Raw genomic sequence first — 72089 nt, forward strand, 5'->3', positions numbered from 1 at the left:
AAAGACGGGTCGTTGCGTATGTGTATTGATTATCGACAGCTGAATAAGGTAACCATAAAGAATAAATACCCCCTCCCCAGAATTGACGATTTGTTTGATCAGTTGCAGGGCGCCAAGTATTTTTCGAAGATAGATCTTCGGTCTGGCTATCATCAGGTACAGGTACGGGAGGCCGATATTCCTAAGACAGCATTCCGGACCAGATATGGGCATTATGAATTCAGAGTTATGTCTTTTGGGCTGACTAATGCTCCTGCGGTATTCATGAATTTAATGAACCGGGTATTCAGGCCGTTCTTAGACATGTTCGTAATTGTATTTATCGATGATATCCTGGTTTATTCTCGGTCCGAGGCAGAGCACGCAGATTATCTGAGAGCGGTATCAGGGGTACTTCGGCATCAGAAATTATATGCAAAATTTTCTAAATGTGAATTCTGGCTGGCCTCAGTGGCATTCTTGGGACATGTTATTGCAGCTGATGGTGTCCGGGTGGACACACAGAAGATTGATGCCGTGAAAAATTGGCCCAGACCCACGACGCCCACAGAGGTACGTAGTTTCCTGGGGTTAGCAGGCTATTACAGAAGATTTGTGGAAAAGTTTGCTTCGATTTCAGCGCCTTTGACAAGGCTAACTCAAAAGGGAGCCAAGTTCCAGTGGACTGATGCTTGTGAACGAAGCTTCCAGTTGCTGAAAGTGAAGCTGACTACAGCCCCAGTTCTGACTCTTCCACAGGGACCCGATGGATATGTTATTTATTGTGACGCTTCTGGCGTGGGATTCGGCTGTGTATTGATGCAGCACGGCAGAGTTATAGCTTATGCTTCTCGGCAATTGAAAAAGCATGAAAAGAATTATCCTACTCACGATCTGGAGCTTGCAGCAGTGATCCATGCCCTGAAGATATGGAGACATTATTTATATGGCGTTCATGTTGATATCTATACAAATCATAAGAGTCTCCAGTATATTTTCAGGCAGAAAGAGCTTAATTTGCGGCAGCGGAGGTGGCTGGAGCTCCTGAAAGACTATGATGTGGATATTCTGTATCATCCGGGCAAGGCTAATGTTGTTGCAGATGCGCTTAGACGGAAAACTATGGGCAGCTTGGTAGATTTACAGCCAGACAGGAGAGAGATAGTACGTGACATTCATCAGTTGGCTAATCTTGGGGTTCGTCTGGCCGATTCTGGAGGTACACGGATTTCTGTCCGAGGGGTTTCCGAATCATCTATTAAGGAAGATATCAAGCGGCATCAATATGAAGATCCTGTTTTGGCACGATACAGAGACACAGCCTATGATAAGGAGAAGACTCCGTTCGAGTTCACTCCGGACGGGACTTTATTATTTAAGGGCAGGTTGTGTGTACCTGATATTGCAGGCCTTCGACAGCAGGTTATGAGCGAGGCACATTATGCTCGCTATTCGGTCCATCCTGGGTCTACGAAGATGTACCATGATCTTAGATGCCTATACTGGTGGGATGGCATGAAACGGGATATCGCAGAGTTCGTCGCCCAGTGTCCCAATTGTCAACAGGTCAAAATTGAACATCAGAAACCGGGTGGACTGTTGCAAGAAATGGAAATTCCGACGTGGAAGTGGGAGGTCATTAATATGGACTTCATTACAGGGTTGCCTCGCACTCCACGGAAGTATGATTCCATCTGGGTTATTGTTGATAGGCTGACAAAATCAGCCCATTTTCTCCCCGTCAGAACTACTTATTCCGCCGAGGATTATGCCAGGCTTTATATTAAAGAAATAGTGAAGCTTCATGGAGTTCCTATATCTATTATCACTGACAGAGGTGCTCAGTTCACGGAAAACTTCTGGAGATCTTTTCAGGAAGGATTAGGGACTCAGCTGAGCCTGAGCACAGCTTTCCATCCTCAGAGTGACGGACAGGCCGAGCGCACTATCCAGACACTTGAAGATATGTTGCGGGCCTGTGTTATCGATTTCAGAGGTAGCTGGGAGGATCACTTGCCATTGATTGAATTTGCTTATAATAACAGCTACCATTCCAGCATCTAGATGGCTCCGTACGAGGCTCTGTATGGCAGGAAATGCAGGTCACCTATTGGCTGGTTTGATATTGGCGAGACAGAGTTAATCGGCCCAGATATGATCCAGCAGGCCGTTGATAAGGTGAAACTTATCAGGGAACGACTATTGGCAGCCCAGAGTCGACAGAAATCATACGCTGATAAACGGCGTCGTCCTTTGGAATTCCAGGTTGGTGATTGGGTATTTCTAAAGGTATCACCTATGAAAGGCGTAATGCGGTTCGGCAGAAAGGGCAAGCTCAGTCCGCGTTATATTGGGCCTTATCAGATTGTTAGAAAAATTGGAAATGTGGCCTATGAGTTAAATCTATCATCTGATTTGGAGGCGGTACATCCGGTATTCCATGTATCTATGCTCCGCAAATGCATTGGTGATCCCTCCAGAATATTTCCTGCGGATGATATTCAGGTGACGGAGCAGTTATCTTATGAGGAGCAGCCCGTAGCTATTTTGGACCGCCAGGTAAGAAAGCTCCGGAACAAAGATGTAGCCTCTGTTAAGGTGCTGTGGCGGAACAACAATAGGGAAGAAATGACCTGGGAGGCCGAAGAGGAGATAAAGAAGAAATATCCTCATTTATTCCCCATGCCCACAGGTAATATCGAATCTTTGCTTAATTCCATTTCGATAATGAATGTGTACTAATTGTGCTGTCTATAAACAGAAACTCCCCCGAAACCATTTCAAACCCTATAAGATTAATTTAACATTCGAGGAAGAATGTTCTAAAGGGGGGGAGGATGTTATATCCCGTGTTTTCACACCTTTGGAAAAATTTGGAAATATTCTTGACTTGTAAGAAATAAGATCATAACTAAATTTTATTTGACATAGGAGGTGTGTATGAAAGAATATTAATGTGGAAGTGTTGACTAAGGCTAAGGGCAAATTTGGAATTTTGGAAATTAGTTTCGCGAATTACAAAAGGTGAGCCATACGTCATTGGGCCCAAAATGAATGAAGGAAATTTGGGCCCAACACAAAAGGGGTGGCCGGCCAACATACTTGGCCCAAACCCAAGTCACATGGTAAGCATGTGACAATTTAATTAAGGGACTATTATATACATTAGAAAGTTCAAGAAAAATTAGAAGAGAAAGAACAAAGCAAAGAGAGAGCAAGAGAAAAGGGGTTTCGGGTTTGGCCCTTGGAAATTCACCCTCAAAAATCTCCTTCCAAAAATTAATTTCTTGTTGAATTCCTACTAATTCAAGGTCCCTTTTCAACTTGGTGTAGTTGGTTTGGAAGAAAGAGGCCTTTGTTCATCAATTTGATCATTTGTCCAAGTGAAGAAGACTAGAGGAAAAGGTAAGAATTTATCCCTTATTCTTGTGTTATGAAGTTTCGTTTGTGTTGTAGTATGTGGGAATGAGTTGATTGTGCGGAAAAATGGAAGCTTACCAAGTGGGTATGTATATAGGCATGTGGCCGTGTATATATGTATGTGTATAATTATAATGTGTTGAATTTATATCATATTCTAGTTGTGGTTGGGGTGAAATGCATATTGGAAATGAAAGTTGAATGAATTTGATAGAAGTTGAAAAATAGTGATGTAGCCGTGGGGTGTGTTTGGTAGCATGAGAATGAATCAATTTTGTTTAGCAAGTTAGTAGTGTTGTTGTGATGTTTGCAAGGTACATGAAAGTAAAACGATATAAGTTTGTTATGAAATGGAATGTAGAAGTTTATGTCGTTTTAGAATGATTTTACGACATTATGAAAATGAAGTTATTAAGTTGCAAATTATGATGAGTATTGATGAAGTTGGAAGCTAGAAACATATTATGAATATGTTTGTTAAAGATTAGAAGTTTTGAGTGAATTATGACTTTGGCGGAAAAGTTGTATATTATGTATATCGTGTGTATAACTTGAGGAAAGGATATGAAATGTTTCTAAATCTATACTGTGATAACCTTGATTGATAATGAGTGTGAAATCATTGATATTAGTTTGAAAGTTTGGGTTGGAGAGAAGGTTATGGCCATTGTCGGCAAGTAGAACTAGTTGTGCCATATTGTGTTTCTAGTGTTTGTTGTTGATGTTGATGTTGTTGTTTGGGTTGTTGTTGATATGTTGTCAAGCGTGATCCTCTGCATTGTTCGCCGTGCCTCGATGTGAGGGGGAAGGTATACGCGTACATGGGTTTGTGGAGTATGATGTGCCATGTACGCTTGTTCCGATATGATTTACTATGGCCATCTGATATGATATATTATGTTACGGGGTTATGCCCCTATTCTGATTCTTCTGTGTTGTGGCACCATCGTCGGGAGGGTGGCCACGTTCTGTCTGCCGAGTCCCTTGGCAGGGGCCGGATTTGATATGACATACGTTCTGTACACACTCTGCATGTTTTGGAAATATGTATCTGATACTTTGGATTTTCCGTTTACTTTCTGTATGTTCTGCACCAGTTATGATTTTGTTTCTGTAACTCAGGCTTTACATATTCAGTTCATATTTCGTACTGACCCCCTTTCTTCGGGGGCTGCGTTTTCATGCCGCGCAGGTACCGACGACAGGTTTGCTGATCCGTCCGCTTAGGATCTCATTCTGCTATTTTTGGAGCGCTCTTTTATTCAGAGCCATCTTTTGGTATAGTCTGTCACTTCTATATATGTATATATTCTCGTTCATGGGTACGGCGGGGCCCTGTCCCGTCATATGATTCTGTCGGTATGTTTAGAGGTCTGTGGACATGTTTGTGGGTTGGGATCTTTCTGTACAGCTGTGTGTATATGTTGTGTTTGGGCGATCCCATTCGCCGCGGCGGCCGGTCCGCATATATTTAAATGTTACTCTGTTGGCCCTGTGTGGCCTTTGTTGGTATTTTCTGCGTGCAGGGTATATGGGATAGTCCGTAAAACAAAGGAAACTCTGCCGAAATTTTTCTGGAAATTAGCTAAATTTGAAATAAAGCCTCGTCGGCTTCTGCTGTATATTACAATGGGTTTGAGTGCCCAGATCGGGCTCTAGTCACGGCCTACGGGGTTGGGTCATGACACGTTATCACAAGTTATCTCGGCGGGGATGCCGAAGCGATAGATGATGTGATCCCATATGAAGTCAATGACCTCCTTTTCTCTGATTTTTTCAAAGGCCTGTGCTTCAACCCATGTGGAGAAATAATTAGTCATAAACAAAATAAAACGGGCTTTACCTGGTGCCCATGGAAATGGACTAACGATGTCCATTCCCCACTTCATGAAAGGCCAGGGTGACACCTCCGAATGCATCAACTCCCCGGGCTGATGAATCATCGGAGCATGCCTCTGACACCCGTCGCATTTACGGACAATTCTTCGAGTCTTCCTCCATCCGGTTCCAATAATAACCGGCCCATATAATCTTTCAGACCAAAGCATCAGCACCGGAGTGATTGCCGCAGGTTCCTTCGTGCACCTCTCTCATTACATACTCCGTCTCTCCGGGACCCAAACACTTGTCTAGGGGTCCGAAGAAAGACTGCCGATACAATTGGCCGTCTACCAGGCAGAAGCGCGCTGCTTTGGTCCTTAATGGCCGTGATTCTTTTGGGTCATTCGGGAGCTTCCCATCACGCAAGTAGTCAGTGTACTTGTTGCGCCAATCCCAAGTTAAACCCATTGTGTTTACTTCGGCGTGTCCGCCTTCTATTGCCGTGTTAAAAAAGTGAATCGTTAACTCGGGGTCGATTTCCTCCCCTTCGACCGAGGATCCCAAATTTGCTAATGCATCGGCCTCGCTGTTCTGCTCCCTCGGTATGTGCTGCATGGTCCATTGTTTAAATCGATGTAGTATCACTTGGGTTTTTTCAAGGTATCTCTGCATTCGTTCGTCCTTGACCTCGAAGACGCCGTTCACCTGGTTTACGACCAAAAGCGAATTGCACTTTGCCTCGATTATTTCGGCTCCCATACTTCGGGCCAATTCCAAACCTGCAATCATAGCCTCATACTCGGCTTCATTGTTAGTCAATTTAGTAGTTCAAATGGACTGTCGAATGGCGTCCCCGGCCGTGGTTCTAAGGACGATCCCTAGCCCGGAACCTTTGAGGTTCGAGGCCCCATCCATATGTAGAGACCAAATGCCCGAGGCCTTTCTCGAGGTCAGCAGAAGCTCTTTCTCGACCTCGGGGACCATAGCCGGGGTAAAATCTGCCATAAAGTCGGCTAAGATCCGGGATTTGATGGCCGTTCGAGGTTTGTACTTGATATCATACCTGCTAATTTCTACAGCCCATTTAGATAATCTACCCGATAATTCCGGTTTATGCATGATGTTTTACATAGGGTAAGTAGCTACTACATATACTGGATGGCATTGAAAGTAGGGCTTGAGCTTTCTGGAAGCGCTTACCAATGCCAATGCCAATGCCAATTTTTCCAAATGGGGATAACGGGTCTCCGCATCCCCCAAAGTTCTACTCACGTAATAGATATTTCAGGTGATGCTTCGCCCGAAGTGGCACCCTTGGTGAAGAGGCTTAGAAGGTCTAGCCCGTCTTCGGATACCAAGACTGATCAAAGGCCTGAATCAGCTCCAGCTCCGGATAACGAGGCTACAACGGTTGCCGGCCCACAGCCCGGTGGTGACCAAGTTATTACATCCGAGGCACCCGCTTTTATTGAGGCTGCTGGAGCAGTTCCGACTTCTTCTACTCTAACATCGAGGTCTGATAACCTGGACGACATGTTCTCGGACATCTCTCCTGCAATCGGGGAAGCAGCTGGGTTCAGACACCTTCCTATTCCTCGATCCACGAGGGCAGCTAGCCGGTCCACCAAAATGGGTGCGAGGTATTCCCTTGTAGGTATTTTCCCGGCCCCCAGTGTAGAACCGAGAAGGACGAGGTCAGCCGTGATCATCGTCCCCGAGGATTGTAGCTTTTTATCTCGACTCGTCGGAGTAGCAAGTTATCTAATGCCTTTTATTTCGGATTCGGATAAGATAAAAATGACTGGGGTTCCTTGGCAGTGCCTTATTAACGAAGGCATGCATGCAGGTAACCGGGTAAGCTTTACGCTCGTCTTTCCATAATATTGATGTGCGATTTTCAACTTTCGTTTATTCAATTTCTTATCTCGATTTGCTTCTTTTTTTCTACAGAGTGTTGTACTCGTTAATGAGGGCTCTGTCCGTGCCCAACACAAGGTTGATGACTTAAAGGGCCAGCTGGATGCCCAGGGCTGAGAAACGGAGAAGCTCAAACTCCTCCTGCAGAAAAGAGAAGATAAGCTGACCCGGGCCGCGGCTCTACCCAACATTCAATCCGAGCTCGAAGCGGCAAAGGCTGAAAACCTTCACTTGAAGGCCGAGTTGGCTGATATGGTTGAAAAGAACCAGCTCCTTGAAGTGGATAATGCCGGTCTTAACCAAGACAATGCCCATTTTATTTCGAGGCTTGGTGAACTCGAGGGCACTATTTTCCAACTTCGGAGTGAACTTGACTCGGTCAAGGCCGATGCCGTAAGGATGGCAGAAAGGCATCAGCAGCTTGAATCTGAGAGTGCTAAGACAAGGAGAAGTTGAGGGTGACCGAACAGAAAGCCGAGACTCGAGCCCGGATTAGTGACGAGCTCAAGAGCAAGCTCGAGGAGGCTGCAGAGGCCAATGATGTGCTTCAGGCCGAGCTTAAGTCGGCTAACCAAATTCAAATATTTCTTCTTGAAGAGAGATCCGAACTAGAGGAAAATTTGAAAAAAGCTGAGGCCAACCTAGAAGAGTCCCTTAAAGACACAGAGACTGCCGAGGCTTGTTCTACGATTCTGGTCGAGTATGAGCGGTGAAAATCCCGGAGGGTTACCCTCGAACAGGTTGAAAAGGGGTTAGGGGACCTCCAGGCCCAGATACTCGAAGCCAAAGAAATCGAGGAGAGGGCCAAGAAAGCTCTCGATGCTGAGTCTGAAGATTCCGAGCAGACGGTTTTCGAGAACTCCGGTTCCAACCATACCGGGTAGATCAAGGCCTGTGCGAGCCTTTATTTTGTTTTTGTTTTTGACTTGTGTGAAAAGTCCAAATGTAAAGACTTAGTTTTATATAGGAAATGTGTATTTCCCTTTTGTCTATTGTTTTCTTCATTCTTTAATCCGAATGTACGTTATGACATTTGCCTTAATCGTTTATCCAGTAAGGGATAATCAAAGGTTCGGTGTCACCTTTTTGTCCGAATTGCGCCTATCTTAACTCATTAAGTATTGGCTTTTTCTTCATTCGGTACGTTTTTTACCGAGGATTTTATCGAATGGTTTGCCCGCGAGTCTTATTTATGCTTCGTGAATTCAGACGTCTTCGAATCACGTTAGGCATTTTGGGTCGAGGTTTTTAAATTGTTTGAACCTTTTCCGACCGTTTACTTATAATAGATTAGGTTCGGATACCTGAATCCCTGCCTTTTGTCAAATTTTGAGACGGCAGTCCCCATTCTAGGGTGTTAAAAGATTTTGGCTTGGTTTAACGTGACCTTGTTGCCTTTGTTGAATTTCAACGATAGTCCCCGGTGTAGGGTATTTAATAAAAAGACATGTCTGAGAAGTATTTTTTCATAACGCTCATTTATATTGCAAGTGTTTGCACGTACATAATATAAGGATTTCATCCGTCTCCTTCTGTTTTTGCCATAGCAAATACTAAGTGGACACGATTCATTTTTGATCGTTTGGTCCTTACATCGAAACCTAACACAGAAGGTCCGGGTTTACACGAAAATAAGAAACATAAAATTTCGAGGACCTTTCCAGGATAGCACTTAACAGTGTTTCTTCATCTGCTTTGATGAGTTGAACTCATTCTACCTTTCCGGGATAGGCCTCGATGTGGGTATGATAGTCCCCTAGTGTTTATCCGAGCTGCATGATCGGGTAAGCACTATTAAGTCCCCACTCGAGGGGTAGACTCTTCGTTTCCGACTACTTTGCCTTGTTTTCATAAAGTAATACGTTTTACTTGTTGCCTCGTTAAAAACCTTGTTGGAAAACCCACTTCGGGACAAAACCATACTAAGGAAAATAGTGCAACACGTGTTTTCAGACCTAACTTCATTCGGTACTACTTCTGCAAAAAAGGATAGGTTAAATAAAGATGATCACAAGGGTAGGCTTCCATACCTTAGCAATAATATTTCTTCAAATGAGCCACATTCCAGTTATTGCGCAATCGTTGTCCGTCCATGGATTCCAGTTGGTACGATCCTTTGCCTGTTACTCCGGTTATCTTGTACGGCCCTTCCCAGTTCGGACCTAACTTCCCGTCATTGGGATTCTTGGTGTTCAAAGTAATTTTCCGAAGTACCAAGTCCCCAACTCGGAAATGCTGAAGATTGGCCCTCTGGTTGTAGTACCTCTCCATTCTTTGTTTTTTAGCTGCTAAACGGACCAGCGCATTTTCGCCTAGTTCGTCCGCTAGGTCGAGTTTTACGGCCATAGGCTCCTCGTTTGACCCGCTGGTGACATATTTGAACCGGAGGCTCGGTTCGCCAACTTCTACGAGAATCAGAGCTTCAGCCCCGTAGACCAACGAGAAAGGTGTTTCTCATATGCTTGATTTCGACGTAGCTCTGTAAGCCCATAATACCTCTGGCAGCACTTCCCTCCATTTATGTTTCGATGTTTCAAGTCTTTTCCTTAGATTTTGAATTCCTGTTTTGTTCGTGGATTCCGCTTGTCCGTTTGCACTCGGGTGATACGGAGTCGATACTATCTTCTTGATCTTCAACCCTTCAAGGAAACTATTGACCTTGCTGCCAATGAATTGAGGGTCGTTATCACAAGTTATTTTGGCCGGGATGCCGAAACGACAGATAATATGGTCCCATATGAAGCTTTTTTCGTGTACTTATGGACAATATATATAAGGACTATGCCCTAAACCGAAACACAATATACTCAGCCGCCACTTCCATAACACTCACACACTTAAGAATCAGCCACAACATATAGCAAAAATTAAAAAATGGCTCATTTATTCTTCATTAGGTTCATGTATATGAACAGCCATATATAAAAACACCAATCAGCCTTAAGAGCAACTCACTCATTTCACCACACAAAAAAACCCATCATAGCTTCGTTTATCCTCCTTTAAACATCATCCAGAACTTGATCTTCTTCACCTTAAATTATAAATCAAACGTAACAATGGAAAAACCATAGTTAAACCACCTTAATCCAAAAATACCACTACAGACACCATAGGTTCATTCTCAAAGCTTCGGTTGTCCTCGATGTCGTCCTTCGAGGTTTTCGGTCCAAGTATATTTGTCAAGTTTCATTGTTGCTTGTCGAATTAATTGTTGTTGTATCAAGCTCGGGCTTGCAGGTTAATATATTGAAGAGGGTTTTACTCCATTAAAGGTGCCATCTTTTTTTTCCCTTTTTGTTTATGTATTCCATTTATGCTACTGATATGAATGATTGTTGATCAGATTCTCTATGTTTGGTTCTTAAAGGAAGTTCCATGTTTAGATCCATTTTGTTCTTAAGGTGTAAATAGGTTCATGTTTGAGATGTTTGGTTAGTTTCTCTTGACATTTTGAAATAGTATTTATCTCAGTTAATTGGATTTAGAGTAAATGTACCTACAAGGAGCTATTCACGTTTTTCTATGGATTAATTAGTATTATGTTTTGTCAAAATCCAACTATTATGATTAGATTAATTCTTCTTAAAGGACCTAACAGAGATTGTAATAAAAGTTAGCTGAGTTAGTTTCTAAAAAACGAATCTCTATCGTGTTTCAAGTTGTATTACTTTGATTAGTTTACAAAAGTCAATATTTCTTTACCTCCTCATATTGTATTTCTGGATATTTGGGATGTGCCTGATTGTTATTTTGTTTTAATATTTACTATGCGTGGTTTAATATTGAGTTTTATTACGGGCACTAAAATTGGAGTTTGCCGGGTTATGATCGTAGTTTCTGGGTCTAAACCAATTTTTAATTAGGCCCGAATTAATTAACCAATTGTGAGATGAGTGAGATGAGGTGCGGATTTATGTCAAACCCCGTTGTCAAGTATAAAAGAAAAAAGAGAGTGGTAAAACCAATTATAAGGAAACGAGATGGTTTGCGAACATGTTTCAAAGCCCGTTGACAAAAGAGTGAAAGTTAACCAAATGATAATAAGTCTCAGATTTTAGAGATAAATAATTGCTTTTAACACTAGATGAGCTTTAGGCACGTTTCGAGATGTTTGTTTCGCTTAAGAATGCGGTTACGCATCTTATTTTGAGACGTTTAAACAACTCAAGGATGCGGTTACGCACCTTGGCCAATCTCATTTAATAATTAATCTTGTTCCGATAAGAATGCGGTTACGCATCTTATTTTGAAACACTTAAAATATCCGGAATGCGGTTACGCATCCGAGTTAAGACTAATAAAAGTTCAACAATAAAATATGAGCGAATCAAGGCTTGTAACGCAATTTATCGAAAATTAGTTTAAGCTAAATATAAGTCGATAAAGCGACCGTGCTAGAACCACGGGACTCGGGGAATGCCTAACACGTTCTCCCCGGTCAACAGAATTCCTTACTCGGTCTTTTGTTTTCGCGGACCATAATAACAGGTCATTTCCTTTTGATTGGGGATTCGTAAGGTGACTTGGAACACCAAAACGCAATTCTAAGTGGTGACTCTATAAATAAATAATCCATTTTCAAAATAGTCACTTCAATTGGAAAAACCCTTGATAAAAAAACCTTTGGCGTTCATGGCGCGGGGAGCGAGAAAAAGGGGTGTGACATCTCTGGCGACTCCACTGGGGAATACCAGAATTCGAGCTTTGTGATATTGCTTTATACTTGGCTTTTATTATTATTATTATTATTATTATTATTATTATTATTTGGATTTATTGTGTGTTGTTGGGCCTAATGTGTTAATTGCTGCTCATTTACAGCTTTGATATTGTTGAACTGTATTATAAACTGTCTTCTCTTGCGCACTCCTCTGAGTCTCTGAAACACTTCACACACAGTCACTGGAAGGCAGTTATGCATCCTTAATTCTGTCAAGATAAAGTCGGAGCGTCTTGGCGCCCGATGAAGGATTTTAGTCACACATGTTAGGCAGGGCTGGACAAGCAATGAAGTCGGAATAGCACTGCTACCAATAGTATTGCCCCTCCCTGGCTCGAGTTGTCCGCTCGGGTGAGCCAGTCTAGACACCTTTTTCCATTAATTTTTAAACCTAGCAGAACTGAAAAAGCAGACATGATTATCCCTAGTAGGACTCGCTTATCTGCATCACTTGCATTTGACTTAGTGGGACTGGGCATAGGGGTTGGGTCCATCTAGGACAGGTATCCCTTTTTCTGACCGACTTGTGCTTCTTATGTGCTATTTGTAATATTATTTTTAAGGCTTGCCTAATTTTTGATCGGCTTTAGGCTAACTAGTGAAACAGAAGAGAGAGAAGCATTCAAATGACTTTTTACACACTCATTTTCCTTAAACCTCTAATTTGTCTGGCTCTTGCTAAAATAAGAAAGTAAGAGTTTGGCTTGAGACGAGTTTATTTATTCATTTATTTTTAAATAAAACTCAACAGTCTAATCTGGACGAACTACGCACACATGATTCCCGTCCCTCGGGGCGACGATACGTAGGCAGCCCATATCAGGTTCGGTGATCTTTATTCAATAATCCAAAAAAAAAAACCGTCTTAAAAAAAAAAAAGAAAAAAAAAGGATAGTTTTGATCCTTATTCAAAAATACAAAAAAAAAAAAGGGAATTTTTATTCCGTCTTCACAAATCTAAAAAAAAAAAAAAAAAAAAGGATAGTTTTGATCCCTATTCAAAAATGAAAAAAAAAAAAAGAAGAGACTTTCTATACCTTATTCAAAGAAAAAAAAATCAAAATATTTTACCTTTTTTGGGTTATTTTTTTGTAGGAAATTCGATACCAAAAATATTTTATTTTTATTCCTCTTTAGGATTCAATTTTTCAAAAATTCGAACAAAAAAGAAGGTTTTATTTTGCTTTTTTTTTTGTTTTTTTTTAGAGTTCCTTTTCTTTTAAGGATTAAGAAAGAGAAAATTCATAAACAAGTTGTTGATTACTTTTTGCCAAAATCTTCCCGAACTACGCAAAGATCTGATTCATGTCCCAGCATGATATGTAGGCAACCCAAGTCGGGTTTGATCGAATTATTTTCAAATAAATCCAAAAAGAGTATTGAAGAGCGGAGAAGAAAGGAAAAAAGAGTGGAAAGAAAAAGAGAGATGATCATAAAAAGAAAAGAGAGGAAAGAGAACTAGTGAACCGAGAGATGCGGAAATGAAAGAGAGGAAGGCCAAATCGAGCGAAAATGGGGATGATGCCAAAATGACATTGTTACCCTTAGAATCATTCTAGAACTAATAATCATGGATATGTGACTTGCACGCGATTCCCTAACTCAATCGTTTTTATTCATGTTGTTTGATTTTAGAAGGTGGTTGGTTTGTGGTTTTAAAACTGGCGACTAATCCTTACAACACAAGGTCGAAAACCAAAAAGGCAATGACAACCAACGAGGACACCGGGTTGGTTGACGTGGATGCTCAAACACAGTTGATTGACCAAAATTCGGGCTTAGCTGAAGAAGTGAGAATGTTAAAACAACACATGGAAAACATGTATCGGGCTTGGATGACTGGTCAGGCACCACCTCCACCGCCACCTAGCTTCCTCGACATTTTCCGTAATGTGCCGACCTCAAGCCGAGCTCCACTTACTGTGCCTAGTGATCCATCTAACAGTGGGCCCTTGTTCAAAACCCCTAATGTTTAACCCTATACTCCAGAACCGACTTTAAATGTCTCTAACCCATATAGTTATAACCCTCACCTTGAGCCTTCCGTTAACACTGAAAAACTTTATAAGACCGTGGATGATGAGGAAATGACTAGAAAGATGAAAAGCTTGGAGCAATCCATAAGAAACTTGTAAGGTCAGGAAGTTCAGGAACCCGCCTGGATAGTAGGGACATCTTTCAACTTCAAGTTTAGGAGCCCGCCTGAAGAATAGGGTGTACTTTCAGTTAGAAATAGCAGGAGCCTGCCTGAAGAATAGGGTCACTATTCAACTGCCTTTCAATTTCAAGATCAGGACCCCGCCTGAAGCATGGAGTTTATTTTCAAGTTTAATTTGAGATCGAAGTGTTTATCTCACACATGGGAAGACATGAAGATTCGAGTCAAGATTCAAGAGATGCTTCATAGCTAGGATCTTGTACTGTATTTTTTTTTTTTTTTTTTACTTTTGTCTTTCATTTTATGCAATAACAGGATTGCAGACCGAAGCCTTGACAGGACCTCGCTCGACTATTCACCTCAATATGTTTCATCTCCCTTTTTACTCTTGAATTACACGTGACCTGATTCCCTTATAACCCGGGATATGTAGGATGCCCAAAACCAGGGCTCGGTTGCATCCTTTTCTTTCTTCCCCCTCCTTTTAGAATATCGGTCGGGTCAAACTAGTCTTTTTGTCTACTTGTTTGTCTGAAAACTCTCCGTGTTCCCAGTCAAACAGGGGCAGATGTAGACACGTGATTTTTGACCCTCCCCGGTTTGTTTCACCTTCTAGTATCTAAATTTTCCTTTAAATATGGTCTGGACATTTTATTTGGTTTTATTTTATTTAGTAGGTCTTATTTGAATATTCGGAAATCACAAAAATAGAGTCACATTTTAGGATATACGTTTAGTTTCGTTTTTTTAAATTTTTATTTTTTTATTTTTATTAGTACAGAAAGAAAGAAAATGTCCGAAAATATGTTATCTATTTTTAGTTTAATTTCCAAGTTAAAAGTTTTAATAAATAAATATAGAGTAAGTACATATTTTAATCTTGCTATTTTAATTTAGTAGTAGTATATTTTATATTCTCACTTGTTAATTATATGTCATATCACCACTCAATTTTAATACTGCATCTACACACGCATATCACATGCACCCTTTTATGTATTTTTTCTTAAAAATAACAACAAAACAAAAAAAAAGCCTTTTTCCATTATAAAAAAAAAAAGAAAAAAAAAGAGAGAAAACCCATCTGCACCCACTTTTTAAGGCCCATTATCCAAAGCCTTTTTCATGTACTTCTACACAATATATATAAAGACTATGCCCTAAACCGAAACACAATATACTCAGCCGCCACTTCCATAACACTCACACACTTAAGAATCAGCCACAACATATAGCAAAAATTAAAAAATGGCTCATTTATTCTTCATTAGGTTCATGTATATGAACAGCCATATATAAAAACACTAATCAGCCTTAAGAGCAACTCACTCATTTCACCACACAAAAAAACCCATCATAGCTTCGTTTATCCTCCTTTAAACATCATCCAGAACTTGATCTTCTTCACCTTAAATTATAAATCAAACGTAACAATGGAAAAACCATAGTTAAACCACCTTAATCCAAAAATACCACTACAGACACCATAGGTTCATTCTCAAAGCTTCGGTTGTCCTCGATGTCGTCCTTCGAGGTTTTCGGTCCAAGTATATTTGTCAAGTTTCATTGTTGCTTGTCGAATTAATTGTTGTTGTATCAAGCTCGGGCTTGCAGGTTAATATATTGAAGAGGGTTTTACTCCATTAAAGGTGCCATCTTTTTTTTCCCTTTTTGTTTATGTATTCCATTTATGCTACTGATATGAATGATTGTTGATCAGATTCTCTATGTTTGGTTCTTAAAGTAAGTTCCATGTTTAGATCCATTTTGTTCTTAAGGTGTAAATAGGTTCATGTTTGAGATGTTTGGTTAGTTTCTCTCGACATTTTGAAATAGTATTTATCTCAGTTAATTGGATTTAGAGTAAATGTACGTACAAGGATCTATTCACGTTTTTCTACGGATTAATTCGTATTATGTTTTGTCAAAATCCAACTATTATGGATTAGATTAATTCTTCTTAAAGGATCTAACAGAGATTGTAATAAAAGTTAGCTGAGTTAGTTTCTAAAAAATGAATCTCTATCGTGTTTCAAGTTGTATTACTTTGATTAGTTTACAAAAGTCAATATTTCTTTACCTCCTCCTATTGTATTTCTGGATATTTGGGATGTGCCTGATTGTTATTTTGTTTTAATATTTACTATGCGTGGTTTAATATTGAGTTCTATTACGAGCACTAAAATTGGAGTTTGCCGGGTTATGATGGTAGTCTCTGGGTCTAAACCAATTTTTAATTAGGCCCGAATTAATTAACCAATTGTGAGATGAGTGAGATGAGGTGCGGTTTTATTTCAAACCCCATTGTCAAGTATAAAAGAAAAAAGAGAGTGGTAAAACCAATTATAAGGGAACGAGATGGTTTGCGAACATGTTTCAAAGTCCGTTGACAAAAGAGTGAAAGTTAACCAAATGATAATAAGTCTCGGATTTTAGAGATAAATAATTGCTTTTAACGCTAGATGAGCTTTAGGCACGTTTCGAGATGTTTGTTTCGATTAAGAATGCGGTTACGCATCTTATTTTGAGACGTTTTAAACAACTCAAGGATGCGGTTACGCACCTTGGCCAATCTCATTTAATAATTAATCTTGTTCCGATTAAGAATGCGGTTACGCATCTTATTTTGAAACGCTTAAAAAATCCGGAATGCGGTTACGCATCCGAGTTAAGACTAATAAAAGTTCAACAATAAAATACGAGCGAATCAAGGCTTGTAATGCAATTTATCCAAAATTAGTTTAAGCTAAATATAAATCGATAAAGTGACCGTGCTAGAACCACGGGACTCGGGGAATGCCTAACACCTTCTCTCCAGTCAACAGAATTCTTTACCCGGTCTTTTGTTTTCGCGGACCATAATAAAATAAGAGTCATTTCCTTTTGATTGGGGATTCATAAGGTGACTTGGAACACTAAAACTCAATTCCATGTGGCGATTTTGTAAATAAATAATCCCTTTTCAAAATAGTCACTTCAGTTGGAAAAACCCTTAATAAAAAACCTTTTGCGTTCATGGCGCGGGGAGCGGAAAAAAGGGGTATGATAGTGAGCTTCCCAAGTAGTCGATGTATCTGTTGCGTCAATCCCAAGTTATACCCATTGTGTTTATCTCGGCCTGCCCATTTTCTACCGCCGAATTAGTTTCCGGGGTTGATTTCCTCCGCTTTGACTGAAGAACCCAAATTGGCCAATGCATCGGCTTCGATGTTCTGCTTCCTGGGTACATGTTTCACGGTCCATTCTTTAAACCGATGTAGTATCACCTGAGTTTTCTACAAATATCTTTGCATACGTTCATCCCTTGACCTCGAAGACGCCATTTACCTAGTTAACAACCAAGAGAGAGTCACATTTTGCTTCGACTATTTCGGCTCCCAGACTCTGAGCCAATTCCAAACCTGCAATCATAGCCTCGTACTCAGTTTCATTGTTAGTCAATTAAATAGTTCTAATCGACTGTCTAATGGCATCACCGGTGGGGGTCTTAAGAACAATGCCTAACCCAGAACCTTTTAGGTTCGAAGCCCCATGTGTGCGTAGAGACCAGATACCCGAAACCTTTCCCGAGGTTAGAAAAAGTTCTTTCTCGACCTCAGGAATCATGGCAGGGTAAAGTCTACCACAAAATCGGCTAAGATTTGAGACTTAATAGCTATTCTAGGCTTATATTCGATATCATATCTGCTAATTTCTACGGCCCATTTGGTCAGTTTACCTGATAACTCCGATTTATGCATGACATTTTTTAGCGGGTAAGTAGTTACTACACATATCAGATGGGATTGAAAGTAAGGTTTCAGCTTTCTTGACGCACTTACCAATGTCAAGGACAACTTTTAAAGGTGTGGATAACGAGTCTCTGCATCCCCTAAAGTCCTACTCATATAATATATTGAGAATTGCGCACCTGTGTCTTCTCGGACCAAAACACCGCTTACCGCTACCTCTGACACGGCAAGATATAGGAATAACTATTCGTCTGCCTTTGGTGTGTGCAGCAGAGGCGGGCTCGATAAGTATCTTTTTAATTCCTGCAAAGCCTTTTGACATTCCGATGTCCAGACGAAGTCATTCATCTTTCGGAGAAGAAACGGTGACTTTTATCCGAAGACCTCGAAATGAAACGGCTCAGTGCTGCTATCCTTCCGGTGAGTCTCTGCACGGCCTTGACGTTGTTCACCACCTCAATATCCTCAATGGCTTTGATCTTATCCGGGTTAATTTCAATTCCCCGGTTCGACACCATGAAGCCCAAAAATTTGCCTGATCGGACACCGAAGGCACATTTCTCCGGGTTAAGCTTCATGTTGTATTTGCGAAGTACATCAAAGGTATCCTGCAACTGTTTTAAATGGTCCTCTGTTTCCAGGGACTTGACTAGCATGTCATCAAAATAAACTTCCATTGTTTTCCCTGTATGTTCTTCGAACATTCCATTAACTAGGTGTTGGTAAGTTGCTCCGGCATTTTTTAACCTGAATAGCATGACATTATAACAGTAAGTCCCGTATCGGGTAATAAAGGAGGTTTTATCTTGATCCTCTGGGTGCATCCGGATTTGGTTGTACCCAGAGTAAGCATCGAGAAAACTTAACAGCTTATGCCCGGCCGTTAAATCGATCATTCGATCGATGTGAGGCATCGGAAATGAATCCTTCGGGCATGCTTTGTTCAGATCCTTATAGTCAACACACATTCTAAATTTATTACCTTTCTTTGGCACCACAACAACATTAGCTAGCCAATCCGGGTATTTTACCTCCCGGATAGAGCCTATTTTTAAAAGCTTTGTTACCTCATCTTTTACGTAGTCATGTTTTGGCTCGGCCATTGGCCTTCTTTTCTGCTTCACCGAGGGGAATTTCCTATCGAGGCTGAGCTTATAAGTTGTGACTTCTGGTGGCACACCTGTCATGTCTATATGGGACCATGCAAAACAATCGGCATTAGTTTAAAAAAATTTAATTAATTTGTTCCTGAGCTCCGAGGTTAACCCCGTGCCCAGGTATACCTTTCTATCCGGTAGATGTTCGAACAAGATGACTTGTTCCAGCTCCTCCGCGGAAGATTTGGTTGCATCCGAGTCATCCGGTAATATAAACGATCTGGGCACATTGAAATTGTCTTCTTCACCAACAGGGTCCGATCCCTTCTATTCCGCTTTCGAACCCGTATTCTTTAATTGCTATTTGGCGTCCTTTCCTCCGATTGATTCATCATCTCTTTGATCCGGCTTTTTTGGAAAAAAGGGCGTTTCCTCGACCGCGAACATTTTCCTTGCTGCGGGCTGTTCGCCTTGAATAGTTTTTATCCACTCCGGAGTCGGGAACTTCAGCAACTGGTGTAGTGTTGATGATATTGCTCTCATGCTATGAATCCACGATCTGCCGAGTAAAGCATTATATTTCATATCTCCTTCGCTGACATAGAATACCGTCTGCTGTATGGTGCCGTCAATGTTGACCGACAAAGAAATTACTCCCTTCGTGGTTTCGCTTGCCATATTGAACCCACTGAGTACTCGGGCTACCGGTACAATCTGGTCGAGTAGCTTTAGCTATTCTACTACTCTCCACCGGATGATGTTGGCCAAACTACCTGAGTCAATCAAAATACGTTTAACTTGTGATTTGAAAATAAGGATAAAAATTACCAATGCATCATTGTGCGGTTGAATGATGCCTTCTGCATCCTTATTACTGAAGGAGATGGAATCCTAGGGTACATAGTCCCAGTTGCGCTTCTCTCGTACAATGGAAACCTTTGTTTGCTTCATCACCGGCCCTCGTGGAGCATCTGCTTCCCCAACTACCATATTGATTACATGTTGAGGTTCCACCGGCTCGGCTCGTTTGTGACTCTCCCTTTCTTTGTAGTGGTTTTTGGCTCGTTCACTCAGGAATTCTCGAAGGTGGCCATTCTTCAATAAACGAGCCACCTCCTCCCTTAATTGACAACAGTCTTCAGTTCTGTGCCTATGGGTCTCATGATATTCACACACCACGCTCGGGTCCCGTTGAACCGGGTCTGATCTTAATGGCCTCGGCCATCTAGCCTCTGTGATACGGCCAATAGCTGAGACGAGGTCCGAGGTGTTGATGTTGAAGTTGTACTCCCATATCCTCGGTACATCCTTGTTGCTAGCCGAACTCCCGACATCACTTCTAAATGAGAGGCCTCGACTATTTGACGGGTGTTCGGACCGTTTATCGCCCCTACCCTAGAAGTGACTGGGGCCGACCCTCGATTTTTTTGACCTGAAGCTCGGTTTTTCTGAATGAGAGTATGGCCGGTACCTTTCCCTCGATGGTCGCGTCTCCGGCTCTTAATTTTTCCTCGACCTCTCAGAGCTTTTGCTCATATTTATGGGTCCCGGGGGAAGTTCGAGTTGGTCATCCTCTACCCGAATCTTTGATTCGTATCTGTTATGAACATCTGCCCAGGTTACAACCTCATACTCCAACAAGTTTTCTTTCAGTTTGAATTAAGCAGTCGAGCTCCAAGGATTAAGCCCTTTGGTGAAAGTTTGTGCAGCCCATTCTTTCGGAACCAGGGGGAGCTCTATCCGTTCCTTTTGGAAGCGGTTCACAAATTCTCGTAACAACTTATCGTCTCTTTGGGTTATTCGGAAGATGTCCGCCTTCCGGGCTTGCACCTTTTCAGTTCCGGCATGGGCTTTGATGAACGCATCTGCGAGCATTTCAAAGGAAGTGATGGAATGCTCGGGCAGATGGTCATACCAAGTCAACGCTCCTTTCGATAGTGTTTCCCCAAATTTTTTCAACAACACGGACTCAATTTCATCCTCTTCGACATCATTACCTTTTATGGCACAGGTGTATGATGTCACGTGTTCCTGCGGGTCCGTTGTACCATCGTATTTCGGGATATCCGGCATCTTGAACCTCTTCGGGATTAACTTCAGAGTCGCACTAGGAGGGAAAGGACTTTGAATGTACCTCTTTGAATCCGGCCCTTTCAGAATCAACGGAGCTCCTGGAATCTGATCTACCCGAGAGTTATATGTTTCCACCCTCTTCTCTATTGAATCTACCGGCTTTGCTAAGGTCTGGAGCATTTTCAGAACTTCGGTGGACGATCCAGCTCCGAATCCATTACTCGCAACTACCCGTGTTTCATCCCTCCTTGGTTCGGTGACCCATTTTGACCTTACCGGAGCTGCCTTATCGTTTTTGCTCTGCAGCTGAGCTATTGCAATCCCCTGTTCGGCTATGGCGGTCCCCTATTCCTGCAACATTTCAAATATTAAACATAAGTTAATCTCATTCGGAGTATCCAGTGTTTTCCGGCCTTAAGCACGGGACAAAGTAATTAAGTTATGAGTATTCAAGGGATCGGTGGCCGGAAAGGCGGCATTCTCCTGATTCACGGTATTCTGCCGGTTGAGGCCTTCTCTCGAATTAACGGAGTTTGGGTCGATTGGATCTGCAGGTAGGTTTCGTAACCCACTGTTGTTCTTGTTTTCAGCCACAATTTCGTTGTTGTTGACATGATCGGACTATCCGCTGCATGCCATTTTGTCTGTTTTTTACGCAAATTAGCAAATTCCTCAATCAACAGGTAAAAGAAAGAAGAAGCAAAGATTAAAAACCACTATTATCCTAGCCCCACGGTGGGCGCCAAACTGTTTGCTCTGGATTTCGGTAACAATTAAATTTGTATGTGAGGTATAGGATATGTGGATGAATTTTAGTCTACTTAGGTTGGTATGAAATGTATATGGATTTGTTTGTTGCAATATATATGTATGTTATTGCTGTGAGTAAGTGTATTGAGATTGGTGATTTATGCCAAATATATGTACTAGGTAATATATTATGTTGAATGAATAAGTAAAGCTAAAGAAAAACACCGCAATATCCGGACCAATATCTGAGAGAGAGAGTGAGCTTCAATATATTTGACTATTACAAAATGTTGAGATCTGAAAAAAGCTAACCCCAAAAAGCGGGAGAATATCCCCTATTTATAGGTATGCCTTATGGGCCTTGAATACAATGTAAAGCCCTTATGAATAAAGAAACCCTAAAATAGATAAGGTAGGACCGTACGGTCTGACACCCGTACAGTCGTCAGTGCAAATGACAGAACGATTTCCTGACGCATGGCAACATTGCAACCGGTTAACTGGACCAACAGACACGTTGATCTTGGATCGGCGTACCCGGACCAACAGGCATGCTTTTCTTGTCTCGGGTCAATTGTATCTGGTACGATACCCCGGTGTGAAGAAAAGACCGAACATGCTCGTGCTCATTTGGACTTACCCTCGGCTCCGGATTCACTGGTCACACATTTACCCGATTTTTACCGTATACAGGAAGTGTAGTGTATGCAGCAATATTCTGTGGGTAAGAAAGACATTATACACAAGTAACAGAGTTTATTAAACTTTACCTTGTCAAAAAAAAAAAGGTAATAAGTTTATTAACTATTTGGTTTCAGATATCCTTTATGCAGAAGGGTTGGGTGTTAGAATCTATAAGTACCGCTGTAACACCTTCAAGTCAATTATAGAGATACCTTATCTAATGCAATATATGCAACTCATTACTCGATCTAATACAATATATGCAAATAATGTTTTCCTGGACCATACCATGCAAATTTCTTTATGATGCGAACTAGGAGATGTTATTAGAGATTTTCTTATTTTATTTTGTGCCTTTTTCTCAAGTTTGGTCAATGTTGCTCTCTCTCGATGAACCTGAAATTTTACGTCACACAGAGGTAGTCACTAGTTTACGTACAACGTCTAGTCAGAAAGAAGATATGGAGTGTTAAAAAATTATAGCAACATGGGAGGGTTTCTGCTTTTTATATGCACTATCATATCTATATTATTATAAAAGCATAAACTCCCTAACTTGAAAGTTAAATTAAGTAAAGGTTCCCACCTATTGGCTTTGCCTTCTTTCTTTTTATTTCAAAATCCCTAAAACTAAATAAAACTCAATACAAACACCTCTTTCTAATAGTTGTCAATAAATTAATGAAACTGTGCATGTCTCTTTCAAGAGACACAAAAAAGCAAAAGTAGTTACGAATTCTACCAAGCCAAGAATATGGCAGTATGTTTAACAATGCTTCGCACTTATTCAAATCCATTTTGATTTGGTTCTTTTTTCGAACCAAATTACTGTCTCGATTTTTAAAATTATATCAATATTTTTTCCTTACTGATAAAACCAATGTTATCCGGCTTTGTGACTCAAATTTTGATAAGGGCCTAATCAGAATTTGTGGTTTACGACATTGTTGATTTGCCGCACTATATTGTTGGTTCTGTTGATATGGAGTTTTCTTTTTCTACTGTTATGCTTCATCTTGCTTAGTTAGACAAGGCTTTGAACTCAAATCCAAGGTAAAAGGATTAGAAAGCTTATACATCTTAAACGAGCCTACAAGCCCGTTTGGATGTCTTATGGATTTTGAGTTATAAGCCAAAAGCCATAAGTTAGGAATTCTAGCTTATGGCTTGTGGCTTATTTTTATTGTTTTGGCTTAAAAACAAGTGCTTAAAAGCATTGTTTTATTTTACCCAAACACTACAAAGGTTCTTAAAAGCAATTTTGGCTTAAAGCACCTAAAATAAGTCAATCCAAACTGGCTCTAAATAGACTAAGTTAGTAGAACATTACAACTCTCTTCTTCGTGTTTCGAACTCTATTACTACTATGGCTCATTTGTTTTCGTCATCTTTCTCGACTAAGGTATGTTTTCTCCTTTTGTATTTTCCTGATATTTAATTTTTTATAATTGCGCTTTTCAACACCAAAAGTTTTTCCAAAACATGATAGTTCATTGTATGATGTGGCTTATTGGATTTTTATGTTTTATTTATTACAAAATATATCTTCTACATTAGTTTGATGGTTTATTTTTGGTTTGGTTTTATTCATTGTCATTACTCATTAAGTACAAAAACGTGCAGTATTCTATCGGTACATCCAATTATTCAAATCATGTTATTCTATTGAGACATCTTATTAAAGACTACCTCGATAGTTTTACTACACATTATTTTTGTGTTCAATTCTTCTTCAATTTTGAAAAAATATTTAAGATTGTCAGATGAAATTAAAGATTCATCGACATTTATAGATCCGAACATTGAAATCCTACCAACATGACAATTATAGATAGATAGTGATCCTTTTATATTCCTTATAATTTAAAATAATATGGGTGTCCAGTTATTCCGTCAAACCTGTCTTGCTAAATTTTTTTGACTCATATGTAAAAAGCTTATCATAATTCATAATTATCTTCTATTTGGTCTATTGATTTGAGATTCACCCTGCAGTGATTTAAGTTATAGTCCTCAATTCGTTATGCTATCTATTTAAACTTATTCAATTTAGTTTCTTTAAATAGTTGATGACAAATGTCATTTATTCACTCTGTATTAAAAAGAGTGAGCAACCACATGCAATGCTTGCAAATGATATATACAAAATATTATTTTAAAACTAATTTACAGCTTAATACTCCTTTTTAAAAGCAGGTAGTACCAATAGGCTATTTATTTCTTTGAATTTTGGTCTTTATTTTTCCTTTCAATTATGGACTTTTATAAGTTAAAATCAGTATTGTTTCAGTCATTGTTTTTCATATATTGGAAAACATATATCTCATCTATTGGAAGACCTTTTTTTTGGTAGAATAATATAAGACGTTCTAACTCTTATAAGTTATAGATCTTATTAATTAAAGAACATTTTCACCTAGAGTTAGTTTTTTCTGGTGAAAGTAATTATTAGTTTTAACTATCCAAAAAATGATACCGATACTTATTATCAAAAAGAATATATATCTGACTATTATAACATGTAATTGTCTTTCGCCATGTATGCATATTGTCATATTCATTTTGTCATTTATGTTTCTTCTGTTCTCTTGCTTTCTTTTTTCTAACAAATTTTGACAATCGGCGTCGATAATCAATGTTGGATTTTATTTACCACAACGTGTTGGATTATATCTACCATAACATGCACATTTACACGTCCAGTTTCATGTTGCACTTTCAAGACAGATACTAATGTCGACAAGAAAAGTCAGTCAAGTCTTAGCAAAGCACTGAAGCAAATGAAAAAAACAATACACCAGGAAATCGTCTATAAGAAAGTATTAGGTGAGATACGCTTCATTACATGTTTTTACCTAAAAATTCTATGTATCTAATTAAACGTTGATTGTTCATCTTCGTTGGTTCAGACGATACCTTATCATCTTGACACTGACAAATAAGTCACTACCCGATGATCCACATAGATTGTCCACGAAAACTTGTTCATTCTTTCATGTATAATTATTCACTCAATATTTTTTTTTAAAATATTGATATTATTTTACATATATGTACTACATGACTCGATATACACGTGCAACACACATGTCGAAAAACTAGCATACCTAAAAAATGCCACTGAACTACTTAAATATCCCGTTTTGTCATGAAATATTATTTCAATAATTCAAATACTTAAACTGGAAACAATTATTTGCAAATAGTAGTTTGGCCATGAAGTCATAGATTTAAGAGAAATATTATTTGAACTCCAAATGAAATATTAAAATAGCTGTTTGAAGGCGAAACTGAAAATAAATAAATTCAAAGCTTCAACTTAAACTTACAAATTATCAATTTCTCAAATATTTTCAAGTGGAAGTCCATGTTCGTACACTACTTAAATTTTCATAAACATGTTTTTTTTTTTAAATTGTTTTTATTATATGGGGAGGGGATTACAATGTGGGATTCGAACCCTCACCAACAAAGTAAAAGTTCAGGTAGTCAATCAACTGAGCTACTAGATCCCTACCATAAACATGTTTCAAGTTCAATTTCAAATACTCTTTTGTCAATTTTCAACTAAACTATTATCCAGACGCATACATTGGTACAATAATACATTTCCATCTATTCCATGAAAAACAAAACATATAAACTCCGAGTTTGAAGGTTGCAGTTGACCCAAAGGATTGACTGCAGATGGATTTCTCGGTCATAAAAAAATTGATTCAAACTAAAAGTATCAACACTACACAACATAAAAAAGTCTTTGCCTTGCTCAGATTCGTACATCGTAGAGGAGTCAACATACTCCTTTACATATCTGTTACTATTGGCAGGGGATGACTCCCTTTTTTAAAAAAAAAAATCATCTTGGAGTTTAGTAGAATTATGTTCTAATTCTTAAACTCGATTTGGAGTTGTAATGCTGTCTTAACGGTGTTTACCCCGGATTTGGTAACCAATTGAATTTGTATGTGGATATAGGATATGTGCTTGGGCCTCACTATGGATTACAAAGAGTTGATAAGAGCGCTTTTCAATACACGAATAAGGAGCACAAACACCGGCTGACTACGCATATAACGAGTTGGTTGGAGAGGTTCAACATAAACGGTCAGATTTGCAATAAACAAGATCAATAATGGATTGACTAGAACTGGATCAATATATATATTGTGTTACAAAATATTCTTGAAAGTAAAAGATGAATCAACCACCTTAAGGGAGGTGGGAGCACTCTATTTATACTAATGAGCCCATGGGCCTCTTCCAATGTGGGTTTAATAAAATAGTAATAAAAGGGACAGCCCCTGCACGGGTTTGGTGGGATTTGACTGACGGCACCGTCTGACACACGCACAGTTGGCAGCTGACCATGATGTGATACCACTGACGCGTCCTAGCAACGGTCGCATCGGACCAACGGACTCACGGATACCGGACCAACGGTGTCCTTACATCTGGGAGAGATCCCGAACCCTCAGTGGCTTAGAGACCGGGTCAAATGACGCTTCTACTCGGCCTTGATTAAAGTGCTTATCCGGAAGTGTGATGTCCCCGTACGAACTCTCGCCCCTTTTCTTTCTCCGATCTATAGTTACCCCGGATGGACCCGTATCCGGTTTTTCTACCGTATACAGATAGCCCCACGCTTCCCGGACCAACGATCTGTCGGAGTGACGGGAAGTGAATGAGTCATGCATCCGACCGCCCGGACGACCTATCCCTACCCCCTTATTTTGGCGGGAATGGGAGCGCCATGTCTTCTACTCTGTCGGCCACGTGTCCCACTCCGGATGGTCCGTTCCTGCCAACCGCCTTTTGCACGTCATTTCGTGTCACTTCACATTAATGACGTGACACGTGGCGATCCTCGATTGGCCGTCCTCGATAACCGTTCCCTCCCTTATGTCTATATAAAGCCCCTCATTTCCTCATTTTTTCACTTTTTCGATCTGTTCTTTCCTTTCCTCTTCCTTCTGTGTTCCAGATCCGTCCTTTCTATTACAAACTTGTTGCCAAATCTTCTCTCATCTATACGAAAAAGAGGGGGAATTAACTTGGTCATCATTCTTGTTAACTGCTCTTTGCTTCCTCAAATTGTCACTTCCCTCGTTTCCTTTGCGTCATTTCCCAAAATCCTTTTCCCTCCATTCCTTCAAGATGTCCGAAACCACTTCTACCGAAGTCCCTTCAGTTTCATCTCCGAGGACCGAGGCTGCGTCCCCAACTCAACAAAAGATTATCCCCGAAACTACGGCCTCGGATATTATACCGGCCAAATTTAATTTTAATAAAGACTTGGAGGCAGAGAAGCCCTCCGTCGTCTTGGACCGGGGATACGACGTGAGGCGGTATCCTTCCTCCATATCCGAGGATAAACTCGGAACAGTACGGGCAGACTGTGGGTGGGACACACGCCCGGTAAGGGTTTTTGCACCCGGGCCAGACGAATCCATCACCGACTACCGGGAAGGGTTCTTGTACGTATACACTTATCTCTTTACCCTTAAGCTCGACCCCCCGGTTGATCCGGTCATACTGGATATGTGCCGAACCTACGGCGTGACTCTGGCACAGATCGGCCCAATTGTTTGGAGGGTCGTTGCTTGCCTCCGGTTGCTGGCCAACAGAGCTGAGAAAGAGTTTTCATTGGGCCACCTTATACGCCTGTATTCCCCAAGAATATTCCGGGGCGGTATCATAAAACTAACCAAGCGCAGCCGGAACCTGTTCTTCTCGAAGATGGACGAAGACCGGGACAGGGGATGGTTAGAACGCTACGTCCGGGTAAAAACCGAAGACATAATCCCGGCCGCCCATCTACCTTTTCCGGAGAAGTGGAACGACAAACGTAAGTCCGATCCTTTGAGCAATCGTCCTCACCTGTTCAGTCGCTTATGGTATCGTTTTCTCACCGTCCTTTCCTTATCTTTGCAGCAAATGGGTTCGTTCCCCCCGTTATTCGAGATCTGAGTGAGTGGGTCACGACGCTCCTTAACCAACTTCCCTATGAAGACCGGACTTGGGCCCACTTGTCACGCGGTCGATGGATCGCTCAAAATCATGGTAACATTTGACTTTCCTTTGATCTTGCTGTGTCTTTAGCATTCCGAGGCCGTCAGTTTTCTTAACCCGCCTACGTCTTTATCGTTCAGGTTTGCCGAAGGGCTCGGTGGCATCTAGATCGGAGTCGGGGGCCGCTTCCCCTGCACCGGCGTCCGCGTTCGATACGGCGGGTTCCTCCCGTGTTCTTGCCGAAGCCACCAAAAGGAAACGACCCTCCGAAAAGGGTCAGCCGTCCAAACGAAAGAAGGTAAGAAGCGTTGCCCGGACCCCGAGAGAGGAAACGGAGCCCGACATCATAGTTCGGAGGGTCGACCTGGCACCGTCAACGGCACCAATACCCGAGGAGACTGCCTCCGAACCGCCCTTGCCTTCTATCAACGAAGGTATCTTGATTCCCGTTCATCCTTCGGGTGCGGAAGAAATCCTTTCCCCGGCTCCTCTTCGGTCGGTTGACTTTGTGGTCATTTCAGGTGAAACTTCCCCGGAAGATACTCCCCCGCAGAAGAGAAAAGGGGCCGGGGAGATGGCTGGCACTGCAATTGATAAAAGGACTGTTCCGGTCCCAGAGACCGAAGCCCCCGTTCAGGCTCGTCCGTCGCCCGGCCACGGGCCTGTTTCTGCTCCGGAGCCCCCGGTTTTTGCCAGGAACATCGAGTCTACGCCAAGTTCGTCTACTCCTGGCCCGAGGGTTGAAGACTTTGAAGATATGTTTTCAACTACTCCTCCTGCTACCGGTGACGCTGCGGGTTTCGGCCATCTTCCAATTCCTCGGGTCACGAGGCCGGCCAACCGACAGTCAGAATCTGGCTCTAGAGACAACCTGGTGACCATCTTTCCGGCCCCGAGCGCAGAACCACGAAGGACCAGATCGACCGTAATCACCGTCCCCGAGGATTGCGGCTTTCTATCACGTCCGGTACGAGTAGCGAGTTATTTGCGTCCTCTTGTCTCCGACTCGGACAAGCGTAAAATGACCGGGGTCACCTGGCAGTGCCTTATGAACGAAGGCATGCACGCTGGCAACCGGGTAAGACTCTCGGCCATCTTTGTACATCAGTAGACTTCATGCTTTCTAACTCTCTATGTTTGCTTCTTTTGTAGAGCGTGGTACTGGTAAACGAGGCCTTTATTCGTGTCCAACACGAGATGGATGATCTTCGAGGCCAACTGGATGCCCAAGGCCGAGAAACGGAGAAATATAAGCATCTCCTTCGAGAGAAGGAGGAGGAGTTGGGTCGGGCCGCCGTCCTCGCCAACCTTCGTCCCGAGCTTGATAAGGTCAAGGATGAAAATCGTCGTCTGAAAAGCGAGTTGGCCGCCATGACCGATTATAACCAAAGCCTCGAGGCTGAGAAGATTTGCCTTAGCCAAGACATAACTCAATTTTCGTCGAGGCTGGACGAGCTGGAGACCACCGTGTCCCAACTCCGGGGGGAACTTGATTTGGTGAAAGCCGATGCAGCGAGCTTAGCCGAGAGGAACCGGCTACTGGAATCTGATACCGCTCTGTATAAAGAACACATGACAGTTTTCGAAGAGAAAGCCGAGGAGCGGTCTCGGATAAATGAGGGCTTAAAAGCCAAGATGGAGGAGGCGGTGAGTGCCAACGATGTACTTAAGGCCGAGCTAGAAGCTGCTGTCCATATGAGGACTATTGCTGTGGCCGGCCGGGCCGAGCTGGAGACTAAGTTGGCTAAAGTTGAGGCCGATTTGGAAGAAGCCTGGAAAGGCGTGGAAGCGGCCGAGGCCCATACTGCCATTGTCGCCGAGTATGAGAAGTGGAAGTCTCGGCGACTCACCCTCGAAGAGGCCGATCGCGGATTCTCCGATCTTCCGGCCTTGATAAACCAGGCCAAAGAGATGGAGGAGGAGGCAAACCATGCCCTTGAGTCCGACACGGATGATTCCGAACGAACCGAGTCCGATCATTCTGCCTCTAGCCATGCCGAGTAGCATAGGATTTTCACTTGGCTTTTGTTTTTTGCCTTTGCCGGCCTTTTTGATGTAAATGTACTCTTTATAAAAGTATCCTTTGCGTACATGCAAGTTGCACTTCTTTTGTGTCTTCGTTTGAGTGCTTATTTTTATTTTTCCTCGAATTATTGGTCCGTTTTCGGACAAGATGATCCGTAGTCATTGGTTAACTCTGCCCGTGGGATTCACCGAATGTTTTGTGACTTCGGATCTTTCTGTGCCCATGATAGGGGCTTTTCTGGGACCGGCGTTTTTGTAGCCGGTTTGGCCTTGTCTAATTTCGGCCATAGTGTCCGGTGTAGGGCGTATAAATTGAACAAATGCCGAAATACGGTCATTGTAATGTTTTCTGTATTGCAAATGTTTGTACATATGAGAATTTTCATTTCTTGTATCTTTGCCGTAGCAAACACTAAATGGGACACGATTCATTATGATCGTTTGGTCCTTACATCGAAGGAGGCGGCCAGTGGCCGGCCTTTGTTTTTGCCGTGGCAAATGATGAGCTTCTTTCTTTATTTCTCTTTATCGTTTCATGCTCCGATGTGGGTACTGTGCCCCCTTAACACTTGTCCGAGCTTCGAGGTCGGGTGAGTGTTACTAAGCCCCCACTCGGAAGATATAACCTCGGATACCCGAGTTCTGGCCCTTTATCTTCGTCGCGTAGCACGTTGTACTTGCTGCCTCGTTAAAAACCTCGTCGGAAAACCCATCTTGGGACAAAACCGCACTAAGGAAAAGAGTGCAACACGTGCTTTCAGTCCTAAATTCTATTTTTGTGCCGTCCTCGATTTCCTGTAAAAAAAGGTAGCATGGTTAACAAAAGGTATATATGAGAGGATCATACCTTAGCAGTAGTATCTTTTTAGGTGGGCTATGTTCCATTTGTTGCGCAGGCATTGCCCATCCATGGACTCCAGCTGGTATGATCCTTTGCCCATTACACCGGTCACCTTGTACGGTCCTTCCCAGTTTGGTCCTAGCTTTCCCTCGTTTGGGTTCTTTGTATGCAAAGTAACTTTTCGAAGTACCAAGTCCCCAACTCGAAAATGCCGAAAGTTGGCTCTCCGATTGTAGTATCTTTCCGTTCTCTGCTTTTGGGCCGCAATTCGGACCAATGTTCTTTCACGCATCTCATCGGCGAGGTCGAGTCTTACGGTCATGGCCTCCCCGTTTAATTCCTCGGTTGCGTACCCGAACCGGAGAGTCGGCTCACCAACTTCTACGGGGATAAGGGCTTCGGCCCCGTATACCAATGAGAAGGGGGTCTCGCCCGTGCTAGATTTGGCCGTGGTTCGGTATGCCCATAGCACCTCGGGTAATACTTCTCTCCAATGGTGCTTCGATGCTTCTAGCCTTTTCCTCAGGTTTTGGATTATTGTTTTGTTTGTGGATTCCGCTTGTCCGTTTGCACATGGGTGATATGGGGTCGACATAATCTTCTTGATCTTCAACCCTTCGAGGAAGCTGTTGAGCTTGCTACCCACGAACTGAGGACCGTTATCACAAGTTATTTCGGTCGGGATGCCAAAACGGCAGACGATGTGATCCCAAATGAAGTCGATAACCTCCTTTTCTCTGATTTTTTCAAAGGCCTGTGCTTCGACCCACTTAGAAAAATAGTCAGTCATAAATAAGATAAAACGAGCCTTACCTGGTGCCCGGGGTAACGGACCCACGATGTCCATTCCCCACTTCATGAACGGCCATGGTGAGACCACCGAATGCAGCAACTCCCCGGGCCGGTGAACCATCGGGGCGTGTCTCTGACACCCATCACACTTTCGGACAAAACTTTTCGCGTCCTCATCCATACGATTCCAGTAATATCCGGCTCTGATAAGCTTTCGGACCAGAGCTTCCGCCCCAGAGTGATTGCCGCAGGTTCCTTCATGTACTTCTCTCATCACATACTCCGTTTCCCCAGGGCCCAAACATTTAGCCAAGGGTCCGTAGAAAGATCGCCGGTATAATTGGCCGTCCACTAAGAAAAAACGGGCCGCTTTCGTTCGTAACGAACGTGACTCCTTCGGGTCGCTTGGGAGCTTATCATCACGCAAGTAGTCAATGTATTTGTTGCGCCAATCCCAAGTCAAACCTGTTGAATATATTTCGGTGTGCCCGCTTTCCATGGCCGTTTTTTATAGTAGCACCGTTGATCCAGGGTTGATTTCGGCCCCTTCGACCGCGGATCCCAAATTTGTCAATGCATCGGCCTCGCAGTTCTGTTCTCTTGGTATATGCTGCATGGTCCATTTTTTAAATCGGTGAAGTACCACTTGGGTTTTTTCGAGGTACCTCTGCATCCGTTCGTCCTTGACTTCAAACGTGCCATTCACCTGGTTTGCGACCAAAAGCGAGTCGCACTTTGCCTCGATAGTTTCTGCCCCCATGCTCCGGGCCAATTCCAAACCTGCGATCATAGCCTCATACTCGGCTTCATTGTTAGTTAATCTGGTAGTTTTGATTGATTGTCGGATGACATCACCGGCCGGGGCCCTAAGGACAATACCAAGCCCGGAACCTCTAAGGTTCGAGGCCCCGTCCGTATACAGAGACCAAATGCCTGTGGCCTTTCCCGAGGTCAGTAGGAATTCTTTTTCGACCTCGGGAACCATGGCCGGGGCGAAGTCTGCTACGAAATCGGCCAAGATTTGGGATTTGATGGCCGTTCGGGGTCTGTATTCGAGGTCGTAACCGCTAACCTCTACAGCCCACTTCGTTAGCCTACCCGATAACTCCGGTTTATGCATGATATTTTTCAAGGGATAAGTAGTTACTACACATATGGGATGGCTTTGAAAATAAGGTTTAAGCTTTCTGGAGGCGCTCACTAGTGCTAATGCCAGTTTTTCCAAATGGGGGTATCGGGTCTCCGCGTCCCCCAATGTTCTACTTACATAATAGATAGGGAATTGCGTACCTGATTCTTCTCGGACCAAAACGCCGCTTACCGCCACTTTGGAGACAACTAGATACAGAAATAGTGTCTCACCTGCCTTCGGTGTGTGCAATAGAGGGGGGCTAGATAAGTATTTCTTCAGATCCTGTAGAGCTTCTTGGCACTCGGGTGTCCAGGAAAAATCGTTCTTCTTTCTGAGCAAGGAGAAGAACCGGTGACTCCTGTCCGAGGATCTCGATATGAAGCGACTCAGTGCTGCGATTCTCCCGGTGAGTTTCTGAACACCCTTTATGTTGTTCACCACTTCAATATCTTCGATGGCTTTGATCTTATCCGGGTTGATTTCGATCCCTCGGCTTGACACCATGAAACCCAGGAATCTACCAGATATTACTCCGAAGGCGCACTTCTCCGGGTTGAGCTTCATGTTGTATTTGCGAAGCACATCGAAGGTTTCCTGCAAATGCTTTAAATGGTCCTCTGTTTCCAGGGACTTAACAACCATATCGTCAACGTAAAATTCCATTGTTTTCCCTATTTGTTCTTCGAACATTCCATTAACTAGGCGTTGATAGGTTGCACCGGCATTTTTTAATCCGAAAGGCATTACATTATAACAGTAGGTCCCGTACCGGGTGATGAAGGACGTTTTCTCTTGGTCCTCCGGGTACATCCGGACCTGGTTGTACCCGGAGTAAGCGTCGAGAAAAACTCAACATCTCGTGACCGGCCGTTGCATCGATCATCCTATCGATGTGAGGCAACGGAAACAAGTCCTTCGGACATTCCTTGTTTAAATCTTTGAAATCAACACACATTCGAAATTTGTTACCTTTTTTGGGCACTACCACAACGTTAGCCAGCCACTCCGGGTACTTCACTTCCCGTATGGAGCCTACTTTCAAAAGTTTTGTTACCTCGTCCTTCACGAATGCGTGCTTAGCCTCCGCCATGGGTCTTCTTTTCTGCTTCACCGGAGCAAACTTCCCGTCCAGGCTGAGCTTGTGAGTTGCTATGTCTGGTGATATACCTGTCATATCTATATGCGACCATGCAAAGCAATCGGCATTAGCACGGAGGAATTCAATTAATTGACGCCTGAGCTCCGGGGTGAGCCCCTTGCCCAGGTATACCTTTCTATCCGAGATATTCGAACAAGATGATCTGCTCCAGCTCCTCCACTGTTGACTGGCTTGTATCTGAATCATCTGGCATGACAAACGACCTGGGTACCTCGTAATCTTCATCCTCATGCACCGGATTAAACCCGGCGCTCTTTGATTGCTATTTGGGAACTCCCCCCCCCCTATTGTACATTTCTCTTCCGGCCCCTTGGGCCGATGTGCCACTTCCTCTACTGCGAACATTTCCCTTGCAGCGGGCTACTCGCCTCGGATGGTTTTCACTCCTTCCGGCGTGGGGAACTTTAACAGCTGGTGTAGTGTTGAAGGTACTGCCCTCATGTTATGTATCCAAGGTCTGCCCAATAGTGCATTATATTTCATGTCCCCCTCGATCACGTAGAACACCGTTTGCTGAATGGTGCCACCCACGTTTACAGGCAGTGAGATTTCCCCTTTTGTGGTTTCGCTTGCCATATTAAACCCACTTAATACCCGGGCCACGGGCACGATCTGACCGAGCAGCCCCAGCTGTTCGACCACCCTCCATCGGATGATGTTGGCCGAGCTACCTGGGTCAACCAAAATTCGTTTGACCTTAGTTTTAAAGACCAGCATAGAAATTACCAATGCATCATTATGGGGTTGGATGATGCCCTCCGCGTCTTCGTCATCAAAGAAGATAGATCCCTTGGTCGAACGATCTCGGGTGCGCTTTTCTCGGACAATAGAGATCTTTGTCCGTTTCATTACCGGCCCTCGAGGGGCATCAGTGCCCCCTACTATCATGTTGATCGTATGTTGGGGTTCAATAGGCTCGGACCTTTGACAGGATTCTCTTTCCTTATAGTGATTTTTGGCCCTCTCGCTCAGCAAATCTCGGAGGTGACCGTTTTTCAACAGCCGGGCTACCTCCTCTCTCAATTGGCGGCAATCTTCAGTTCGATGACCGTGGGTCCCGTGATATTCGCACACTACGCTCGGATCTCGCTGACCCGGGTCCTTCCTCAATGGTTTAGGCCATCTTACATCGGGTACACGTCCAATGGCTGAGACTAGTCCCGAGGTACTAACGTTGAAGTTGTACTCCGAAATTTTTGGAGGTACTTTATTGCTGGCGGAACTTCCGGTATCACTCCTGAACGAGAGTCCCCGACTGTTAGACGGGCATTCAATCCGCTTGCTGCCCCGTCCCGAGAAATGGATCAGACTCTCTGTTGCTTTTTCCGACCTGAAATTTTGCTTCTCCGTATAAGGATATGGCCGGAACCTCTCTTTCGATGATTCGGACTTGACTTCGTATCCCTTCCTCGGTGCCTCGAAACCTCTACTTACTTTGGACCTCACCGGAGAGAGCTCGAATTGGTCATCCTCCACCCGAATTTTCGACTCATACCTGTTGTGGACGTCGGCCCAGGTTACGGCCTCGTATTCTAACAAACTTTCTTTCAATTTGGCCGAGGCCACCGAACTTAGCATGTTGAGTCCTTTTGTGAAGGCCTGCGCGACCCATTCTTCTGGCACCGGAGGGAGCTCCATCCGTTCCCTCTGGAACCGGGTGACGAATTCCCGTAGTAGCTCATCGTCCCTTTGGGTTATCCGGAAGATATCAGCCTTACGGGCTTGCACCTTTATCGCACCGGCATGTGCCTTCACGAACGCATCGGCGAGCATTTCGAAAGAAGTGATCGAATGCTCGGGTAGGTGGTCATACCACGTCAACGCTCCCTTCGACAGAGTTTCCCCAAATTTCTTTAACAACACCGACTCGATCTCATCCTTTTCCATATCATTGACTTTTATGGCACAAGTATACGAGGTCACGTGCTCGTGCGGGTCCGTGGTGCCGTCATATTTCTGTATGTCGGACATTTTGAACCTCTTCGGGATCCGTTTCGGGGCCGCACTTGGCGGAAAAGGCCTTTGGATGTACCTCTTCGAATTCGGCCCCTTCAGTAGAGGTGGAGCCCCCGGTATCTGGTCCACCCGAGAATTGTACGTCTCGACCCTCTTCTCGGTCGAATCCACCCGTTTCGCCAAGGTCTCGAGCATTTTTAGGACCTCAGTTGAGGAGCCGGCTCCGGAGCCATCGCTCTTGACCATTCGCTCTTCGTTTCTTCCGGTTTCAGCCATACCCTTTGACTTTACCGGCCCTGCTTCACCCTTTCCGCTCTGCAGCTGAGCAATCGCTAGCCCTTGCTCGACGATTGCCGCCCTTTGTTCCTGCAGCATTTCAAAGATTAAACGCAAGTTAATGTTGTCGTTTGGCGCGTCCGGCTCCCTCCGGACCCGATCCCGGGATAAAGTAACGGAATGGTGAGTGTTTAGAGGATCGGTTGCCGGTGGAATGGCATTCTCTTGATCTACGGTGTTTTGCCGGTTGAGTCCTTCCCTCGAATCAACGGGGTTCGGATCAACGGGGTTCGGCAGTGCCCGCAGTCCGCTCCCTTCATTTTCCGACACTATCTCAGTATTGTTGACATGACCGGATTGTTCGACGTCTGCCATTTGGATCGTTTTCACAGAGACAGAGAGGGAGTTTTTGGTTTTGATGAATACGGTGGAAGTTAAGACCAAAGACCACTATTATCCTAGCCCGACGGTGGGCGCCAAACTGTTTACCCCGGATTTGGTAACCAATTGAATTTGTATGTGGATATAGGATATGTGCTTGGGCCTCACTATGGATTACAAAGAGTTGATAAGAGCGCTTTTCAATACACGAATAAGGAGCACAAACACCGGCTGACTACGCATATAACGAGTTGATTGGAGAGGTTCAACATAAACGGTCAGATTTGCAATAAACAAGATCAATAATGGATTGATTAGAACTGGATCAATATATATATATTGTGTTACAAAATATTCTTGAAAGTAAAAGATGAACCAACCACCTTAAGGGAGGTGGGAGCACTGTATTTATACTAATGAGCCCATGGGCCTCTTCCAATGTGGGTTTAATAAAATAGTAATAAAAGGGACAGCCCCTGCACGGGTTTGGTGGGATTTGACTGACGGCGCCGTCTGACACACGCACAGTTGGCAGCTGACCATGATGTGATACCACTGACGCGTCCTAGCAACGGTTGCATCGGACCAACGGACTCACGGATACCGGACCAACGGTGTCCTTACATCAGGGAGAGATCCCGAACCCTCGGTGGCTTAGAGACCGGGTCAAATGACGCTTCTACTCGGCCTTGATTAAAGTGCTTATCCGGAAGTGTGATGTCCCCGTACGAACTCTCGCCCCTTTTCTTTCTCCGATCCATAGTTACCCCGGATGGACCCGTATCCGGTTTTTCTACCGTATACGCTTTTTTCATAGTGGAACATATTTTTCTACCAGTATCATTATTTTACATAATTTCAACAGTAAATCAAAATTTACTTGATTAATCATCTTCATTCTTTGATGTCTTCTCCATTAATCTAACTTTTTTTTGAAAGTAAATTCTCAATTAACTAAATTTTTGTTGCTTCAATATCAATAAACAGAAGGGTCCCATCTCTAAATGTTAAGCTTTTAAACATTTTTTTAAGAGTCAGTTCACATAAATTATATCAGTAATTCTTTTTTTGATCAGGTACATAGTAAATATTTTCACTTGCTTGTTTCAAGAAAAATAATCAGGTGGAGATCCATATGGAGTAGGTGGGAAGAGAGGGAGGGAGGATGAGTTCCGAACCTAATATAAATAAAGTGTCATTTCTCTCACAATTTAAGCTTTTAGATGAGTCAGTTCCCACGATTTATTACTTTTCTACCATTATATTTCACTTATTTTGCTTCCACTACTTATAAACTATACAAGTCAAGTTAGCATCTTAAACTCCATGTCTATTCACTGACTCGTTTAAAATGGGATGGGGGAGAGTGAAATGGTACATTTCTACGGTAAATTATACATATCCCCGAGATCATTGAACTGAAGACTACTGGGCACATGTAGGTGTTTTTGGATCCAATTTTAAGGACTTTGGGTCCAAAATCTGAAGAGAATTGGCAAAACTGGTGTGTCCAAAGTTGAAGAGAATTGGCAAAACTGGTGTTTTGCGACTTTGGCCTAGGAGTTTCGGACAAGTGTTTGGTAGATCTGGCCAGATGTTTGTCTACTCTATAGCAAAAATTCCATAACAGCATTCCAGATTTTTTTGTTTGGACTTCTTAATGGTCATGCCAAACTGAGCGAATGAACTAGACACAATTTCAAGGCATAAATGAAAAGCTCTTTGGATTGTGAGGCATCTCTGAATCTGTCATTTCTTTGCACTTGATTGTATAAATTTGCTTTCTCGACTTTGTAAAGAAATTAAAGGCTGTTATAACTATTGTGTTCTGTATGTGTTGTTATACACCTACACAGCACTCCTTGCTTCCATTCTTGATAATCGTACAGACCTTTTTTAATGAATTATTTCTTCTTTCCATGTGGTAATCTGACCTTTTTTTCATTTGCAGCTCTTGGGAAAAATTGTCGGGAATTTTGAGATGCTTATAAAGTCATTTACTCATCTTGATAAGGAATTTGCTCATATGAGGCAGATAACTAAATCATGCAAATCTCTAGAAAGTATTGATGGAGCTTATGGAAACAGTTTTGGCATGAAAGCGAAGCTCTCTTGGGCCACCTTACATTCTCTTCTTCATTCTGAAAGAACTCTGTGTCGTCACAATGGTTATCTATGGTTGGGGGATTTGATCATCACAGAAATTGTCGAGGAAGGGGATGCTAGTATATGGTCAAGCATCAGAAGTTTGCAGGAGAAAATTTCTCGGGCCAGTGTTATTGACTATTCACGTGATTTAGATGTCCCATTATCCATATGGCTCATGTGTGGGCTAATAAAATCGAAAAGTAACCTCATTAGATGGGGCTTTTTATATGTTTTGGAGAGGCTTCTTATGCGCTGTAAGTTTTTATTAGATGACAGTGAAGTCCAACACGCAATTAGTGGTGAAACAGTTGGAGATCTGCATAATAAAACTCGTCTCGAGAAAGCGAATGCAGTCATTGACATCATGAGCAGTGCCTTGTCCCTGATGGGCCAGATAAATGAGACCGACCGCATGAATACATTAAAGGTGATTTCTTTTATCAAAAAAATATATATTAAAGGTGATTTCTTCTGTCCTTTTCTGGTAGAAAAAAAAAGAGAATAAAGGAAGGAAGAACGAAAGAGGAAAGTTATTCAATCATGAAACGCTTCAGACATGGTGTTCTTAAGAGGATATAATTTGTGGACCTTGAGTTAGATGACATGTGCACCTTTATGCCATGTTATTTGACCTTTAGAGGTATATGTATTTGAACTACATTTGCATATCTCTGTAATGCTTTTCTCTGTTGAAGAGAGCAATAGTCATACTTTTTTCGGAAGGATAAATATTTTGTTCCCATCATTTAATTAAACCTTATTCACAACAATACTTTGGATAACTATGTTCTATGGACTTCAACAACAATAACATATCCAGTGTGATCTCACAAGTGGGGTCTGGGGTGCATGGGGTGTACACAGATCTTACCCCTACCTTTGCCGGGTACAGAGGCTGTTTCTGAAAGATCCTCACCTCAGTTCTATGGACTTCAGTGCCATGATATTTTCCATTGCAAGTCCAGTCTGTCTTGTCTGTTGTTTAGGGTTTGCACTGCTCATAGGGTGATCATCTTACAAAATGCTAATTTACGTATCAATGGGGATACAAGCGGTGGTTACTGGGTACTACTATTAACTTATTTTACCACAAGTGGTTGTATCTTCCTGTTACTTATTACCTGTGTCATTGATAGTCAGTTTCAGTGTCTCACTCCAATAATGCTGTTAACCTTTAAACAGATGTGTGAAATTCTTTTTTCTCAACTGTGCGTAAAAGTCCTCCCTTCAACTGTGACATCTATGGATGATCCTATGACCTGTATCAAAGATGTTAGCTGGAATAAGACGATTGGTCCAGGAGAAAGCTTCCCTCTACAGGAGTGCTTTGGCTGGGAGGAAAACATTGAAGATACTAACCACAAACTCAAAAGAAACAAGGATCCTCCAAAACCAGAAACTGCATCGATGGCGGCGCTGTTTCTCCATGGACAGGCCATTGTTCCTATGCAATTGGTGGCACGTGTTCCTGCTGCTTTGTTTTAATGGCCGCTAATCCAACTTGCTGGTGCCGCGACTGATAATATTGCATTAGGTGTTTCTGTTGGCAGCAAAGGAAGAGGAAATGTTCCTGGTTCCACCTCTGACATACGAGCCACTCTTCTCCTGCTTTTAATTGGTAAATGCACAGCAGATCCTGCGGCTTTTAAAGAAGTTGGTGGGGAGGAATTCTTTAGGTGATTTCTAGATATGTTTTCTCTCCAATAAAGTATGTTTTTGTTAATTTAGAAGTTCATAAGCAAATTTGCACATATGGATATTTTGCAGGGAGTTGTTGGATGATACAGACTCAAGAGTGGCATATTACTCTTCAATGTTTCTTCTGAAGGCAAGTGTCATGTTGTTTTCCTGATCTTTGGCAATGATAAGTCCCACTACATTATGAATTAATCTGAAGTTGGCATTTTGCAGAGGATGATGACTGAGGAACCGGAAAATTACCAACGCATGCTCCATAACCTTGTTTCTAGAGCTCAGCAGGTGCGGTCCCCCTTCTTTTGTGACTTCTTTGTTAGAAAATTTATGGGACTGGTGGACGAAAAACGTTATTATGTGTTATTTGCCCTCCCTATTCCATCTACAAAAGTTTGTCTGTATGATGATAAATACCACCATCTTGTAACAGTTTGTTTCCAGAGCCTCATCATGGCATATTCTGGTTCTATCATTGTTTTGGTAAAATACATTCCTTAATTGCATCCGCTGACAACTCCAACAATTGTCTTGAATTGCTGGTTCTTGATGTCACTTGGACCGTGTTGTTTCGTGTAGCTGGTATCTGTAGGTCTGATGTTTCGTTGCTTTCCCACCGGACATATTTTACAGTGAAGTACCCCTGAAAGCTGACATGCCTGGATTAGAAACTTGTGTCTGCTCTATGAAACATGACTGTGTCGGGAAAATTGCTGACTTGATGTGTCGTGATTCATAGGGCTATTTCATAAGAAGCAATTTTCAGCTAAATCTGTTGAGCTGTCGTATATTAGTATAACTAAATGCAAATGGTAGGCTGCATGTACAGCTAATCTGTTTCTGTTGAGATCTAGTTTTTAAAATTGGTATGTTATATTCATTTGCAAAGCTGTCCTGGGCTGTGCAGGATCATGGAAATCTGTAGGCTCTATCATGTTACTGATTACAGGGTTGGACTTGTAATAACTGATTCCCATTTGTTTTTATGGTGTTCTTTGCAGAGCAACAATGAAAAACTCCTGGAGAATCCTTACCTTCAAATGCGGGGTTTACTTCATCTGTCAAATGAATGATATACCACATGATCCTTTGCTCTGCTTTATGAAATTGCTATTTGAAGAATCTTGATGTTCACTGCTTCTGACAATCATGGAGCCCAACTGCAGGGAAAAGTATTCCAAGTTGTGAGCCCAAGGAGGATACAACAACAACAACAACAGCCTAGTGAAATCCCACATCTTGGGGTCTGGGGAGGGTATAATGTACGCAGACCTTACTCCTACCAAGGTAGGATGGCTGTTTCCGAGAGACCCTCGGCTCAATAGAAGCATAAAAAGGGGGTCAGATAAGGTTAAAAGATTTAAAACGATATTGCAATGAAATAATGCAAGCGACACAGTAAAACAGGATAATCAAGGAATTCAAAGCGATATGGAAATGCAAATCACGAAAGCGGCACAGATAAAATAGAGTAATCAAAGTACAGAAAGTAGCAAATTGTCACGACCCAACCCCGTGGGCCGCGACTGGCACCCTAGCTGGGTACCCGTACATACCTACCAGACCGAATTTCGTATCGTACAGATTTTCTTTTTTCAAACGGATATTACAGAAGTAGGCCGATACAGATACGGCACGCGCCCAAACATATATATATACCTGAACATGCAGACATTTACAGATAAGCCGATAAGGCTAACATACAGACGAAACCCGTAACCCACACATCTATCTACAGGCCTCTACAGACATACAGAATCATATGACGGGACAGGGCCCCGCCGTACCCAGAACTTCCATACATACAGAACATACGGAAAACAAAAGATATATATACCAAAGTACATGCTCCGAATCAAAAGGAGCTCTTCAAGATAGCAGAACCTGTGCCCTAGACTGGCGGCGTGTCACCGAGTGCGCCTGTACCTGCGGGCATGTAACGCAGCCCCCGAAGAACCGGGGGTCAGTACAAAAATGTACCGAGTATGTAAAGCAGAAGTATATCAAACATAATCATGATCTGGACCGGAAGCGCATAAATATACTAGACTGGCTCATAAGCCGGACAGACAGAGTCATAGTCCCGACAGACGGACATAATCATGGTCCAGACAGACAGAATCAGAATCCATACGGACATACAGAATCGGAATCCATACGGACATACAGAATCAGAATCCATACGGACATACAGACATAGTCGTAGTTCAGACGGACAGACAGAAGTATACCTGACAGAATTATGCATGCAGAGTAGTGCAGAATCATACTGAATCATACAGAATCATACAGAGGCATGTGCTTATATACATACTGATGGCACATGCATACAGACATACAGATCCCGGCCCTGTCTGGGGGCGCGGTAAACAGAACCCGGCCCTCTTAGTACGGGACGCGGTGGACAGACAGAATCAGATCAGATCATATGCCATCCTGGCCGCCATCCCCATACACAGATCATAGTATCATACAGACATACAGATCCCGGCCCGTACGCCGAGGGACGCGGTGAACAATACAGAGAAATATGCACGATAACAGAACCTGGCCCGGGACGCAGTGAAGGAATGCATTGAGACAGCCACGAACAGATCCATGGGAAACCACATACATACAGACTCAATCAGACTAAAGGGTGCCAAACGGCGAGCCAAAATCAGAGTATACGGATAGTATGCATAGTACGCGCCTATATCCTACTTGGGAAGGCACGACAGATTATTATCAGAATCGGATTCTCAGATGTTCAGAAGTTATTTTATAAGAATTTCATAAAAATAGTTGTATCATAATCAAAATAATAGTTCAGATGGTTTCTGAGAAAATCGGACAAAACGGAAGTATTTAAAGTATTACAGAAGATATCGGGCCTTGCGGGCCCGCCTCGGACCAACTCGAGGCAACATATGTAAATTATCGCTAATAGACCTTATGAGGTCATCCATAATCGTTTGGAAGTGTTCCGACTCCGTTTAGGGGAGTTTTGTACAAAAATTCACTTTAAAGGCAATTTGTAAGAAAATAGCTTCAATTGAATTGAAGGAATTGGAGCGGTTTTCCGTCTCGAATTCCGGGGAACGGAGTCGTACTTAAGGCTCGCGGCCGAGCCTATCACATCCAGAACATGCCTAGGAACAAAGGAAAATGCTTCACATACCTCGATAGCGCCTTACGCTCGCTTGGCGTCGATCCCAATCTCGTCCAAAATCTAGAAATGGTCAAGTTTACCATTTGTTAGTTTCAAACTTTTCAATAATCCACCTTAACACATGTTTGCCTACCGAAATTTCGGCAGCATTTCCTCTGTATATAAGACATCCCCGAGACTTAGCTCGGCTCAATTCACTACACAACAACCCAGAACAACAGCAAAAACAACAACAGACATTAAAACACACACTATGGCATCACTAGCCATCGTTTCGGCATAACGACACATCTTTCGTTTCAAACTTACATTTCCGAACCAAACTTGTTATTCTGATATTCATCACCCACCAAATTCATTACAACATACATCGGAAGCATCCATACCATTTTCACCCAATATTCATAAGGTATGCGAACATTCAAACTTTCCATTAAGCCACTACTTTTCCAATTTTTCCTAACCTTCAACATACAAGTTCATTATACATTTCCATCTTCCAAATTCATCCACAATAATCATAATTTTCCTCTTGATACTTTCATCTCCATTTTTACATAAACCATAACAAAGTTGTATGTTTTCCTACAACAACTTAATAACCATTAAGTTCCTTCACTCTCCTCACATAATCCATGATTAAAACAACCAAAATATTAATTCAAATCAGTCCATCAATTTCAATTAAAACAGCCCCTCACCCATAAATTTCAACAAAACAACAAACGAGTTTATAATGTTGTTTTCTCCGTTCTAATTCGTTAAAACTCTAAATAAACACTTTAATAACATAAAAGGAATTTTATAAATACCTTATCAGAAGATCCACCACGAAAATTTCATCCCCCAAGACCAATATTTATCTCAAATTGAAGGCAACGCAACGTACAACGTTTTTCTCTTCATGAGCTTCGGGATTCGGAGCTCGGATTTTGATCAAAATGACCTTCTTAGCCTTGAAGTTTTCTCTCTCTCTCTCTCTAATGGAATTTTCTGGATCTTTTCTGATCTGAAATGTGGAGGAGGAGGCTGAAAACTCCCTTAAATAATAAGGAAATGGGCCTGACCCGGATTGGAATCGGGTTGGGCCCATTTCACTGCCCAGCTTGACCTTTCCGCCTTACAATGTCCATATCTCCTTGTACCGACGTCGCCTGGGAGCCCACGACCTACCGTTGGAAAGCTATTTCAATTATCTACAACCTTTATCTCTGGGCATTTTCCCAAATTCTAAACTTATAATGCCGGTTTTGCCCCTCCAAGTCAGGTCATCCGAAAACGTTTTCTTAAAAATATTCGTTTGGAGGGCTTCCACTTTGATTTGGCCCCAGGGCCCTTCACAGGTTGTGTTTAACTTTACATATACGATTCATATAACTTTTCACATGTCCCAAAAAAAATATTGATGTGTGGGCCCCACCTCAGCTTACAAATAATTCGACGTTCGAAAATGCAGGATATAACATTCTCCCCCCCTTTAGAACATTCGTCCTCGAATTTTCGATTGACCTTAGGGGGCCTCGTGACACTTAGGGGAGGTTCCTTCCTTTCTTTCAAAATTCCTTTCAACGTTACGATTGCTATCAACATCTTTCACCTCTTGTCACACTTCTCGGTTCCTTACAACGTTATCATAATTTCACGTTACATCAAACAGGTTCATAACTAGAGCCAGACGCACAAAAGCATATCGGACAGATTCATAGTCGAAGCCAGATGTACGGAAGTATGTCGGACAAACATGAGATCGGAGTCAGTCGTACAAAGAGGTATCAGCCAGATTCGACTCAGAATCAGACGTACAAAAATGTATCAGACAGAGTCGTAATCAGAATCAGACATACGGAGATGTATCAGACAGACGCGTGATCAAAATCAGACGTACAGAGATGTATCAGACAGATTCATATCCAGAATCAGACACACAGAGGCGTGTCAGACAGATTCGTAATCAGAGTCAATCGTATAGGGGTGTGTCAAACAGAAACGTATTCAGAATCAGATGTACAAAGATTTATCAGACGGGAACATAATCGAGTTCAGAAGTACAGAGGCGTAATAGGCAGAGCCTTATCAGAATCGGGGGTGCAGAAGTATAACAGATAGGATCTGAATTAGAATCAGATCACTCCTATTAAGGCTCCAGTGTTTTATGAAAATTTCCCTTATTTGTAAACTTGTTCGCCAAGTTATCATACAAATCGTCTTACGTGTCGCTTATCGACCTTTTCAAAGATTCCACTTATTCACACTTCTTATCTTTCATCTTTCCTACTATCCATACTCATTTTCTTTTTCAGACATCGTCATACCAGACCGAGTTATAATGGAATAGGGGTTTTTCTATCCTTTGATGACATTCGAATCCCCGTCTCCTCGTCGTTTCATGTATTCGGTTTAGTAAAACCTTTCGTCTATCACAAGATTAGTTGCCGGGACTCGGCTCTTGATCCATATGGGCACCAAACGAAAATTATACACACACACATACACACATACAGATATATTTACTAGTATCTTACTGGCGAACGTCTCTGACTGTTATTCAAATCCGCTCAATTTCCCGAGCGGTGTTGCACCTTTTCTTTTTGCCCATTTAGTCCGCCTCGTTCTGCGCGACTCCTGTAAGGGCACTAATTACTCCACACATTCTCTTTTCCTTTAGATTACCCCAAATTTTCATTTATATCTATCATACTTACATTTGTGCAAAATTTTGCATTACTTCCCAGGGGGGTCACCCATCCCAGAATTGCTCTGGCTTGAGCACGCTTAACCCCGAAACTTTCATGCATTTTGACGCGTTAGGGCTGATATAATTTCGTCAATTGCCCTGCAGGACCTTTGTCACATAATTTTAGGGCAAATCGGGGTCTTAGCAAATTTTCGGAAATTTTTTGTAGCGGGTCCCACCCCCGGCTAAGTTGCACAATTACCATATTGCCTTTCTGAATCTCCGATATTCACTTTCATACACATATACATACAATTACAGACAGGCCACAGATTTAAGTCTTCGTCCCACGAATTCCGTCTCCAAATAGTCGGTGAAATCTGATAAAATATCACCATAAGGTGCTCTCCAACCACCGACAGAAGAAAACTAAATTCCGACAAGTATCGCGGAACCTATTTGTACTTACTTTATATATATTTACTTCCATATCTCTGGAAAAAAATTTGGGCAGAGGTTCCTCTGTATTTCTTACTATCCGAAACCTGTACACAAGAAATACCAACCATGCCTCACAGGGCCAACACATATACGCATATATATATACATCATATCATGTCGTCTCGTAGCCACACGGGGCTAACAATTACAGATAAAATTATACAGATGTCGAGGCTTACCTCACATGCCCAACTCGAACAACATCGGAGGCTCCTTCCTGTTCACTTTTCTGTTCAATCTTCAACTTTATATTTCTACCACACATCGAACAACTTCTCCGACACACAGCTTTCATATTATTGCTTACCTGAGTACTGTGCGGCCTCCAATATCATCAGCCATTGCCTTCTGTCGATGTCGTCCTTTGGCTGAAATTAAAAGTTAGTCGAAAGGAATTCATATCCTACAGCTGGCTCTATCGCATGATCTAAGATTCAAAGAAGGGTAACATCCTAGATGCCCTGTAGCTTCCTGTTTATAGATGTGGTGCACAACACATCGATAAACAAGACTCTACTAGACACGGCCTGTAGACATTCCGAGGACTAACCGCTCTGATACCACTTCTGTCACGACCCAACCCCGTGGGCCGCGACTGGCACCCTAGCTGGGTACCCGTACATACCTACCTGACCGAATTTCGTATCGTACAGATTTTTTTTTTTCAAACGGATATTACAGAAGTAGGCCGATACAGATACGGCACGCGCCCAAACATATATATATACCTGAACATGCAGACATTTACAGATAAGCCGATAAGGCTAACATACAGACGAAACCCGTAACCCACACATCTATCTACAGGCCTCTACAGACATACAGAATCATATGACGGGACAGGGCCCCGCCGTACCCAGAACTTCCATACATACAGAACATACGGAAAACAAAAGATATATATACCAAAGTACATGCTCCGAATCAAAAGGAGCTCTTCAAGATAGCAGAACCTGTGCCCTAGACTGGCGGCGTGTCACCGAGTGCGCCTGTACCTGCGGGCATGTAACGCAGCCCCCGAAGAACCGGGGGTCAGTACAAAAATGTACCGAGTATGTAAAGCAGAAGTATATCAAACATAATCATGATCTGGACCGGAAGCGCATAAATATACTAGACTGGCTCATAAGCCGGACAGACAGAGTCATAGTCCCGACAGACGGACATAATCATGGTCCAGACAGACAGAATCAGAATCCATACGGACATACAGAATCGGAATCCATACGGACATACAGAATCAGAATCCATACGGACATACAGACATAGTCGTAGTTCAGACGGACAGACAGAAGTATACCTGACAGAATTATGCATGCAGAGTAGTGCAGAATCATACTGAATCATACAGAATCATACAGAGGCATGTGCTTATATACATACTGATGGCACATGCATACAGACATACAGATCCCGGCCCTGTCTGGGGGCGCGGTAAACAGAACCCGGCCCTCTTAGTACGGGACGCGGTGGACAGACAGAATCAGATCAGATCATATGCCATCCTGGCCGCCATCCCCATACACAGATCATAGTATCATACAAACATACAGATCCCGGCCCGTACGCCGAGGGACGCGGTGAACAATACAGAGAAATATGCACGATAACAGAACCTGGCCCGGGACGCAGTGAAGGAATGCATTGAGACAGCCACGAACAGATCCATGGGAAACCACATACATACAGACTCAATCAGACTAAAGGGTGCCAAACGGCGAGCCAAAATCAGAGTATACGGATAGTATGCATAGTACGCGCCTATATCCTACTTGGGAAGGCACGACAGATTATTATCAGAATCGGATTCTCAGATGTTCAGAAGTTATTTTATAAGAATTTCATAAAAATAGTTGTATCATAATCAAAATAATAGTTCAGATGGTTTCTGAGAAAATCGGACAAAACGGAAGTATTTAAAGTATTACAGAAGATATCGGGCCTTGCGGGCCCGCCTCGGACCAACTCGAGGCAACATATGTAAATTATCGCTAATAGACCTTATGAGGTCATCCATAATCGTTTGGAAGTGTTCCGACTCCGTTTAGGGGAGTTTTGTACAAAAATTCACTTTAAAGGCAATTTGTAAGAAAATAGCTTCAATTGAATTGAAGGAATTGGAGCGGTTTTCCGTCTCGAATTCCGGGGAACGGAGTCGTACTTAAGGCTCGCGGCCGAGCCTATCACATCCAGAACATGCCTAGGAACAAAGGAAAATGCTTCACATACCTCGATAGCGCCTTACGCTCGCTTGGCGTCGATCCCAATCTCGTCCAAAATCTAGAAATGGTCAAGTTTACCATTTGTTAGTTTCAAACTTTTCAATAATCCACCTTAACACATGTTTGCCTACCGAAATTTCGGCAGCATTTCCTCTGTATATAAGACATCCCCGAGACTTAGCTCGGCTCAATTCACTACACAACAACCCAGAACAACAGCAAAAACAACAACAGACATTAAAACACACACTATGGCATCACTAGCCATCGTTTCGGCATAACGACACATCTTTCGTTTCAAACTTACATTTCCGAACCAAACTTGTTATTCTGATATTCATCACCCACCAAATTCATTACAACATACATCGGAAGCATCCATACCATTTTCACCCAATATTCATAAGGTATGCGAACATTCAAACTTTCCATTAAGCCACTACTTTTCCAATTTTTCCTAACCTTCAACATACAAGTTCATTATACATTTCCATCTTCCAAATTCATCCACAATAATCATAATTTTCCTCTTGATACTTTCATCTCCATTTTTACATAAACCATAACAAAGTTGTATGTTTTCCTACAACAACTTAATAACCATTAAGTTCCTTCACTCTCCTCACATAATCCATGATTAAAACAACCAAAATATTAATTCAAATCAGTCCATCAATTTCAATTAAAACAGCCCCTCACCCATAAATTTCAACAAAACAACAAATGAGTTTATAATGTTGTTTTCTCCGTTCTAATTCGTTAAAACTCTAAATAAACACTTTAATAACATAAAAGGAATTTTATAAATACCTTATCAGAAGATCCACCACGAAAATTTCATCCCCCAAGACCAATATTTATCTCAAATTGAAGGCAACGCAACGTACAACGTTTTTCTCTTCATGAGCTTCGGGATTCGGAGCTCGGATTTTGATCAAAATGACCTTCTTAGCCTTGAAGTTTTCTCTCTCTCTCTCTCTAATGGAATTTTCTGGATCTTTTCTGATCTGAAATGTGGAGGAGGAGGCTGAAAACTCCCTTAAATAATAAGGAAATGGGCCTGACCCGGATTGGAATCGGGTTGGGCCCATTTCACTGCCCAGCTTGACCTTTCCGCCTTACAATGTCCATATCTCCTTGTACCGACGTCGCCAGGGAGCCCACGACCTACCGTTGGAAAGCTATTCAATTATCTACAACCTTTATCTCTGGGCATTTTCCCAAATTCTAAACTTATAATGCCGTTTTTGCCCCTCCAAGTCTGGTCATCCGAAAACGTTTTCTTAAAAATATTCGTTTGGAGGGCTTCCACTTTGATTTGGCCCCAGGGCCCTTCACGGGTTGTGTTTAACTTTACATATACGATTCATATAACTTTTCACATGTCCCAAAAAAAATATTGATGTGTGGGCCCCACCTCAGCTTACAAATAATTCGACGTTCGAAAATGCAGGATATAACACAAATAATAACATAAATCAAAGCACAAGAAATTATAATGCGCTAATGCGCCTACTAATAAGGTAAGATAACGAGACTTATATACTAGCCTTCTACCCTAATGTGGGTCCTCCACACCTTCCTATCTAAGGTCATGTCCTCGGTAAGCTGTAACTGCGTCATGTCCTGTCTAATCACCTCTCCCCAATATTTCTTTGGCCTACCCCTACCTCTTCTGAAACCATCCATGGCTAACCTCTCACACCTCCGCACTGGGGCATCTATGTCTCTCCTCTTCACATGCCCAAACCATCTCAGTCGCATTTCCCGCATCTTGTCTTCCACCGAGGCCACTCCCACCTTATCCCGAATAGCCTCATTTCTAATCCTGTCGCTCCTAGTGTGCCCACACATCCATCTCACCATTCTCATCTCGGCAACTTTCATCTTTTGAACGTGAGAGATCTTAACTGGCCAACACTCCACCCCATACAACATAGCCGGTCTAACCACCACTCTGTTGAGCCCAAGGAGGATATCATCATGAAATGGTTGTAAGTGTGATGTGGCGTGATTTTACGCCACAATCGATGCTTTTCGGCTATAAGTTTTACTTGTTTTTAAGCAAGTCTATGTGATTTTACATGATTTTTATTATGTTTCAGGTAATACGAGGTCCCTAGAGCCTAAGTGTGGAAAACAAGCGAAAAAAAAGGAAAAAAGTTGATCACTGGAAACAACTGGAGATTCTGGAAATTTTGGTGGAAAATTACCCTGTGCGAAGTCATGCGTTCGCGCCCACGTGAGTCAGTGACTCTGCGCGTTCGCGCCAGTGTATCACGCGTTCGCGCTGAAGAAGAGAATTCCTGCTTACGTCATCCACGCGTTCGCGCTGCCACGTGGCGCGTTCGCACTGAAGGTTTTCCGGCCCAGTCCGAGCAGAACTTGGATTTTGACGATTTTTTCTATTCCAGTTCATTTAAAAGCCAACAGGGAGCATTGTAAAATTATCTTGGGCATAAAACACAAATTTAGAGGCTAGGGTTCCTACGTATATTTTCTTTCTTTTATTTGAACCTTATTTATGGGAATTTCTTGGTGACAATTGAGATTGAAACTCTTGTTGTGCTTATTTATTGATCGACTTTATTTTTAATCAAGTAAGTTATTGTTATTTTAATTATTTTTGTTCTTCAACGTTTCTCAAGGGAGTAGCTAACCCTCGGACTCACCCATTTATTTTGTTTGAAACTCGGAAGAAGAAGAACAGGATTGGATAGAATAATTAATATGAATTAGGGGCGTTAACGGATCTAACGGAAATTGACCTTGGAATAGGTGATACCACTTGTAGCCATATTCGGATGTTCTTAATGCTCCTAATTGCTTGAGGGATCTTCAATTGGGTAGTCTAGTTAATCTTCGGGAGAGGTTAATTTAGAGTCATTATCCGAGGCTAATTAACATAAACTTGCTATTATTTATACTTCGTGAAATAGATTGGATCGTTACTTGAGAAATAGATTCCTTAATTCCTTACTTGTGGCCATTGATCAATTTACTTGCTTTCTAGATTAGAATCTAAATTTCCGTATTTTATCAAAAACCATCATTGATGTGTTCGGTCTATCTATTGTTAGTGATAATTCCTACTCTGCTTAAACGCCTACATATTGTTCTCTGCGAGATTCGACCCAACCTTGTTGGGTTACTATATTTGACAACGTCCGTGTTATGCCATTAAAAAGTGTAATTTGAGCGTATCAAAGTGTGCACTTCTGTGGGTGTTTAACCAAAGAATAGCACTCTACGCAACATGGATGCCAAGTTGCTGTACTGGGCTGGCTCGGTTGTTTATGCTTCAGCAGCTTGTCTTATGTCATCTCATGGAGTTCCTCTGAAGTGCAATTATGGAATTTGTTTCCATTAATTTTACTGGCATTCTTTTCATGGATGAGAGATCTTCCGATGATGTTTTGAAGCTGCTTGTTCATCAGATGAGTAAGGCAAGCCGAATATGTCCAGAATTCGCGAGCACATGGAAGCCTGAGGATGCACTTCAACCTTACTGTTGGTGTGTCAGATTGGGTTACCGAGCAATCCTCAGGTATTAAATCTGTCTTCTTTACAGCATTGACTTTTCAGTGTGAGTATGCTTTAGTTAAAGTGAGTGGACTCAACATACTCTCTTTAGTCTTTTGTAAGTTCATTTTTTTCAGGACTTTTGCTCCTGTTGGTAAATGCATTCTTACCTTGTGAAGAAAAGATTATTTTACTCTATTGGTTCTTCCTCTATTTGCTTAAAAACGTGCCTGACTATTGCCATTTTTGCTTATCATGTGAAAGCAGGTGCTGGTTCGAACGAATTTCAACATCAGAAGAACTTTTGTACAGGATAAAATATCCAATCGGCATCTATCCTTTTTGCCTTATTTGGGAATGGTGCTTTATGGAGTTTATAAATTCATATAGGTCTTCCATGCACCATGGATGACAAAATTTTGTGGATTATAATCTGAATCCCGCACATAGGAGAATCACAAGCTTGGACGGTTTTCAGGTTTACAATGTTTAATGTGATCAAACATGGCAGGGTAAATATTCTTATTCTTTTATTTTATTTATCATAGCTTTGTACATGTGTGCAATTTTCTCTTTTCTTCCTGGGTCCTCAAAAGGAAATAATAGATCCTTGGAGGGGAACCATCTTTTTGATAGATGTAAAAGAGATGCTTACTGAATATCCATTTAACATGTAAAATATTAGATAATGCAAGTCCTTTTATTTGATTTTTCCGTCAATCTCTAAGTGGAGAAATTGTTTAGCTAGTGTGCAAATATGTTGCGATGATTCTCCAGATTATGCTTCAACTTTGTATAAGCTGCAAATAGGTAGTTCCTTTTATCCAAATTTTTGTTGCGAAAAAATTCGTCAAATTGGTTTACCATGTTGATGCGTATTTTGCATACTGAAACAGCTCTATGCTTGATGGTAACTTAAAAAACAGCTTTGTACATCTATGATATCCATATTCGCTCTGTGTACGTGTGTAAGAGAGAGCGAGAGAGCGCTTAAAATGCAGATAACATATAAACACTTGAAATTTACGTGGTAAATTACTTCAAAGATTTAATAATCATAATGCTCAATTTTTTTAAAGTATTACGTCTCATGCCTCATTCATTATTTCACTTATCGTATTTTGAAAAGTATTTATATTGTACTAAAGCATGATTTTCTCATGCAAGACTTTGAAAAGTACCATTTCTCTCTTTACCCCGATAAATTTTATAATGGGTGACAGGGTGATGCACAACCAATAGTAGTTGTGTGAGGGCATCCTTTCCTCGTTAATTGTTTTGTGGGCCCCCATTGTCAGCACTCCTTATCTCTCCTTCATTTCTTCTTCTTTTTTATTTTGCTGAAACCCGTCATTTCTTCAAACGCACCTTTGTCCCACATTTGTAGTTCTATTTGGTTCTTTTCTTTCTATTTTTCTCAGCTCTTTTTTGTACTCCTATGTGACATGGCAGAAAAGAAGCGGATTACACATTCACAAATTCACTTGATTGTTTTTTTCTTTGCCATTAATCTTTGCGCGCGTCAACTAATTCAATTAAAGAAATTTACTCCCTCCGTTTCATTTTAATTGTTATTTTAGCTCTTTCACGTTCATTAAGAAAAATAATGAATATAAGGTATAGTTATTAAGTTAAATGCTTTTTGAGAATTGAGTAATATTAAAAAGAACTATTTATTTAATTTTAAGGACATAGTAGAAAATAATTGACTACTTTAGTTTTGAATTCTTAAAGGACAATTATTTTGAGCTAAAATGACAGTTAAAAAAGAACTGAAATTTTTGAAAATTTCCAAATCACATCTCAAAATATTACATCTGGACCCCAAGAGGACCTCCAAAAGATAATTCTTACTCCCTCTGTCTCAATTCATGTGGCACAGTTGAAATTTCGATATTCAAACTTCGAACTTTGACCGTGTATTCAGACATAGAAGCTCTAAGTTTTTTGAAATAAAATTTATATATTTAAAAATTACATAAAAAGTTCTATAAATCATAATAATTAACAACTTAAAATATTTAAAAGACATACTCCCTCCGTTTCAATTTATGTGAACTCATTTGACTGGACACGATATTTAAGAAAGAGTGAAGACTTTTGAAACTTGTGGTTCAAAATAAGTCTTGAATATTTGTGTGGTTGTAAATCATTTCATAAAGTAATTTTTTTTTTTCAAATTACGAAAGAGGTCATTAATTTTGGCATGGACTAAAAGGAAATAGGTTCACATAAATTGAAACGGAGAAGTATAAGAAAATTTCGGTAAACAAGGACTTGATAGACTCTAAATTCCAATCATGCCACATAAATTTGGACGGAGAGAGAAATAAGAAACTCAAACAAAACTTAGATTAGCAATAATCACTGAATAGACGCTAAAGCAATGATAAATTTAACGAATATGAAAAAGAAGAAAGATAATTGGTCGGTTAGTTCTTCTAGTTTCTTTAAAAGTTTCACCAAAATATCTTTTGCTCATCCATGAGCAAGTGAAAACACACGACTACCCATCAATATCAACATGAATTGTGGTGACATGGTTAGGATTTCTCCACCCTTAACCAGAGGTCTTGGGTTCAAGCCCCTGAGAATGATTTTTTTTTTGTTGGGAATGCCGACTTTAGAAATGGGCCCGGTAGAACGCGAATTCGAATTTAGTCGGGCTTCAATGCGGATACCGGACATCGGGTGGGAAACAAAAAAAAAAAACACACCATAAATATCCTCTAAAACCTTACTTGTCATTGTCCAACTTACAAAAACATTTATCAGAAAACCCCCCTTTGCAGATTTTGTAGTGTGTTGAAGAATATAAATGAGGAAAGAAAATTGACACATTTATAAAGTTGTCTTTTAGGATATCAGGGAAATAGAAAAACAAAATTAAATCCAGATTAGTACACTCCATTTATCTCTATTGGATTTTTAACAAATGAAAAAAAAAACTATTACTATAAACTAGACGCAGAGACCAAATAAGCCAAACACCTGTTATGCCCCGAACCATGGCCTAGGCATAACACGGCACTCGGTGACTTGTTGAATCAACATGGGGGCATGAGTTGATGCGGAATACACTTTAAAACATGGATAATCTGAGTAAGCACGAAATCTTATAATAGTACTGAAAATACTTGTTTGAAATATGAGGCGGAACTAGTCTGAATAAATATGATAATACCGAGCGAAAATGGCTATACGACTCTGAACAACTGACAACACATAACTGACTAGTCTATGAAACCTCTGATATGAGTCTGACTACTAAACTGTTTACCGGGACAAGGCCCCCGGCATGCCTTTACTGCATGACTGAAATAAACATAAATAGAGATAACACCCCGAATAGAATGTGGCTCACCCAAAAGCTTATACGAGCAAGTCCTAACGTGCTGATCCGTCATCCTATAAATTTACATCGTGAAATGTAGGCCCCCGGACAAATCAAGGGGACGTCAGTACACTTGAATTGTATTGGTATGTAAAGCAACTGAATGAAATAAAGCATGGCACATGAAATAATAGAACTGAAACTAAAACTGTAAGCTGAGCGTGAACATGAGCATATTTGACATGAGTAAAACATTTTAAGTGGGAGAGCCTTAGTATAACCGACATGTGACCACCACGTAAGTACGTGGCGTCTGATCTCTGCTTGACCACCTAAGCCATCCTGTACCTTGCCGGGGTACAAGACATGAACATGAGCATGAATGGATCTAATAACCCGCAATGGATAAACATGAAGGTATCGTCCTAACTGGGTGGAGCGATCCTTATCCTACGCTGGCAAACGTAGTTTCAGGCTGTCTGAGCCTTCTCGGTAATCTGTACTACTTCCAAAACATGAACATGGATATAGTTGTCTTAGAAGCCCACGAATTTCATAAACCTTACTTGTAACATGGTTTATAATTATAGTTTAACATGAACATAGATACATAATATAACTTGCATGAAAACATGGAGACATGTAGGATTTTCATGGAAATAAGCATGATAGTTCATATCTTGCATGTAAGAACCCATGGAATGCAAAGTATGGGTTTTTATGGATTACAGACTGATTCTTAATAACCAAAATGGAATATCAAGAATACAATAACGAATTATCAATACAAACATGGTATATCATGGTACATGAGCTTAGGGTTATCATAAACATGTCTATGTCACACCCTGACTTTACTAGGGTGTGATGGGCACCCGACCCCATATTCGGAGCCGAGCGAACCCGCTAACTCTTATCGCATTCTTAATCTCTTTAGACTCTTACATCAATAAGAAATGAAAAACATAGTTAAGCTTCTAGAATCTTTCTTTCGTTGTTCTCAAATCAAACAAAATCTGTGGTCATGTGGAGTCTGTAACATAAAATATAAAGACACATCGACTGGTGAAGCCGCTTTCAAGACTGACATACTACACCCACGACTCTGTCTGCAAAGTCTCTAACACTACTCAGACATCATAGCACACATACTCTGACTCGGCAGCACTCCAGGAACAAGTGGAGCTTGCCAACTCCGCTGGAACATCTTCTATAATAGCTTCAACTCATCTGGGTGTACCCGCGCGGCATGAAATGCAGCCCCCGAAGAAAGGGGGTCAGTACGAGCAATGTACTGAGTATGTAAGGCATGAATAGTAACGTAGTAAGGGATGTAAATATCAATAATAACAGAATGGAAATACGGAGCATATCATGAGGTAAAAGAGTAACCTGTACATATGAGTGCCTCTTAGGGCGGATGCCATGCATGCTTAGCTTTCTTTGAAAAACATTTCTTGTCCATATATAGAAAATAGAACATGTCATAGCGCCGAATACGTCGGCTCCCCCACATATGTCCCGCGTCCGGGATGAAATTACGCCAACTGACCAGGTGGCAATGCGTCTATAGTGCAACATATGACCCTTTTCCCCATATCCCCCATATACATATACATATACATATATCATATAAGCAGCATGCATGAGAGCCCAAAGAAAGTCATGTATCCATCGGAGTGACGTAAGGTCGGTAACCTCCGATTACATTATGGAATAACCATGGCCGCGTTGTCTCACCTTGAAGGAACAATTATTATAAGATGAGACGAGCAACGAATAACAACATACGTAAACCGACACCTGAAGGCTCAGAAACAAGTTTCGGGTCAATCCGATTTAGTATAAGAAAGTTATGAGCGTTTGAAGTATAGAACCTTCTATGAACGTTTCAGAAGCTATTTTTGGAAAATCAAAGCAATAACCATATCAAGTACCTTTCGAACATGAAATCATTCTTATCATGGTCATCATGGAAATATTCTCATCCTCGACATCATCAATGTCGTTGTAAAACATATCCGTCGTTATTGTCATAAAAGCTTACAATACCATAAACCTTTGTTTTGGAAAAATACGGACATTTTTGGAAAACATTGACGGGTTATTGGGAAGAGAATCATGCCTTGGAATCATAAACATCTAACTTTTGAAAAACAAGTAAGATATGAAAACAATTATGAAATCATAACATCGGGATCATGCCTTTGAAAGAAAGGGACAAGCCTTAACATACCTGTTCCACGTCCTATGAGCTACGCTTAATTGTCCAAGCTCGCTATCGCTAGTATACATTCAAGAAGATTGACGCAATCATTAGATTCATCACCATATACTTGTCTTAATCTTTCAAATAAATTCACTTATGATCTGCCGAAATTTCGGCAGTATCTCCACTGTAAATACACCATCCCCGAGAATCTAACTCGGCCTAAATCATCAATCCGATAATTCAACTCGGCCAAACTATCAACAACAATATCATCAATCATACCAACAACATCAACAATCAATTCAAGACACATTCTAACATTAACAACTTTTGTCATACAATTCAACGACATTTCATTTTTTTTTTCAATTCAATTCACATAACATTCAAAACGACTCAATCAACACACTACTTCACCCGACACCTTCCAAATTCAACAAGAACAATAACAACTTATTTCCTTCTTTCAAATTCAATCACCACAACTCAACTTACAATCTTCCAAACAAATGTCTCACTTCCAAGTTCACGAATTATATTTTCAACGTACACATTAGTAATATCATTCCTACAAATATAAGAAACCATACTAATGTCACACTAACTTCTTCAACAATCCCACAATGATTCCAACTTCATTTCAAGCCATCAAACTTTCATTTTACATCACATAATCCATAACAACAACAACAACAACAACAACAACAACAACAACAACTAAAATACTACGTAAAATCATCTCAACATACCCAACTAGGGCAGCCTCTATACGGCCACCACCACACACCCACATATTTCATGAATTTCATCCAATTCCACATACTACAACAATCAAATTACTAAATAAAATCAATTCATCATATCTTACACCACACCACCTCTATTCGGCTACAACCAAGACACACATAATTCATGAGTTTCATCCATTTCTTCATATTACAACATGCACAAATCATCCATAACACATGAAAGAGAAGGTCAACCTTACCTTTATACTTGGACTCCTTCATTCGGCTAGGCTTGTGAGTTGCCCAAAGGGATGCTTTGCTTATTCCAACAACTACTCCATGTTAATAAGGGCCTTCAACTTGGTTGGAATACTAGAAGAAGAATATTTTTCTTGATCAATTCTTCATGGCCCTAGGCTCGGCTAGCCATGGCCGAATGGTGCCTTATTTTTTTTTCTTGAAGTTTCTTGAATGCTTGTAGGAGAGAATTGTGTCTTGCTATGCAAGACTTGTCCATATATATAATTACTCCCAACAAATAGAAGAGTGGACACATGTCCCTTCTCTATTTTTCTTGAAGTTTCTTAAAAATAATCAAATATGCCAACTTGTCTTGCTAAGTAAGCTTAGTCCATGTATATTTATAATTAGCCCCCATTTAATAAAATATGGCATGTGCCACACGGCCAACATGGCCCCTCCAAGAACCTTCTCGAATATTTTGTGAAATTCCCATTTTGCCCCTAGCCTTCCGCAATATTACCATGGGCCATTTTGTGAATTTCCCTTTTTGCCCTTAACCTCTCTCAATATTTCCATACTAATAATGTTCATAAATAATATTCATAACCAACTTGTACATTAAAATAATTTTGGAAGATGGTCATTCCCTTAACTTACCACGACTACCTTGAAATATCCGAACGTACAAAGTACGGGCTATAACAGTCTAGAACCCTAGTTTTGGGTGAACTTCATATAATCATGGAAGAACGTGGCGTGGGGAAGAACAATGATGTTTGCACACATGGATAGAAACCCTACATACCTGTAACGCTCCAAAACTTGTAAAAAGGTCTGAACTTGAAGGAGAAATCCAAAAGCTTTAGTTTGAATCCTTTAGATGGGTTTTCTTGAAAACCCTAGGTTAGGAATGATGAACTCTTATTTAATATTCATGAATATATGTTAGAATTCACTTGAGATGCTTTGAATAGGCTTACCTTGATGTATTCTGATGGTGGGAAGAGAAGAACTTCGTGCTAGGGCTTGGGAATGTGAAAAGTGGAAATAAAAACTAAAGTCTGAATTTATACTTTTCACTGAAGTGGGAAAAGTACGGGCAACTTGTATGTACAGTACTTTGAAGTACGGGCCGTACTTGTAGCCCATACCTGGATTGTCAAAATCCAGTGACTTGGTATTGATGCCGGAATTGTACGGGAGAAAAGTATGTCCCGTACATTGATGTAAGTCTCGTACATCCTAAGCCGTACCTCGTATGGCAAATTCCAGTGACTTCAAATTTTTTCCCCAAGTTGTACGCCCAAAATGTACGTCCGGTACAAAATTGTACGGCCCGTACAAAATGACGTAAGATGTACAATTACCATTCCAAGGTAAATTTTCAATTCCAACACTTCCCGTCTTGGTTTGTAAGTCTCGAATCATGAACATAGATTAGTTTAGAAGTACTGGGTGTTACAACACCCCTTCTCAACCATCCGACGAGCCTTAAGGAACGATATCACTTTCTTCGACACATGACTAGTAGCACCCTTCCACTCCAACCTAGGGACTTCTGGTATAGCTAAAGGTAACGGTCTTGGCATGACAGTCCAAGATCGCATGATAAGGGAACAACCAATTCATACCTAGGATAATATCGAAATCTACCATATCCAAAATCATCAAATCAACTCAACTGTCATACCCCATCAAAGTAACCACACAAGCTCGATGCACTCGATCCACCACTACAGAATCCCCAATAGGAGTAGACACACTAATAGGGAAATCAAGCGACTCACATAGCATATCCAAACCCAAAGTGAAATAAGTAGACACATAAGAGTATGTAGAGCCTGGATCAGATAATATTATAGCCGACCAACGGCAAACCAAAATAGTGCATGTAATGACCGCTTCATAAGCCTCTGCCTCTGGTCTACCTGGAAATGCATAGCACTGAGCATGTCCACCCTCGACCTGAGAACCTTCACGACTACCACCACGGCCTATCTAAGCACCACCTCTACTAGAATAAGAACCACCTTTGCCATTCTGTGCACCACCTCTAGCCAGCTGTGCCAGTGACCTAGGTGTAGCAATCTGATAGCCTGCGTGTGGGCCACGTTATCTAAGTCTAGGGCACTCTCTGGAAAAATGCCCTAAATCACCACACTCAAAACATCCCTAGTATACCATAGGATGCTGAGCAGAACTAGAATGATCAGAATGATTACCTTGACCTCCAGATCGGGAATAAGAACCCTAAGAACCATGCCTCGAACCATGAGAACCACGACACGAAGAACCACTTGTCGAAGTCTGAATCGCTTTCATACTGAATTGGAAAAAAGCACTGTGAGCTCATTACCTCCAAATGTCTTCCACCAGTTGTAAAACCATGGTGGAATTACTGACTTAGTTATTTGTTCGCTATATTTTACGAACCATGTGTGAGAATTAGGTCATACATACAACAAGTTGTACCATGCTGCTTCATAATCATAATAATTATAGGTTTGCGGCCTATGCTGTCTGGATAGCATAATTGGGGTGTGTAAATGATCAACTTTCCATTTGAATGGGCTGATGATCTTGTTTATTGTGAACTTTGAATATGAAATGTTGTCTGGGTCACGACTATCTCTTAGACAATGTTCAATGGTTAAGGATCCTATATCTATCAGGATGAATTCATAATATCTCCTAGTCTTGATAGGATCATTGGTCTCAATATAGCCAAAATTGGTGTAGCAAGGTTTGAGTAAATCCTCAACCTTCCAATCTGAGTAATATTTGTCTAATGCCATAGTTGGTATTTCTGCCTTTTTAACAATGGCAAATTATTCTGTGGTTGCCTGCTGTTTACCTTCCTTATTTGAGGGAGTGTTAGGATTGAATGCCTGTGCAAACGACTCTGGGGTCTTCATTTCATAACAATCACTAGTTTTGAATTTTACCTGTTGTTGAGCTTGTAGAGGGTCTTTGCATCCTCTGGAATGGTAATTGAGGTGGTTCTATTTGGGGAATATATCCAAGAATGGTTAAACTTTGTTGACAAGTGACTGGGCCCGTAGGCCTCATGGGCATAGTTAGTTTTGGAAATTCAGCTAAGGCTAAATACCTCTTGTTGGATTTTTTCTGAAAGGGGGATGTTGGGGCTCTCGGTCTAATTGTTACCATGTAAAAATACCCTTGTAAGAAAATCTGGTAAAGAGTTTGATTCTCCTTTAATAAATTCAATTTTAAAAATTGAAACTAGATAATAATGCTTGCTATCTGGCAAAGATTTGTTTTGCAATAAGATTTTTAACATCTTTTTATAAAATTTCTTTAGCTGATTTGCAATCAACACTTAGTAAAAAGTTTTTGTTTATTAAGTCATCTTGAAATTTTGTAATACATAGTTCTATAGATAAAATTTCCTTTTTAACTGTACTATAATTCTTTTGTGCAGGATTCCAGATTCTTGAGGTAAAACGAACTAATCGTTCTGGAGATTCTAAAGAGACTCTTTGTTTAAGGATTCCACCGTATCCTTCAATTGAAGCATCGATCTCTACTATCATAAAAGCATCTGGGTTTGGAATACGTAGACATGGAAGTTTGTTTTTACAACAGTTTTGATTTTTCTTACCGTTTCTGTCTGATCTAGACTCCATGGAATTGGATTCTTTCTAAGACGCTTGTAAAGGGGTTCACAGATTTTCCCAATGTTAGGAATAAAGTCTGCAACATAATGAAGACTTCCTAAGAACCTGTCACGATCCATCTAGAGGGCCGCAACGAGCGCCCGGTGCTAGCCCTCCCGGGCGCCCCTTGGCTGACATTTATACTTACATCTAGGTGAGCCACATAATTTAACATACTTCTATTCATTCATCATGCTAGTCCCATTGGACAGCAATGCCTTTATATCATTCTTGGAATCTATGCCACATCAATGTACATGAGTCGACAAGGCTATCAAAATGATATACAAAATATAGGCCGACAAGGCCAAACATATCTAACCATATACACGTGGCTACGAGCCTCTAAGAAGAGTATAACATATCACATGAGCAGGATAGGACCCCGCTATACCCATAATTATGTACACAAAAGAATAAGTACCCAAAAGCTATGGCTCCGAATGAAATGGAGCTCTGCTAGGTAATCTCTGAGAAAGCAGCTATGGATCAAGCCTGTCTCCCTATGCACCTGCGGGCATGACGCAGCGTCCACAAACAAAAGGACGTCAGTACGAAGAATGTACTGAGTATGTAAAACATGATCAATATCAATATAGAGGCATAAATAGCAACATAAGAAATAGCATAGGATGGGAGATGGCAATATCATCGTCATACGCACTTACTTGCCTTTCTAGGAACTTTTCATTTGCTAATGCATATTTATGTACATACATCATCATCCGTATTCATAATAGTACTCGTACCATATTTGTGCTCGTATTCGTATACATGCCCTTATTCACATTCGTTTCACATTCGTATACATAGTCACATTATATTCGTATTCACATCATATACATAATCTTATCATATACATAGCATTTACATAGCATACCCGACCACGTAGGATCGGTGTTTCATACGTACTTGGCCACCCAAGGCTCAAGGTTACTCATACCTGGCCCTACTAAGGCTTCAGGGTTACATCTACCTGGCCTTACCAAGGCGTCAGGGTCATATCTACCTGGCCCTACCAAGGCGTCAGGGTTATCCGTACCATCTGCAGAGGTGTGCGCGCGTTACATAATCATATACATACTTATTTACATATCTTACCCGGCCTCATCAGCTCGGGGTTCCATAATAGTCATACATAAAGACATATACGTAATAGCTCATAAGAATCTTTACTATTTACATCATTATTACTATTATCATCGTTCATCACATTTATCTTCATAGGCTTACTCGTCATACGAGGAACTTAGTACAATCGTAATACATATCGAGGATCGTGAGCTCTATAGCTTGAAAGATAGAATCATTTGAAGGATATCATAATCTTATAGGAGGTTTAGATGATTGGCCAAAGAACCATGACTTATGAAAGAAGGGTTAGCCTTACATACCTTTTCCGCTCAACTATTCTACACTTGCGCGTTCTCCTCCAATGCTAGCGTTTCTACCTTCATTAAAGTCATACTATCATTAGAATCGATAGCTAGCATATATGAATAAAGCTAGAGAAAATCGGACAACATCTCCTTTATTTATACGACATTCCTCCATAACTTATATCAACTCCCAAACGTCATTATTCATCTACATTATCCACATTTCTCAATTTGCTTTCGATCACTCACATCTATAGCTATAACACACGACTATGTCCATTCACGTACATTACTCATCTCATGCTCTCCACATCATTTATAACACATTTGCATCACAATACATCAAGACTCATAACTCAATTCAAACTATTTCTCAAAATGACACTATTCCATATTCATGACCCATTTTACCATACCTTTCTACAATACAAGTATTTCAACTCTTAAATATCTTAAACAATATAGAAATGTCATGAATCTTACCTTAGATGTTGTAGGAACAAGCCTTAGTTGATAATACTCCACTTGAGCAAAATTCCTAGTTTACCTCCATGAGATTTCTTGACTTTGAATGATCTTTGATGGTTTTCTTGCACTTGATTTACTTGGTTTAGGTTGTTGATCGCCAAATATCCTTGAATTCTTGTGGAATATATGTAGAGAGATGTTTTAGAGAGAAGGGGCGTGAAGTGGAAGTGAAATGAAATAACCTTGGTCCCTTTATTTAATGCACCAAAAATCTGCCCCGACCACTTATACGGACCAACATACGGTCCGTATAATTTATATGGACCGTATGTCTGGCCGTATATTTGGTCCAGAAACTTTTGGTTCTCTGGACTTATTATACGTTCCCAAACATACAGACCGTATAATTTATACGGCCAGTATGTTTGGCCGTATAACTCCCAGTGGTTCCGAAGTCCGTTTCGTCGATTCGTTTGATCTCCAATCCTTATGGAACCTTCTTAACACCTGTTCAACACTTCAATACCAATCTAAGGGACGTTATCACACTTCTCCAAGACCTCATTAAGTCCTCATTAAACCGTTACTCATGTTTCCTTTCCGATACACATAGTAAGCCTTACCTTATCTTAGCCAACTTTCTCGTCTTACATCGAGTGCCTTTGAAGAGGTGTAACATTCTCCCCCCTTAAGAACATTCGTCCTCGAATGTTAAAGTCTTCGAGAATCCTATAAAAATTTCACCAGAGTTTCCCCTATAATATGACACTACCATCCTGTCACAACAACCCATAATATCGATGCCTCACAGGGCCATAACACAATAACATAAAAATTTGGCCACACACGACCCAAAAAGCATAAAAGGAAAATATACGTACCTTATGATCTTGACGTCTCGTCTTGGATTTCTTCCAAGGGTTGAAATAAATGTGGGTATCTGGATCGCATACTTTCTTCCGCTTCCCATGTCATTTCCTCTCGTTTACTGCTTCTCCATAGAACCTTAACTGAGGCCACTTCTTTGTTTCTAAACCTCCGTACTTGCCTGTCAAGTATGGCAATGGGTACCTCTTCATAAGTCAATTTCTCTGTCACTTGAACATCACTTATTGGCACGATCTTAGTAGGATCGCCTACACATTTTCGAAGCACCGAGACATGGAAAACTGGATGGACTGACTCCAAGTCCGGAGGTAGATCTAATTCATAGGCCACTTTGCCCACTTTGCGCACAATCTCATAAGGCCCAATGTACCGGGGACTAAGCTTTCCCTTTTTGCCAAATCTCATTACACCCTTCATAGGCGACACTTTCAAGAATACCCAATTTTTCACTTTAAACTCCAAGTCTCTTCAACGATTATCCGCATAGGACTTTTGACGACTTTGGGCTGCTAACAACCGATCTTGGATGAGCTTGAATTTCTCTATAGCTTGCTGGACCAAGTCTAGCCCTATCAATTTAGTCTCTCATGTCTCAAACCAGCCAATTGGGGATCTACACTTTCACCCATATAAAGCTTCATACGGTGCCATTTGAATGCTAGAATGATAACTATTATTGTAAGCAAATTCAATGAGTGGCAAATGATCATCTCAATTTCCTCCAAAATCTAGCATACATGCTCGCAACATATCTTCAAAAGTCTGAATGGTGCGCTCAGCTTGCCCATCGGTCTGTGGGTGAAAGGCTCACTTGGGTCCCTAGACCCCCTTGGAAAGACTTCCAAAAATTGGCTGTGAACTGAGTCCCTCTATCAGAAATAATGGACGCTGGAACACCATGGAGTCTCACTATCTCTTTAAGGTAAAGCTTTGCATAGTCTTTTGCCACATAGGTCGTTCTGACCGGTAAGAAATGAGCTGACTTTGTGAGTATATCCACAATCACCTATATGGAATCATACTTATGTCGAGAACGGGGTAAGCCTGAAATGAAGTCCATGTTAATCACTTCCCACTTCCAAGTTGGGATTTCTATAACAATCCACCCCGGCTTTTGATGCTCGATTTTCACCTGTTGATAATTGGGACATTGAGCTACAAATCCCGCTATATCTTTCTTCATTCCATTCCACCAATACACTGACTTAAGATCATGATACATTTTCGTCGCTCCGGGGTGAACAGAATAACAGGAACAATGAGCCTCTCTCAATATCTAGTGGCGTAAACCTGCCACATCGGGAACACATAATCTGCCTCTATATCGAAGAACTCCATCTCCTGAGATATCAAATGGAGACTCCTCTTTCTGAGAGAGTGTATCTTTGTACTGCATTAGCATGGAATCCTTGTATTGTCCCTCTTTCACTTCTGCTACTAGCGACGAGACTGCGGAATTCTGAATAGTAGCTCCTCTGCTACCTGAGTCCACTACTCGGACTCCTAGGCTAGCTAACGGCTAGAGTTCACGGGCCATTTCTCTTTTCTCTGGTCGTACATCACATAAACTTCCCATAGATCTGCGGCTAAGAGCATCCGCTACAACATTTGCCTTTCCGGGGTGATACAAGATATCAACATCATAATCTTTTAGCAACTCTAACCATCGTCGTTGCCGCAAATTTAACTCTTTCTGCTTGAAGATATACTGAAGACTCTTATGATCTGTATAAATATCCACATGGACACCATATAAATAATGTCTCCATATCTTTAACGCATGAACCACTGCGGCCAATTCTAAATCATGGGTTGGATAATTCTGCTCATGTTTCTGCAATTGCCTTGAAGCATACGCAATCACTTTGCCATGTTGCATCAATACACAACCTAGCCCAACACCAGAAGCATCGCAATAGACAACATATCCTTCCAATCCCTCTGGAAGTGTCAAGACCGGGGCGGAAGTCAATCTACTTTTTAACTCTTGGAAGCTACGTTCACAAGCATCTGTCCATTGAAACCTTGCCGATTTCTGGCTCAACTTTGTGAGTGGTGCAGAAATAGAAGAAAAACCTTCAAAAAACCTCCTGTAATAACCTGCTAAGCCCAGAAAGCTACGAACCTCTATAGGAGTTGTGGGCCTTGGCCAAGTCTTCACGGCCTCAATCTTTTGACTATCCACTCGAATACCATCGGCTGCAACAATATGCCCCAGAAATGCCACTGAGTTCAACCGAAACTCACATTTGGAAAATTTTGCAAACAACTCTTGAGTCCAAAGAACTCTAAGGACAGTACGCAAATGATCCGCATGTTCTACCTTGGATCTAGAATACACCAAGATGTCATCGATAAATACAATCACAAATAAATCCAGGAAGGGCCTGAACACATTGTTCATCAAATCCATAAACACTGCCAGCGCATTAGTTAGCCCAAATGACATTACCCAGAATTCAAAATGACCATATCTTGTTCTGAAGGCTGTCTTAGGGATATATTTATCCATAACTCTCACTTGATGATACCCGGACCTTAAATCAATCTTTAAAACCATTTTGCGCCTTGTAATTGATCAGATAAATCATCAATCCTCGAAAGAGGATATTTATTCTTAATTGTAACCTTATTCAATTGCCGATAATCGATGCACATTCTCAAGGATCCATTTTTATTTCGGACAAACAATACGGGTGCTCCCCACGGAAACGAACTAGGCCTAATAAAGCCTTTATCAAGCAAGTCTTTCAATTTCTCCTTCAACTCTTTCAATTCTGCGGGAGCCATTCTATAAGGAGGAATAGATATAGGTTTCGTGATTAGGAACACATCAATAGCAAAATCAATCTCCCGTTCGGGAGGAAGGCCTGGAAGCTCTTCCGGGAACACATCCGGGAATTCATTTACTACGGGAACTGACTGAAGAGTCAGCGATTCAGCTTCTACATCTTGAACCCGAACTAGATGATAAATGCAACCTTTCGTGATCATTTTCCTTGCCTTTAGATAGGAAATAAACCTACCTTTTGGTCACGCCGTATCCCCTTTCCATTCTAGAAATGGTTCTCCCGGAAATTGGAAACGAACCATTTTCATTCGGCAATCAACGTTGGCAAAACAAGAAGCCAACCAATCCATGCCCATAATAACATCAAAATCCACCATTTCTATCTCATGCAAATCAATCATGGTACGACGATCACAAATCAGAATTACACAATTTCTATATACTCGGCTAGCTATTACCGATTCACCCACGGGTGTAGACACCTCAAAAGGTTTGATCGACTTATGTTCGACTCTAAATCGACCCGCAACATACGGGGTAACATATGACAATGTGGATCCCGGATCAATAAAAGCATATACATCATGAGAGAATACCGATAATATACCTGTAACCACGTCAGGAGAAGACTCAAGATTTTAGCGTCCAACCAAAGCATAAACACGGTGCTGAGGACCGCTAGAACTGGGAGCTCTCCCTCTGCTTCTATCATGGCCGATTGGCGCATGTGAACCTAGCCCCATAGGGCGTACAGATGCTGAAGATCCGACTACCGACCCTGAAGGCTGGGTCCTACCTCTACCATGAACTGAGGGGCAATCACACATGATATGGCCTGATCGATCACATGAATAGAAAACATCTGAACCCAATTGGCATCGACCCCAATGCAACTTCCCATACTGGGAACATCGTGGTGCGGGTGGCCTTGCCTGACCTGAATCATCTCTGAACTTAGACCCCGCATAACTCTGACTCGGCCCGGAATGAGTAGATCTATCGAATCTCTAGCCTGAAAACCGTGGAGGCGCACTAGTCATAGAATAGCCTGAGTGCCTGGACATCTGCTGTCTGTGCCCGCCTCTGAACTCACTCACCGGACCCAAAAATTTGGCCCTCTCACTATGACCCCTATCCTGCTCGCGTTCACTTCTTTGCTGCTGTAGGCTTTTTTCTAAGTTCTGAGCATGGGCCTGAATACGTGCAATATCCATATTGTCCTGAAGGGACGCAGTCAAACATCTATCCATCAAATGTGGCCCGAGGCCTTTAACAAATCGGTGTACCCGGTCACCCATATCCGCTACCATGGCCGAGGCATATCTAGCCAAAGAATTGAAGCAGAGACTATACTCTAGAGCACTCATGCTACCTTGCCTCAAGTTCAAAAATTTATCGGTCCTAGCTCGCCGAACTTCTGGAGGCATATAATGTCGGAGAAAAGCATTAACAAACTCTTGCCATATCGGGGAGGTGCATTGGCTCCCCGTGAATCCATCCAAACCATATACCATTGGATCGAGACATCTCTCAATCTATATGACGCTAGCTCTACCGATTCGGTGTCCGAAACATGTATCAATCGAAGCGTCCTCAACATACCATCAATCAAATCCTGAGGGTCCTCCTCTGGCTTTGATCCAAAGAAGTCCGGAGGGTTTAAAGTAATGAAGTCACGGGCCCTTGCACTAACAACCCTATCACCTTGCCCTAAACTTTGCCTCTGAGTCTGGGCCGCAACCAATTATGTCAGCAAATTAATGGCCTCTTTCACATCTTGGCCCGAAGCATCCGGCGGAGGAGCTGGAGGTGCTGGAGCTGGGGATGAGGCTCCTTCACGCACCTCTAATATAGACACTGAATGGGAGGACTGAGATTGAGCTGCACTCTGGGACCCACTCTCCTCTACTACCGGTGGCAGTGCTCTTTCAGCCCACTTTTCTGCCACCGTCTTGCCCTTTTGGGCTGCTGTAGCCTTTATCTTTATAGGCATTTATGAAATACACAACACACGATTTAAGGAACAAGAATTTCTTACATCATAGCTCTATCGCACGATTCTTATGAAGAAAGAAGGTCAATCATTCCTAAAATGTCCGCAACTTCTTGTTTATAAGTATGGCGTGCAACACACCCATAACCAAGACTCTACTAGACACGGCTCGTAGACACCCCCTAAGACTGAACTGCTCTGATACCACTTTTTTCACGACCAATCTGGTGGGCCGCGACGAGCGCCCGGTGCTAACCCACCCGGGCGCCCCTTGGCTTACACTTATACTTACATCTAGGTGAGCCACATAATTTAACATACTTCTATTCATTCATCATGCTAGTCCCATTGGACAACAATGCCTTATTATCATAATTGGCATCTATGCCACATCATTGTACATGAGCCGACAAGGCTATCAAAATGATATACAAAATATAGGCCGACAAGGCCAGACATATCTAACCATATACACGTGGCTACGAGCCTCTAAGAGGAGTATAACATATCACATGAGCGGGACAGGACCCCCCTATGCCCATAATTATGTACACAAAAAAATAAGTACCCAAAAGCTATGGCTCCGAATGAAATGGAGCTCTGCTGTGTAATCTCTGAGAAAGCAGCTATGGATCAAGCCTGTCTCCCTGTGCACCTGTAGGCATGACGCAGCGTCCACAAATAAAAGGACGTCAGTACGAAGAATGTACTGAGTATGTAAATCATGATCAATATCAATATAGAGGCATAAATAGCAACATAAGAAATAGCATAGAATGGGAGATAGCAATATCATCGTCATACACACTTACTTGCCTTTCATAGGAACTTTCCATTTGCTAATGCGTATTTGTGTACATACATCATCATCCGTATTCATAATAGTACTCGTACCATATTTGTGCTCGTATTCGTATACATGCCCTTATTCACATTCGTTTCACATTCGTATACATAGTCACATTATATTCGTATTCACATCATATACATAATATTATCATATACATAGCATTTACATAGCATACCCGACCACGTAGGATCGGTGTTTCATACGTACTTGGCCACCCAAGGCTCAAGGTTACTCATACCTGGCCCTACTAAGGCTTCAGGGTTACATCTACCTGGCCTTACCAAGGCATCAGGGTCATATCTACCTGGCCCTACCAAGGCGTCAGGGTTATCCGTACCATCTGCAGAGGTGTGCGCGCGTTACATAATCATATACATACTTATTTACATATCTTACCCGGCCTAATCAGCTCGGGGTTCCATAATAGTCATATATAGAGACATATACGTAATAGCTCATAAGAATCTTTACTATTTACATCATTATTACTATTATCGTCGTTCATCACATTTATCTTCATAGGCTTACTCGTCATACGAGGAACTTAGTACAATCGTAATACATATCGAGGATCATGAGCTCTATGGCTCTAAAGATAGAATCATTTGATGGATACCATAATCTTATAGGAGGTTTAGATGATTGGCCAAAGAACCATGCCTTATGAAAGAAGGGTTAGCCTTACATACCTT

General features: G+C 41.5%; 2 protein-coding genes and 2 long non-coding RNA genes across 11 annotated transcripts; all 4 read left to right on the plus strand.

Moving 5' to 3' along the window:
- Positions 1-13205: 13205 nt before the first annotated feature.
- On the plus strand, positions 13206-40902 carry LOC132606182 (uncharacterized). Of its 8 annotated transcripts, none has more exons than XM_060319564.1 (6): positions 13206-15667; positions 25057-25179; positions 26329-26457; positions 38876-39499; positions 40255-40748; positions 40840-40902. In XM_060319564.1, the coding sequence occupies exons 4-5, from the start codon at positions 38906-38908 to the stop codon at positions 40555-40557; spliced, it is 897 nt and encodes a 298-aa protein (XP_060175547.1). In that variant the 5' UTR covers positions 13206-15667; positions 25057-25179; positions 26329-26457; positions 38876-38905; the 3' UTR covers positions 40558-40748; positions 40840-40902. The 8 variants fall into 8 exon arrangements, with proteins under 8 accessions (XP_060175547.1, XP_060175548.1, XP_060175545.1 ...); XM_060319565.1 differs by having other exon boundaries at positions 25077-25179; XM_060319562.1 differs by having other exon boundaries at positions 25081-25179.
- Positions 40903-40977: 75 nt separating this feature from the next.
- On the plus strand, positions 40978-41981 carry LOC132606185 (uncharacterized). Its single transcript, XR_009569628.1, has 2 exons — positions 40978-41052; positions 41766-41981. It is a non-coding gene; the product is annotated as an uncharacterized LOC132606185 (long non-coding RNA).
- Positions 41982-49509: 7528 nt separating this feature from the next.
- Positions 49510-51912, plus strand: LOC132606187 (uncharacterized). Its single transcript, XR_009569629.1, has 2 exons — positions 49510-51306; positions 51418-51912. It is a non-coding gene; the product is annotated as an uncharacterized LOC132606187 (long non-coding RNA).
- A 612-nt stretch (positions 51913-52524) lies between these two features.
- Positions 52525-53548, plus strand: LOC132606186 (uncharacterized). Its single transcript, XM_060319571.1, has 2 exons — positions 52525-52859; positions 53102-53548. Exons 1-2 carry the CDS (start codon positions 52663-52665, stop codon positions 53244-53246), a joined length of 342 nt encoding a protein of 113 aa, XP_060175554.1. The 5' UTR covers positions 52525-52662; the 3' UTR covers positions 53247-53548.
- Positions 53549-72089: the final 18541 nt, after the last annotated feature.

The sequence above is a fragment of the Lycium barbarum genome, chromosome 8, assembly GCF_019175385.1.
Source record: "Lycium barbarum isolate Lr01 chromosome 8, ASM1917538v2, whole genome shotgun sequence".
Taxonomy (NCBI): Eukaryota; Viridiplantae; Streptophyta; class Magnoliopsida; order Solanales; family Solanaceae; genus Lycium; species Lycium barbarum.

Bases quoted from the DNA above. Each gene is read 5' to 3' on its own strand.
- LOC132606182 (XM_060319564.1), top strand. From the start codon at position 38,906: ATGCTTATAAAGTCATTTACTCATCTTGATAAGGAATTTGCTCATATG. The intron at 39,500-40,254 runs GTGATTTCTTTT...ACCTTTAAACAG, and splicing joins ACCGCATGAATACATTAAAG to ATGTGTGAAATTCTTTTTTC.
- LOC132606186 (XM_060319571.1), top strand. From the start codon at position 52,663: ATGGAATTTGTTTCCATTAATTTTACTGGCATTCTTTTCATGGATGAG. The intron at 52,860-53,101 runs GTATTAAATCTG...ATGTGAAAGCAG, and splicing joins GGTTACCGAGCAATCCTCAG to GTGCTGGTTCGAACGAATTT.